This window comes from Thermobia domestica, chromosome 1 (assembly GCF_964235325.1).
Source record: "Thermobia domestica chromosome 1, izTheDome1.hap1.1, whole genome shotgun sequence".
In the NCBI taxonomy this organism is placed as follows: domain Eukaryota; kingdom Metazoa; phylum Arthropoda; class Insecta; order Zygentoma; family Lepismatidae; genus Thermobia; species Thermobia domestica.
Window position 1 is genome coordinate 135,715,929 of NC_137454.1, and position 66,117 is coordinate 135,782,045.

General features: G+C 34.7%; 1 protein-coding gene across 2 annotated transcripts; it reads left to right on the forward strand.

Moving 5' to 3' along the window:
- The first annotated feature begins 6,157 nt into the window (after positions 1–6,157).
- HPS1 (Hermansky-Pudlak syndrome 1 protein) lies at positions 6,158–59,980 on the forward strand. 2 transcript variants are annotated; one of them, XM_081763551.1, is made up of 11 exons: positions 6,158–6,528; positions 12,354–12,506; positions 16,241–16,353; positions 22,609–22,854; positions 26,181–26,410; positions 29,065–29,237; positions 32,174–32,637; positions 34,390–34,510; positions 37,409–37,522; positions 43,806–43,891; positions 57,722–59,980. In XM_081763551.1, the coding sequence occupies exons 1-11, from the start codon at positions 6,406–6,408 to the stop codon at positions 57,897–57,899; spliced, it is 2,001 nt and encodes a 666-aa protein (XP_081619677.1). In that variant the 5' UTR covers positions 6,158–6,405; the 3' UTR covers positions 57,900–59,980. The 2 variants fall into 2 exon arrangements, with proteins under 2 accessions (XP_081619677.1, XP_081619673.1); XM_081763547.1 differs by having other exon boundaries at positions 6,159–6,528; positions 32,174–32,636; positions 34,365–34,510.
- Positions 59,981–66,117: the final 6,137 nt, after the last annotated feature.

The following is a 66,117-nucleotide window of genomic DNA, read 5'->3' on the forward strand; positions in this document are numbered from 1 at the left end:
TATAGTCCACCATTTTAGGCAAAACGAGGATTAGGCCAAACGAGTATCCTTATTTCGCCTAAAATGGCGGACATAAAGCTTATCTTTTATCTGTCATAAAAGTGTCAGATAATTGGTTAGGCAAAACGAGGATTAGGCCAAACGATGCAAGATCGATTAAAACACTGCTTTATTAAAATTTTAATTACACCCTAACTGCATTTCATTTGTTATATTTTGACCACCGACCACCTCAAACTCGATCCATACCATATAGCTATATGCAATTATTCAAAGACTTACTGTTAGTAATACACATTGTGTTGATTTTTGGTTTGTTTTGTTTTAGTTTAACGTCTCACGATTATGCTAGGGCGGCTAAAGGAGACGTGGAGTTACTGATCATAGTGGAATCCGAAAAACTTCGGTCGTTGAACATTACCACCACCGAGAATGGAACTCGGGACCATGCGAACCAAAATGAAGCGTACTAGCCATTACAGCAAATGGGGGTTCTTACATTGTGTTGATTTAAATAATTGAGTCAGTATTGCCAGATCCAAAGATCAAAAAGTAGCGTGTCTATGCTCCAAAAGTAGAGGATATGAACTATTTGTAGCCCAAATATATAGAAATGAATTATTTAGTTGCCAAATAATTCACTAAACTGGTACTAATGAAATAATGTTTAAAATAGACCGAAAAATGTGATGGACATATTGCAAGACGAAATTATGATCGATAGACGAAAACAATTTTAGATTGGATACCACGTGACAAAAACAGACTAGGAAATGTCCGCATACAAGAAATTGTGACAAAATCAGGAACAATTTGGGAGTAACCTGGAAAAGAATTACCCAAGATAGATAGTTGTAGAGAAAACTTGGGAAAACTTCATCCAGCAGTGGATTGATAATGCTTGATTATGATGATGATGATGATGATTTTATATCGAGAACTCGGAGGTAAACTAAACCACGTCGTAATTTCGTAATTTTACAGGAGAAGCGAAAAACCGGTTCCTTAACTAAGATTTATAATACTGTTTTTCAAACTATACTAAGTAGTTACAAAGTAATAAGATGGCTTTAGACTTACATTATTACTTTACACCACTAGAAAGAACGTAGTCTATTAAAAAAAAGTATTCTAACTCGATTTGACCAAAAAGTGACTTAACATAGTCTACCACTAATGTTCAGATATATATATATATAAGGATAAAATTGGATCCAAAATTTAACGAAAGTCATACAGCGAAAAAAAATATATTTTTGACTATTTAATACTTCATGTTGCTGCAAAATTACGAAAATGAATACAAAAGAAAACTAGAAAGTTAAGAATTACTTGTTTTGGCGAGAGAGAGAAAATAGATACAGCTAGCTCGAATTACCTATATACTTATATAATATGTATGTTCATGTTTCGCAATTAATTTTCAATCAATATAAAATTTCAACGTAATGAACGCACGATTAGTTTTCTTGAATAAAGATTACATGCACCGCTAAGAGCTCAGGAATAAGCTTAATCTATGTTACGGTAGTGGATATACGTATGCGTATGTAATGCATTACAAATTTAGGAACTAGTATAAGAAACAGAATGTACTTAAATTTAGACGCGAACTATGCGAAACATCTGACTTTAAATCTAACTTGTTTCGTGATGGCAACCCGAGGCCACACATAGCAAAGATGAGTGCCGTAGCTCCCACCACAAAGTTCAGGAATTTCGTGTTATAAGGTGTCAATTAAACACGTAGCTGTGAAACGGTAATAAAGCATTTGATCAATTTTAAACAAAATATATTGTAGTAATAATTTACCCTATTTGTACAGATAATGAACGTTATATTATGTTTTTAAAATGACAGTCAAAACAGAATGTATTGGATAATAAATAAGAAATTGTAAAATTTCAATTTCGGTATGATTAAATACATTTATGCTGCTATGTGTTACGTTATCCGTTAGAATGTATTGAACAATTCTTATTCTAAGGAAGGAAATAAACTACTATATAGTACTGAAGTTAATTTAATAGAGTTTAATTGTATAGGCAGTACTGAGGCCATATGAGAAAGTCTTTTGCTGAAAGTGAAATATGGGTTACTATTAGAATTTTATCCCACATATGATATACACACTGATGATTGAAACTGGAACACACGCATGGAAGGCATCAGCGCTAGCAAATTAGCTCTGAAGAAGTACGCCATACTATAACTCTAAGTCAAGAATAAGGCCAAAAATAAGAAGTAGAAACGACAGACTTTACAATAACAATACTTTTACAATTTTAATTTCACCTATTTATTTCGAGACTTTCGAGACGAGACCGAGATTTGGCCCTCGAGACCGAGACCGAGATCGAGACAAGCATTTGTTAACCGAGACGAGACCGAGACCGAGACGGCGATTTTTGACTCGAGACGAGACCGAGACCGAGACAGCTATTTTTAAACCGAGACGAGACCGAGACTGTACAAAGTCTCGTCTCGTCTCGTCTCGATACCATCCCTAAGTAGCATATCGTTCGAAACTTTTTGGGAAATGAAAGAAGACGGAACAAGTCTCAATACTCTAAAATTACCTTGTGCAAAATGGCGGCCGGTCAAACTGTCAGCAAAAACGTCATTGTAAAGTCGATGGCCACCCCCAAAAAAATCCTGAAACGGTGAGGCAGATGTCAAAACAGGAAAACATGTGTGTCATCATTTCAAAATTACAATGATTGGAAGTAAAAATATTTGTCTCAGGGTCCTCCACAATGTCCAAGGCGGGATCATGTTCAAATTGTTCAAATGGCAAGGGAGGTCAAGTAGCACATCGTTTAAAGCTGTTATTAAATGAAAGCAGATAGAACAAGTATGGACGCTCTACGATAATACTGTGCAAACATCTTGCATTTTAGTTGTTCTTTCTGTAACCGGGTTTTAGTTTATTTTCACTTTAATTCTTGTACTTAACGGAAAGAAAGGAAATGCCCCTACTGTGAGAGTCTGCTCTTTGAGCCCAATAATATCTAAATAAAGAAAAAAAATAATAAAATAAACGCAAATTAGGACATAAAGAAAAGAAACGACAACATTTGACATCTTTGAGTATAGCAAATAATGTACTAGTTAACTAGTTAACATATAATGTACTTCCACGAACATAAATAAGTAGAGGTTGGAGCCATCAGAAGTAAAGACTCTTACCTCTACTTATTTATGTTTATGACTGCACAACAGTGGTACTTATGTTCGTTACCTGGTTTATCAATTATAAAATGATTCAAACGAAAGAATTCCTTGCACCAGGAAGAGTAAGTACGTACAGATGTCTCAGAATGAAAACAAGCGCCGATTGCAAAATGGAAAGTGAAAGTGCTCAGAAAATCGAAATGAAGATGTACATTTTGACCGGCCGCAATTTTACACAGGGTAATTTTAGAGGATCAAGACTTGTTCCGTGTTCTTTTATTTCTCAACAGCTTTATTTGACCATATTTGCCATTTGAAAATTTTGAGTAGGACCCCGTCTGGAACCTTGTGGAGGACCCTGGGACAAACATTTTTACTTTCAATCATTGTACTTTTGAAAAGATGACACACATCTTTTTCTTTTTTGACATCTGTCTTAACGTTTCAGTTTTTTTCTTTCTTTGGAGGGTGGCCATAGACTCTACAATGACGTTTTTGCTGACAGTTTGACCGGCCGCCATTTTGCACAGGGTAATTTTAGAGAGTTGGGACTTGTTTGTCTTCTTTCATTTCCCAAGAAGTTTCGAACGATATACTACTTGACCCCTTACCTTTTGTAATTTTTGAGTTGGATCCCGCCTGGGACTCTGCGTGTGACCCTGGGACAACAATGTTTGCTTTGATACATTGTACTTTTATAATGATCAAAAACGTGTTTTCCAGTTTTGGCATCTGTCTCATCGTTTGCTATTTCAAGGGGTGGAAATGGATTTTCTGGACACCCTGTATATTCATATAACTTGCACAGTATATGCATTCGAAAAATTTTTATTACAGTTTTGTGATAGGCGTCATTAGTGCTTTCGATTGGTATATAAACCATCTTCCACTTCGATATATAATCTCCCTCTCTTCCCTTGTTAGTTGTATCTTGATTAGCATGGTGCAGACTGCTACATTTTACTTTCGTTACCATGGTATGCTGCTATATTTTTACGAGACAAGGCGAGACAAAACGAGACAAACGAGACGAGACGAGACGAGACGGGACAGAACCTCTCGAGACGAGACACGAGACGGGACGAGCACATTTTTTCGAGACGAGACACGAGACGAGACATGCTTTGTACGAGACGAGACGAGACAGCCTGAAGTCTCGTCTCGTCTCGTCTCGTGGCAACACTAAATGGGGCGGAAGCATTCCATAAACATTACAATGAACAGTTCTATTCACCGAGTCCGGATATTTATCAGGTGATTTCATCTTCGTTGAAGACACAATCCGAAACAAAATTGAAATTAAGATCAATTACTAATGGAGATACCAATACACAAAGAAAGGAAGATGTGAAGAGATATAATTTCATATTGAAGCAGTATGAGATGCTTAAAAGTGGTGCATATTCAGAGTATCAGACAAGGAGAATTAAATTTCTAAAAACTGTATGCTTAAAATTACAACCAAGAAAATTTTAACATGTAGATTATAAATATAGAGAAACTTGGTTTTGGAGGTTTCTTGTATTGTATTTACTGATCCAATTATATTTAGTTCATGCCTAAAAATGTTTAAAGGTGATACATATTCAGAGTATGAGATAAGGAGGATTACATTTCTAAAAATTGTAGGTTTAAAATTGGAACCAAGAAAATTTTAACATGTGGCTTGTACATGTAAATACTTGGTTTTGGAGATGTATTGTATTCATTGATCAAATTATATTTATTCAATCCAATTTGTATTTTATTTCTAATTTCTGTTTCTATCCTAGTCTGAAAGAAAACCTTGTTTGCGCACAATATTAAAGCTGACATTGTGGCAACGTTGGACAAAAATATGTGTTAAAAGAGGCCAACAGAGATTTGTGCGCAATTCGGGATCTAGAGTGTGCGCAATCCAGGTGCTCCCATACATTGCACATTGATGAAATATGCGACAGTTGTGTGACTTCCTTTACGCTTATATGAACCGCCCCTCCACGGTTTCTTGCGTTCGAAATAACGTGTGTTGCAATGTAGCGCTTTTAGAGAGCTCTACTCTAGCAATGACATTATGCAATGACATTATGCACTTCCATATGGACTTTTTAAAAATTATCTTGATGTTAGAAGTCACCTCGCAAGTATTGTCAGCACTGGCGCAAATCCCTGGTGGTTGAGGGGAACATGTCCCTTCCAATCTTGGAACTGGAAGGGACTGTCCCCCCAATAATCCGATTTGAAATGTGTATTTTTTTTGGGGGGGGGGAGAAATGTGATAATTTGTGTACGACTGCCACAAAGGAAACTGAGATGAAATTGATGTCCCTTGCTGTATAATATACAACAGGGTTCACTTCAGAAATTAGATTCATCTACCGTAATATGAATCTCATATTCCTCCCCCCCCCCTTCCGACAATAAGCCTCAAATCTGCCCGCCTCCCAATGTTGAAAACAACTCTGCTTCCCTGATTCTACACAGCATTGTTTTTCAACTTCATAAATATTTTGAACATCACTTAAAAAAAAAAAAAAAAAAAAAAAGATTATGGAACGGTCTTATCCGTCTCCTCCAATGTTGAAGGCAGATTTGCGCCGCTGTTTGTCAGTGCTCTTTTGAAACACCCTGTATGCAAGGATGTGAAATATGTTGTGAGGCTTTCGGTTCCCGAGTTGTGGGCGGCCAATTTTTTTTATTTTTACTTTAACTACCCACTGTTATCCCTTTAGGCTAAAGGAGACGGGTGACGAATAAAAGTGAATGTGAAATTATTTTTTGTGTCCTTCTACCGGGAACCAAACCGGGGACCACGTGTACCAAAATTGTATGTGGCGGCCACTAGACCAGCGGGGAAGGCTTCGCGGTCAAATTTAGCTTCATATTTTGGAAAACAGAAACTCATGCATTAGACTCACTCGACCGGGATCAAACTGGGCATGGTGGCCTGGTAAAGCTATATAAGCGTGTAAAATTGAGTCAATTGAAGAGTTTTCTTCAACATTCTGTTTTAGATGGGACTAAAATAATTTTGTGCGAACACTGCCTAGTCCCTTCCTAGTTATGGGTTGCAGACGACAGTTTAGGGAAGTAGTAATATATGCATATTTGTTCATCTAAAAATATTTTATTCACCGCCTGGCAACTATGTTCCATGTTTATTTATTTTCTTGATGTCGTCTGTTCCGAAGGAAGTTAATTTAGGTTAAACTTACAAAAAATTAATACACGGTATTGCATTCATTGGGAAAATGAAGTGCATATTGATTTTTGATCATTTAAATGACATTATATATACAAAGTACAATAGAAAGTTTTTAAGGCGCATGAGAAAAGTAGCACGAGCTCAAGGTTTGATGCAAGATCATGATAAGGTAGGGAAATGACTATGTGGTATGATTTTTTAAAGTAATTTGAACAAAACAGAGTCTGCTATTAAAGTAAAAGTGTATTTCGGTTAAGTGTAAAGGTTTTTCCTATTGTATCCTGGTACAATAATTCCATTATTGGCCTTTGTGCCGCGGAGTAGGTTCAGTATTTTCAGGCTGAAAAACGTGAAATTTTTGTCATTTTCATAGTTATTACCTTCGAAATGTTATTACAAATGCTATCTAGCCGAGCCAGGGCAGGGCTGCAGCAGGGAAGCCGGAACGGAAACGAGAGGTACTTCCGTAAGTAGCAGGCGCGTCAGCGATGGGGAGTGCGCATAAACGAGGATGATCCCTAGAAACGTGAGGTTAAGTGCTTCCTTAACACATTCACTGGGAGTAAGTGCTGTATCGCTGGACCCATTTGAGGAAATTTACCGGGTGAATTGGAGAAATTATTTAAGTTTGTGAGGAAAAATAAGTAAAAGTCAGGTAAGGATAAAAGTTAAGTGATTGTGGTGGTTGTTCTTGATGTTGTAAGCGGCACTGTATTTGGAGGCGGATGGACTATTTTGCGGAGAGGTACACTTGTATTACTATATGGAACCATAGATTGTAAAATGTACAGAAAGATTTGGGCAAGTCTAATTTGCCCTTTTCATGTCGAGATCAGAATCCAAGCAACCCCTACGGGGATTCTAACCCGTTCCACTACTACTTATACTATGGATCCGTATAATAATACTGCACACCTAATGTAACGTAATCTAACGTAACTTAATGTAATCCGAGCAAATATAACCGAATGCAGTATATTTTCGTACATTTTCGATTTTCAAATTGGTCCGGCGATACAGCACTAATGCTCATTCACTGCAATTACTCGCCTTCACAGTTTGTACACTAAATAATAGCACCTTTTCCAACAACTTTGTCCTCCCCCCCTTAAAAAAAAAGTACCTTTCACTGCCGACTTTTGCCAACGAGATTTCACACCGTCACAATGTTCACATGTGAAAACCATCCACTTTTTTGTGTTAATGTTTTTCGTTGATGGTACGCTAATATTCTCACCATTATTATGTCTGCCCCCACATGTTGATGGATACCCGGGTTTATTCTGTGTGTCTAATTTGTGTTGCATTATAAGGCCTTTTAATTGATTCCTTTGTCATCTAGTATTGAACTGAACCATAATGGAGACTTGGCGTTGGCGTCTGCGTTTATTATTAATATGTGATCATGGTAAGTATTGCATATATCGTGTAGTATATTTAGAAAACCTTGAATTGGAAAGTTAAATTGGTAACATATTTTAGGCTAATTAATATGAAGCATGTATTTCCGTTTCAATTCCAGTATAGTTAAACAATTTATTGCAAAGATAATTATTTCAGCAAAGATTATTTCTACCTGGGATCCCTGTTTACCATATAAGTTGTTGAGTTTTTGGGTTTATAAAATGCAATACCGGTGTACAGTTATTACTTCTTCAAATATTAATTTCTTCTGTACTTATTGTTATTGGCTTTTGTTCACTTGTAGTTTTGCAGTTTCGTTCTATTCAATTTTGTATTCCATTATTTATAGAAACGTCTGTTTTATTAATATTGGTTGATTTAATTTTAGTGTGATCTTCCATTCTGCTTTTGTCCCTTAGTTGTTTAGAAGGTGATTTTTGTCCGTTTATCTCCTTGGATTCAGTTGTCAATTTTGGGATATCTGCGTAGTCTTTACCCATAATTTATTTTAGAGATTATCCTGTGACGAATGGCCTTCCAGGAGGAGCATTCAGTTTTAGTTTTTACTGAACAAGCTATTTTCCGTAACTTACAAGGAGTGCGTGATGGTGGGTTGTTCTTGTTATTTTTTTATTTTTATTTATTTATTTATTTAGTGATTGTTGTTACCGCAAAATGCATCCTGAGAATCAAAATGAAATCATCCACTGCTATGGTCTGGTAATTTAGAGAAAGCCTTTCGAATTTTTAAGAAATAATATCTAATCTTAGCTTTACTACTATTACTATGTGGCATTTGGCTCTTCTTTTTGGGCCTGCACAGAATCTTGTTTTCAAATTAGAGTTAGTCTCCTCCAAAAGTTAACATCACAGGCCTTTTTTGAGATTCACTTAACACAATTCAGGGAGTTCTGCAGAGACCGAAACAAGCAATAATCCGATGGCGTCAGGTCCGAGCTATATAGTGGATACATCAAAGTCTCTCAGCCAAGTTCTCTCAGTTTCTTACGGGTTGTTGAGCTCTTCCGTGGCTAAGTGGTTAGCGTACGCGCCTTTGGCGTGGGAGACCCGGGTTCGATTCCCGGCGGGAGCTCATGTGGTTCGGATTCCACGTTAATCAGTAGGTCCACGTCTCATATAGCCTCGCTGCTGAACGGGACGTTAAACTCAAAATCAACTCAACTCTTACGGGTTGTTAAAGATGTATACGGTCTGACGTTTCCAGCGTGGTACGAGGGTCACTACGAAAATTTTGAGATGTGAAATAACTTACATACTTAAAATCAATTTAACACTTACATTTTCTCAAAGTATTCACCATTACACTGTACACACTTTGGCATCCTCGAAAACCACTTTTGGAAGCAGTGTTGATAGCCTTTTTCTTCAAGTGTTGAAAGTTCATTCTCGTAAGCCACTACAGCTTCTTCAGGGCTGCAAAATCTCTTCCCACGCATGCGATCTTTGATCCTGGGGAAGAGAAAAAATCACACGGGGCCAGGTCAGGGCTATACGGCGGATGAGTCATAAGTTTGACCTCCGTAGATTCTAAAAACTGAATTATGATGTTGGCAGTGTGTGCGGACGCGTTGCCATGATGAAGCAGGATCCCACGCAATCAAGTTCTTGGAAGCCGTTCCCGAAGCTTCTGGAACACTTTTGTTAGGCAAACAGTGGTGTACCACTGAGCAGTAACAGTCCTTGTTCTTCAACTGGAACAGTTGCAACATGGCCAGATTTGGAGAATAAAGTTGCGACCATCTTCTTCCCCACACTTCGCGGTCGCTTCACTTTCGTGGGTGGATTTTCGTCTGGAAAGATCAAAACTGTAGACTGGCGTTTATTTTCAGGGTCAAATTGATAGATCCAAGTCTCATCACCAGTAACAATGTCAGAGACGCGTCGAGAATTGCCTCCATCAAATCTTGCAAGCATTTCTTCACACCATTCCACACGCATGCGCTTCTGCTGTTCAGTCAAAGTGTGAGGCACGCAACGAGATGAAACCTTCCTAAGCCCAAGATGATCATGAAGAATTTTTGTTACTGCTGGCGATTCAATATTCACTGTAGATTCAATGTCCTTGAAAGTTGTTCGAGGATTTTCTCGAATCATTTGTTCCACAGCGGCAATGTTTTCATCTGACACAGCTCTTGCTGGACGTCCTGCTCTCTCTTCATCTTTAAGCGATGTCCGGCCTCTTCTGAATTCACCAAACCACCGAAAAATTGTAGCACGGGAAGGAGCAAGGTCCCCAAATGCCCCCTGCAAACGGTCAAGACTTTGCGTCTCGTTCAAACCATTTTTGAAATCATAAAGGATCATTGCCCAAAAATGTTCCCTTTTGAGCTGCATTCTAGACAGCAGAATACTGCTCACATCAACAAACAAGTGAAGGCGATACGGCCACGCCGATAAGCGAGGCGAGTTGAAACTTGCTTCGCTTCTTTGTTCTGGATACCACTACCTTTGCTCTGGATACCACTTCTTGGTTCGATCCCAGCTCGCGCCAAGTGAGCTTTGTGGTAGACGAACACCGTGTGCGTTGGTTTTCTCGGGGTTCTCCCGTTTCTTCCCACTTTTTTCGTTCTACTATTTCATTCAATTCTCATCATCACCGTCTCCTTTAACCTAGCCGGCATAATCGTGGAACGTAAAACTTAAAGATTTCATTTTATTTCAAATGTACAGCATAACTGACCTTCTGGGCGTCAGTGTGGACTTTGCCACAAATTATGGGAACTTCTCCTCGCTTACCACGATCTTTTTCGGACATAGTTGTCATAGGTTATCCATTTTCCTTCACTCATGGACAACCGCTTCACAAATTGCTTGACTTCGTTATGTTTCAGTAGAGATACGCAGATAAAAATTCGATCAAGTAAATGTCTTTGAGTTATTTCATGTGATATCCAAACGTCGAGCTCTTTTGAAATAGTTTAATATTGTAGTGATGAATATTTAGGTCATTGGAGATGTCCTTACTGCTTATATGGCAGTCGTACTCGATTTTTGCCAGTGTGTCATCCATTTTTGCAGTGATTGATCGACCACTGCGAGGAGCATCTTAGTGATCGAAATTTCCAGAACGAAAGCAACTGAACCATCTTTTAGCTGTTGCTTCAACAACGTAGCTTGCCTATAAACAGCACAAATTTCTTCACGAGCCTGGCAGCATTTACGCCTTTATCAAAATAAAGTTGTAAACTGTAGCGCAGTTTGGCGGAAAGTTCACTCGTCTTCACGGCGCAATACTTTACGATTGATTATAAGAACTTCAAGACTTTTTGTACATTTACTAGCTGCAATTTGTCAGCTGTGAAATAACGATAGATCTGACCCGCAGTAACTCAATACTCTGACATTTGGGATACTAACGCCTTATCGTGCTCAAAAGGCTTATTACGTTTTAGACGACCTGATATATACTGCATCGAAAATAATTGTCTACCGAAGGAATCCTTCAGTTAAATGTAACATTGATTATCGTTTCTAGAACTTATGCCGTTGTAACAGATTTTAGGAGATAATTTAAAAGTAAAATATGCTTAAATGTTACTAATTGATCTATTAACAGTAAATAAAATTGTTATATCTTAAAACATCCGACAGACATGAAATTTGCAAATATTGTAGAGGCACTCCTCCCCTCTTCCTCAGTGGATGTTTAATATAAAAGAAATAGAAGAAAATGTTGCTACAAAAAATACATGAGGTATGAGCGAATTACTCAGCAAACTAATGTTATTATAATATACACTAACAGAAAATTTTTAAACTTCAGACACTTACATACATACTGAAGAAGTATTTGTTATGTGATAAGATTTGTGTATAAAAACTATGAACCAACTTTTCTCTGTGCTGTTGAACTCAACTTCTGGTGCAAAAGAATACAGAAAAGTTTAATTTCACAGCCCATTAATGTATATGGGGAAGTATTCTTGTCTTTTCTTTGAAATGCACTAGAATTTTATTGCTATTTAAAAATTTGCATCCTTCTATAATACAGTGTTTCAAAGGCTTCTATTCTCCGTTTTTCCTCTTCTAGTGTCCATGCCTCACTCAGTTGAGTGCTGCACTCTACACACGTGCTTTCTTCAACTTTTTTTTTTTTTCACCTCTATGCCGATACTTCCGATTAGAAGCGTCTGTTTTTCTTCAAATGTCTTCTTCGTCTGAGCGATTCTTAATTTTACATCTTGTTTGCACCTATTAAGCCATATCCCGCGTTGTTTTATCTTCTAACAGAATTTTTGCATTTAAACCACTAGGTGATCTCATACTTTGATTTTTCTTATTATTTCTTTTCTAGCATATCTCATAACGTTTGCTTGTTCTTGTTGATGTTCATATTGAATTTGCTGCTAGCTGATTGAGTTTAATCCTGCTTTTAATTTTTCCTTACTGTCTGCCAACAGTACAATATCGTCCCAAATCTGAGCGTTGATATTATCTGTCCGAGTACAGTTGTTGTAAGGCTGTGACTTTTTAGGTATTAATAAATTAGACAATAAATAAATTAATTAAGTGTTATAAAATGTTCGTTATTAGTGAATTAGATTGTTCATTTTTTTTCATTTGTTTCAGGAAGATGATGATGCAGATATTAAACTCAGTACTAATGTTCTCATACAGTTGTTCTCACCTATTATTACGTCACAGAGGATTATGAGTTGTCAATTTGGAAATTCATATACATCTATACAATGTGTAGATGGCTCCAACATGGTATTTGAAGAGGTAAATAGCATTAAGCGAAAATAAGGAATCTAATGAAAGTTATATATATATTAAATACTAAGGAGGAGATATTTCATCACAGATGTAACGAAATTTATTTATTTGTTTATTTTTGTATGTAATTTCAAAATTTTTTGTTTTAATAACACAGTTACTCATTTGCATGTATGGGGCCGCGGTGGCTCAGTGGTAGAGCGTTCACCTCTGGTGCATGGGGTCCCGGGTTCAAACCCTGCTTCCGCCAAGTGAACTTTGTGGTGGACAAACACCGTGTGCGTGGGTTTTCTCGGGGTTCTCCCGTTTCCTCCCACTTTCTTCATTCCACCATTTCATTCATTTCTCATAATCACCGTCTCCTTTAGCCTAACCGGCATAACCGTAAGACGTAAAACTCAAAGATTTCATTTTTTTCATTTGTATGTATGTAACAGTATAGTTTTATATGCAAATAAAAATGAAATGAATATTATTAATTAGAACAAATACACACTAAAGGCATTAGAAAAAATTAATTCCCAGTCGCGAAAACTTTTCTGAAAAATAAAGTGAAATATTTTTTATCGCATGATGGAATTCATTGTTTTTCTTTAAAAAGAGCAAAAACTGTACTGTTTTATTTGATATTTCCGTTTTACTTAGTATCATATTCCGTATAAGTAAATTCAATTAAAATAAACATAAGAAGATACTCATAAAAGAGATGAGGATCATTTAAATTACAATAATTGCTTTTAAAATTCGTATGATAGTATAGCGTATATCAGGGCCGTATTTTTATATTGTGCGCCCATGTGCTCAAAATAATTTGCCTCCCCCCGAAAACGACCAATATTAGAGTTGAATTCATAGTTTTTGGGGTCGCTAAGATGAAAAGTAACAGTTTTAATCCGATTCAACTTCAAAGTCATACTCCATTCCCCAGGGAGGGGCAGGATTTTAAAAGTAATCGAAAACGACAGATATTAGTGTTAAATTCATAGTTTTCGAGGTCGCTGAGCTTAACGGTATGAGTTTTCATGATGTTCAAGTTGGGATGGGGGTGAGAGAGGATGACTTTTTCTTAAAAATAATCAGATAAGTTTGCTAATTAGTAACGACTGTAGTAAGAGCGAATTAAACACATTAACATATTTTCTCGCCCTTGCGCGGGACTGTGCAGGTTGCTAGTTTTAAACACTATTTTATTATGAATCTTAAAAGAATTCCAAAATTTTGTCTCCCCCTAAATTCTACCGCCCTGTGTTCGAGCACAGAATAGCACTTACCTAAATACGGGCCTGGCGTATATCATATTGTTCTTCGAGATTTCTAAATTCAACAAAAGACAGCCAAGATAGACCCAGCAAGGATTATTAGGTGGAAAAATTCATCAAGTTTTGTAGAATACAACGCATTGTAACATAGTTCCATCTTTTCTCCGTTAGGTGTAGCAGTGTCGCAATTGTGGCGTGTACAGATGAATTAGAACTCTACAATAAATAGGCATCTATGGACGTAACAAATATTACAGAACATTCCCGTGGGCTGTTGCTTTTGTGCTGGTAAACGAACAGGCGTCTGAATCCCCTGCAAGATCATATTACTATATGAGAGGTTAACTTAGAGCTTAACATGAAATCCGAACCATATGAGGTGCTACTTGGAATCTTGGACTCTTTGTGAATGCTGCCAAGACCATTGCTTATGTTCTCTCATCAGTAGCATTTATAGACCTACCATTACTAGGTTTGTCCGCAACATTTCCCGTTTCACAGAATTTGACTATTACGGATACAACTGTGCTATGTGAAATTGGTGGCTTATCTGGATGGTGTTAGACCTAGTTTAAACCTGGTCCTACTGCCTGGTTTTACTATGGCATGGCAGCTCCGTAACCTGGGATCACTTCTATTCTTTTGTCTCTCATCAGTGCCATCTTATTTGCCTACAAGAAAGCAAAATTTTATAACTTTCAAATGATAGGTATGTGAAATCGATTACATAAATGGATTCAGAGGAATTTTCTATTCTTATTTGATGCCCCATTAGATCCCCTTTCCATTTAATAAAATTGACCTCGATCCAATATGGCTGCAATGATTCAGAAGTACTCTCAAACGTAGGGCCTTTATTCCAATGTACAATGATGAACTTGGAATGGCCGATACTTCCTTCATTTTGGAGGAGGGTGTTGACTCATCCTGTATTTCTTAATAGTTTCTCTACGTTAATATAGATTGTCCATGATCTTCAGGTACTGGACAGTATTTGGGTATTTTCATTTTTTTTTTTATTTATTTATTTAACAATCACCAGATACAGCTCAGAGGCCATTTTACACTGGATATCCAACAACAACAATAACAATGGAAAGGATTTGGGAAGGTATCGGCCAGGGCCTGTTTACTAGGTACCATCCCGGCATTTGCCTGGTAGAACTGAGGGAAACCCTGGAAAACCTCCGTCAGGATGGTCGGCGGGATTCGAACCCACGACCTTCCGAATGCGAAGCCAACGCTCTACCACTTGAGCTACTTCGCTCGGTATATATTGGAATCCATTATTTGAAATAAAATTATAACTAAAAGTGAACGTGAAAGTCGCATGTTAAGAGAAACCAAAAAATAGTTTTGATCATATGTTAATGTTTTCATTGTTTACACAGTTTATATACTATAGAAATAAAAGTTATTTTACATACCTAGTTGTTTTAATTTTTAATTATGACCTAGTGTTTCCTTTCCTTACACTGGAAGCTTTATCTGTGGTTGGACCTCTGAAGAAAATATCAAGATTCTATTTACGTACTTGCCACGCTGCCTTCGTCCTTATATTTGAAAGATAGTTCTGATTTTGAAACTTGAACTCCAAAAATTCTTCTTAGTATTTAAACACCAAATGAAACAATTATTTACGGCCACTATATTAAAAATGTTAATTATCATTGCATAAAATAGCAATTCTTCACACAGTCACTACGTATTAATATAGCCAGAAGTGAAAATTGAATAACCATTACAAAAATTACTGAAGAGAAATTTAATTAATTTTTACGTGGATTTGGTGGGATTTCCTAGGTTGATGGTGATTCCAGCTTCTATCTAAATAACCCTATTCCAGGTTTAGTTCTGGCATCTTAGTCCTAATAAAATATGATTCATACATAGCCTTTTCTATGATGTGTTACTGAAGATGTGTTACAGAACATTTTGACCATTTTAACGAAATGCCTGTAAGCTACCAAATGTTTGAATAAACTCGAAATAACTAGATCTTGGTCTTTGACCACTAATGTGTTCCATTAATTTCGTGGTTACATTTCTTTTATTCATATCCGTAGAGTGTTTAAATTATCAGAATAATTTTTGGAACTCAAGTTTTAATATCAGAACCACAGTATCTTTCAAATACAAGGAAGAAGATAGCGTGGCAAATATCTGTATAGAATCTCGATCTTTTCTTCAGAGATTCAACCCCAAATAAGCTTCCAGTATAAAGAAGAGAAATGTTTGGCTGTAATTAAAAACTGAAACAACTCAGGTATGTAAAATAGCTTATATTTCTATAGATTTGATTAGTCGCATTCTGTAGAAGACCGTAGAAAGAGATTGAAATCATAGTCATGGAAAATAAACCTGGCACAGTGGTGAACATTGCCTTTTTTTCAGTTGATATGTAATGCGGCAAATACCGCTTTATCATATTATTATTATTATCGGTATAATATAAATAATTACTGTTATTTTCTATTTCAGTATATGGGATACATATTTATAAATATAAGTTTAGACGATATTAGCTTTATGAAACGAACTCTTGGAATCTGCATTTCTATTGTGCAGCATTTGTGTGGACCTGATGTTTCTTTGTAAGTATTAAACCAGACTCTTTTAGTTTACAGTGTGCAGTTGTTTGTAAGTGTGAGTGTGGTATTTTTTAAATTCTTTAAGAAAGCACTAATAAATATGCTTACTCTGAGAATTAGCAGTTTTTGCATACTACTACTGTTTTGACATCTATATGCATTTTGTTGCTCCCATACATCATAGCTAGCAATATTTTGTACTGTAGAAAAATTATATATGTGATTCTAAATTTGTCGAAAACACTTTAAGGAGTGTTAAACACATTGCAACAAACATTGTTTCTAATATAAGTATATCCATAACTTAAACGTATGAAGTTATGACGAAGACGATGGCATAATTGACGAAAAATTGCTTAAAACTGAAGCATAGTTTACCTCTGTGTATACAACAAAACATTATACACATTAATTTTTACAATAAAAGTTCAAAGGAATTGCCGTCAACAGTAATGCAACTGTTCCAGCAGTAACAGGAATTCTGATATCGAGTGCCTAGGGTAAAAAATGCAAGCTTCGTGCGTAAGAAATCTTCAAATGTCTTGTTGGAAGAAATCGGAACTTGGTGAACTAAATGAGTATGGGGACAAGATTAATTCCTTCTCTTCCCTTCCGTGCCGAAGTGATATTTAACACACATCAGTGCTAAAATGTATTAGCATTCTATTTATTGAAACCACTTGCGACGTGTTAAAGTGTCTGCAATATCGTGAAGCAATTTCAGCAAGAGCTCATAAAAAATAAAAAATATAAATATAAAATAAAATAAAAATGAAAATAAATGACTTCTTTTTGCCTAGTCAAGGTAAAAACTAGTTTGACTATCAGGAAGTTGTGGACGATACTCACCTAAATATTGACAGAAAATTGATCGTGGTATGTTGGCCCGTAGAGTAATTTTTTTACTCAGTTATATTCATTGTGTACAGTAAACACTTCCTCACGTGTAAAAATGGTATATTTGTTACCGGTACATGTGCTGGAAATTGCAGCTGAACACTGCTCGGCAGTAAAAAGAAAGAAGGAAAAAAAGGGCGACAGAATTCTACGCATAGACGATAATTCTTAGCTTTTGAAGAAAAATTCTTTGTAAGTGGAAGGGGTACGGCCGAGCTTATGTCGAGACTAACTTCAATTTCTCGTAATTTCTAGAGTTCTCACTCTTCTTTGGCCGGTATTATACCTGCTGCCATAGAATAATCAGATTTCACTATCCCAGCAGCAGGGTTGGCTGGTTTAAACCAACTGGTTTAAACCAAAAAACGAAAAATGTTCGTAAAAGTGTAACTGTTCGTAAAATCTTGATAAACACACATTTGTGGGTTATCACGTTTCACTCCCATATATTATTCGTACTATAATCAGACCTAAATTCCCATTCTTTACTCAAAGAGATTATATTACAAAAGCAACTTTTTTTTTTTTTTTAATGTAACTTTATGGATGTTTCTTTTGTGATTTTTTTAATAGTTTGTTGTTATTATTATTATGCAACCAAAGGAAAATTCTAAAGATTGTTTCGTTTTAATAATGTTTGCTATTGATAAAATACATCGAAATGCCGTACTTTTTTTAGGGAGGGGGGTCATACAAACCCCACGAGAGGCAATTATTGAAATAACAAGAATCTTTGGTAACTATTTATGTATAAATGGGTCAGAGGCAAAGTGGACTCAAATAATTCGTATCTTTATTCACTTTTCTTATTGATATGCAAAATATCGTTATATTTCTTTAACTTGGACTAATAAAAGTCGTAGTGAACTGACTTGAACTAAATTAGTTCTTCTGTACTCTGTAGTACTTTGAAATTGTCCATATGAAATTTTGTATAATGGTTACACTTGTGCAATTATTTATCTTTTTGTCCTGTCCTAATGACTCTTGACGATTATATTAACAAATATGCAAAGATCAGTCAACGTATTTTTATCAGGAGTCCTTCGTGAGTAAGTCGGCAGACGTATCGCATTTGTGGCCAATTAGTCCCGGTTTCTAGTTCAAATGGAGGACAATTTCTCTTGGATGTAAACCGAGAAGCGGTTTGGATTCCGCTTTAAGCTTATGTGACCCCTTCCAGCATAACCCGGTTGTTGCATACTAACACCAAGGCGAAACAAGCTTATTTCTGTCCATATTTGATATAAATATATAGAGCAAATTATTTAAACCAAAAAAACCTGGTTTAAACCAAAAAAAACGGGTTTTTTGGTTTTTTCAATAAAAACCATGGTTTTTGCCAACCCTGCCCAGCAGTGTAAATACTCCGACATTTTATGATATTGTAGCATATCATAGGTAGCACGTCTCCATTGTTTTGTCGGCAGCTCCGTAGATTAGATACATGCCTGCTTTTTAAATTTTTGAATTGGTCTTCCCCGTGGTTTTCCAACTTGTGACTGTTGGATAGCAGGGAAATTAGATTTAAAGGCATCAGATGTCCCTTTTAACGCTTATACGCTTCAGTTTTGGACATACATTGTATTATATAAGTACAATATAGTTACAGAGACGGAAAGATATTCATTTTAGGAAATTTTTGTTGAGTAATCGTGTATTAACTAGCCTATTTTTCACAATGAGAAAGATTCTTGATTCAATTCGTTTCAGGCAGGTTATTGAAAGAAGGATGATGATAACACTCACAAGACAATCAAATCAAAAACATATCGTCAGTCGAAAATTAAAAAAAAAAAAACAAAAACAAAACACGTAGAACAATTTATTTGAAAGGGGAGGGCATGGTGGATCAGTGGCAGAGTGTTCTGGTGAGTGGGCTCCTGACCAAGTAAGTTTGTGATGGATGGACAACATTGTGTCCTTGGATTTTCTCGAGGGTACTCCCGTTTCCTCCCACCTCATTCGAACAATTCTTTCATCGTCATTCACTTGTCGTATCATCTGTCTCCCTTAGCCTAAAAAGCATAATCGTGGAACGTTAAATTGAAAGATTTCATTTTATTTATTCGAGGTAAGACGTACGTGACTGAATCACGAATCCAACATTCTCAATAAGGAATGTTGGTACACATTATATAATTTTCGTTTCTTATACTGGTAGCCCAGAAGCAAGTTTGGTTCTAGTGACGCATACGTTTGAAAACAGGAGAATTTCATCATGTGAGCACAAGTTGAAGTGAAAAAATATCGTGTATATAGTATAAAGAGGAATTCGGTTAAGTTCCTTTATCTTTCTTCATTTATTTATTACTATGATAAACCTACAATGACTTACAAGCAAAACTAACTTCTGAACTCTTAAGGATGTTTGCAGTATATCCAGTGAAAGTTTAAAATACAAAATATGAAGTTTACGAAAACTTCCTTTTGAGATTGTCAAGTAGGCTATTCAGTTTTTATTTTTATTAATCCTGTCCATATCACAAGAATGAATATTCTGTTTTGCGAGTTATTTCGTATTCAAAAATTACGTGGAGTTTACATCCAATGAATTTTCGGTACTTGGTATATGCATGAGTGTAAAAGTGCATGTGAGAATTTACGTAGGAGTTACTCGGGAAATTGTCCTTGATTGATGTGGTTTTCTAAGAGTAGAGTCTGTTGTATATTTTTTAAATTTTACATGATTATTTTATTGTAAATTGAAATCTATGAAAACGAGAAGTTTGAATTCCTATAATATTTTGTAGTTGGTGAACAGTTGAACGACTAACACGCCAGCCATTAGTGCGCATGGCCTGAGCTTTATTTCCAATGGGAATCTACCCTACAGGGCATAGTTGTGTAATGAAAAATGAAGTAAACAATCCTTTAGTCATCTTCTTATATGCAACCTTGAATATGTTTTTTGTATAACAATTGTTTTCAAAGCTATAGACTATGTGAGACTGGACCTAAAGTTTAATGTGAATCCCTAATAATTTACTCCTATTGGAAATCAATTTTTTTTCAACGCTAACCATTTAGCTACTGAATAGTACTCCAACCAAGTAGATACTTTCAAATATCTAGCATCAACATAAACAGACCAAATCTATAGGCACGAATAAATTAAATGTTGACTGAAAGCAGGGAATTCGTATTATTATTCAGTCTAAATTCTTTTGCCCTCACGGATTCTGTCGAAGAGTTTGATGTTTAAAATATATAGAACGATAATTATGCCTGTATGGTTGCGAAACATGATCACTTACTTTGAGGGAAGAACGCAGACTGGAAGTATTTGAGAATAATATCCTGACGAGAATATGCCAACTGAAGAGGGACAGAAATGGGGAGTGGCAGACATTTCATAATGAGGAACTGCATAATTTATACCGTTTACCTAACATTGTTAAGGTCATTAAGTCTAGGAAGCTCAGGTAAGCAGATCATGTAGCCAGAATGGAAGAAAATAGGAACGTTTCCAAATTTTAACTGGAAATCCAATCGAAAAAAGATCACTATAAAGACTTAGTCGCATACGGAAGGACAATATTAAAATGGATGTTACAGAAATAGAAATACAAAGTAGAAACTGAATCCAGTTGGCTAAGGACAGAAGTCAATGGAGAGCTTTTATAAATGCAGGATTGAACCTTTGGGTTCCTAGGCCCTAGAGTAAATTAGTTAGATATAGTCCCTAATGAATTTGAAAAATAAAGTATTGTATTTACAATGAGCCACATAATCAACTAATGTAAGCAGGAGTTCTTGTTTTACTACAGCCAGTCAAATAGTTAAGTGGCTTACTCTTAGCACATAAGGCGGCGATTCCATTTTCACCAGAGATCCAGTTTCATCGGGATAGGGAATACTGTAGTGCGTGAAAGTAAAATAGTAATAATTATAGTTCGTTGTAGAAAAAAAGGCAAAAACTTCTGAAATAACCGATGAAAATCAAAATGTAGAACATGTTCACCTCTGGTGCGTAGGGTCCCTGGTTCGATCCTAGCTCACGCCAAGTGAACTTTGCGGTGGACAAACCGTGTACGTGGATTTTCTCGGGGTTCTCCCGTTTCCTCCCACTTTATTCATTCCACCATTACATTCATTTCTCATTATCACCGTCCCCTTTAGCCTAGCCAACATAATCGTGGGACGTAAAACAAAGATTTAATTTCATTTTCACAATGCAGAACGGGACACATTGACTTGCACTATTGGTAGCTCATGACGTTACAATTGAATGTTTCAGCAATAAGGAAGTGAATTTAAACACTATGTTTTCCTAATATGTGCAAGAAGCCTTCTGTTATTACTATAATAATTACACGTAATTCTTTATGTAGTTAAGCAGTGTGGTATAATTTTATAATATACACGTGTAAAATCGAGAGAGAATGCCATTTTTGCTATAAACAAAAGAGTTGTATTGCATTTAATGTTTTAAATAATTACTAGCTGAACCTGTGCTCCCTACACAGTGCATCATGTACATGTGAGCATGAATCTCCTTGTCATTTCTCACAACATATATACATGTCCCTTTACAGATACAAGTGAAAGACGTCTTGATAAAAATCAGCAAGGGGTGCCATAAAAGGGAAGATTTTTTCAATATCTCTCACCGGTTGCAAGATTTGAGCGTACTTCCGGTTGTAGTTTCTAATTCATGTATGATCATTGTTTTTTTTTTTCTTTCTTTCTTCTTGAATGCAGTACGTAATAAGAAAATACATTACATACACAATTAATAATAATGCCAGTGATGTATATGATGTTCCTTGGGCAAAACACTCCAAACAATAAAGATTCATAGCCTGAAGAAATGATTATCCTTCATTTTCCATTATCATTTGGCCATGAAACAAACGCCCAAGGGATATGTAACCCCTATATACAAACATATTGTGTTGGAATGTATAACTCATAGGGTATGATGCTTTACTTTTTTGAAATTTCAATACCCAGTGTACCTCTAAAAAATGTAATAAACAAATAACGGCCACATTTTTTAAATATTCAATTAAAACTGAACAATCTGCTGGACAAAATTTTGAATCGATCAGCGAAAACGGCACATTTTTAGTACTTGAGGTTTTCGAGATCTCATTGTCGAAAGGATTGGAGACAAACATATAAAATTTTCTTTGGAGACAAACATATAAACCTAGCATTTTAATATGCGGATTTTATCGAATGTTGAAATTACGTCTTTAATCTATAAAATTTTCGTATTATAAAATAGATACTTTGTAATTAGATAAGAACAGGCTCAAAGTAAACAATTATGAGGTGTAAATATAATAAGTACAATGTTAAATGTACTGTCAAAGTCGATTCAATTTCACTTAATCTTCTGATGTTTATTTTCAGGTTGAAACAGTCGAAGAACCACGCTGCTTTACTCAGTCGTTTGTTAGATACATGGACTGAACTTCAAGACTCAGATCAGGCATTCTTAGTAGAAGCAGTGGAGTTGTTAATGGTGAATCCAGACTTAAATTGTGCAACAATGAAAGCCCTTCAAGAAGCAACAGATAAACTACGCTCCAAAACTGACTTTTCCAAAATTCATGCAATGGTTATTGTAGAAAATAAATTCCTGTCTTTATATTCTAGGTATGAGTATTATTTAACTGTTCGTGTATCTTGTTGTGTAATTTTCGTTACGCAATTGTGGTTTCTTAGTAAGTTAAGACTATTTAATGGCGGAAATACTTATATTTTATCACAGTTATCTAGCGTACATGTTCATATTGTTTGCTACTATGTATCACGTTGTCTGAAAAGTATTGAGCGTTTGGAGGTCAAAAGTGAGAATACATTTATTGTGATGTGAAAATAACATGAAACCACATATGCACCATTTTGTACGGTGAACGTCTACCATTTTTTCGACACCATAATCCCGTGGCTGTAGAACTTCTGCGATTTCTGGTTAAAAATAAATAAATGAAACGTGATTTTCATAAGCCTCTTTTGAAACTAACTTAATACCATTCAGGGAGGCCTGCAGAGACCGAAGCAAGCGATAGTCTAACGGTACCAGGTCTGAGCTATGCAATACATGTATTAAAACTCGCAACCGAGTTCTTTCAATTTCTGACGGATCGTTAAAGATATATGTGGTCTGTAGTCGTCAGCGTGATATTTGACACTTTTTGTGTTGACCATTTCCGGCCGTATGTGTGCGCTAGTGCTAATTGTAGACAGTACAAATCCTGTCTATTGTTCTGCGTGGTGGCATCAACTCGTAATGCACGATGACCTTCCAATCCCACCAAACGCACAACATAAACTTCCTGAGCATCTCTGTGGCCTTTGCCACAGACTTGTGGATTCTCCTTGCTTCGTTCATGATCTTTTTCGTAGATTGTTGCCATAGATTATCCACTTTTCATCACTCATTATCAACCGCTTTAGTAATGGGTCGAGTTCATTACATTTCAGTAGAGGTTTGCAGATAGGAATTCGGTCGAGTAAATGTTTTTGATTTAGATCATGTAACACCCAAACGCCGAGTTCTTTTTGTAGCCAGCTTTCTCCAAATGGTTTAACAGTGGTGATAGATGAGGCCATTGTCGATATCATCACTCGTTAAGTGTCAGTTTTGCTCTACTTTTGTCAGTGTATCGTCGACTTTTGCTGTGATTGATCGCCTACTGCGAGAAGCAGCTTAAGCATCGAAATTTCTAGAACGAAAGTGACTGAACCATTTTTGGCTGTTGTTTTTGATAACGTATCTTGCCCATAAATAGCACAAATTTCTTCACTGGCATATGAAACATTTTCGCCTTTATCGAATTAAAATTGTAACTCTCGCACGTTTTGCGAAAAGTTCACACATCTTCACGACGCAATACCTTACGTCTGATTATAAGAATTCCAGCACTTTTTTTGGACATATGAAGGGTAAGGGAAAAAAAAACAAGGAATGTCCATGTGTGTGCTTTAACGGGTGCTTTGCTCTATCTATTGATGACTCTTGGTACTATTTGTATATGCCATAGATACGTAGATGTAGAAATGTCCAAGGAAAGAGAAAAAGATTTGACTAACCCTATTCATTTTGTAAGTGGTTTTCAATATTAAAACGTCGTTTTCTCGAAAATATAGTTTTGTGACATTCCTTGGTTTCCCCCTTACCCTTCATATACTAGCATTAACTTTCTGCTTTAGAATGACGTTAGTCTTGACACGCTGCGGTTCATATACCCTAAGATTTGGGAACTCATTATACCCATCTGGTGCTCAAAGACTCAATACTTTTTAGACTACCTGATAAAATTCATATTTTCTAGAAATAGAAATTTTCTATATTTCGAAACGAATACTCGATCTCTTAGAACATCAGTTACTGCTCTATGCTGCAAGAGAATGTTTGGTTGGCTAATTGATGTATGTCCGTTTTCAGCACCGAGACTATATGTGAACCAGAGTAACTGTTTAGGGAAGGATTTTTATATATTCAGCAACTACACAAGGCATGTAGAAGGAAAATGAAACTAAAATTAAGTGAACAATAAATCAATTATGTGGTTTTTCGAATATTATTTTTCTCTAGGTAAACCTATTGCGTAAAACATTTTTATGAATAATTTGTATTAACCAAGTTTTAAAACAAAATTTAAGTTATGGTTCACCTCATGTATTAGATGTAAGCAACTAGAGCTTTTGAGATTGCGATATGCATACACGATGATGTTATACGAGAATGCTACTGTGGAATAACTACAGTATTATATAATATACCATAGTAGCATTTGTCATGGTGTATATACATGGAAATCAACTCACTCAAATGCTTCCGTGTACAGTTTATCTAACAATATTTTATCTGCTAATTTTTGTGTTATGATTGAGTAATATTTGTTCCTAAGACAGTAATGTTGTATATTTTCTGCATGTATGGTCTTGTACCAAAAACCGTGGCTATCCATTTTCTTTGGGGGGGAAGGGGGGGATATGTACTTTTATCCGTAAGCAAAAATGAATCTAACAAGTCTAAGTCGTCTTTAGGTGTTAAGAATCTTTAGTTCAAGCCAAAATTCCTTTGTATTATAGCTAGATGGCTGAATTTTTTTTAGCAAGAGTATATAGTCAGTTACTGTTCAAGAGGCATTATCTATTAATTAATATAGACAGACAAGTAAATGTGCAATATTTGTTACTATTTGTGACATTTGAATGTGCTTATGTATTTACCCGACCTGCTTCCCTTGCAGATTATAACTATATTAAAGGATCTGATCAGTATCATCCTCTCTTTTCATTTTACTTATATATATCAAAGGATGATATTAAAATTCCTTTGCATAATGTTCTAGTACTTGGTAAACTAATCAATATTTTTGAACTGATCCTCGTTCTTGCTTGCTTGCTTTGTTGGTTTAAAGTTTAGCGTCCTGCTTAGCATCGAGGTTATATGAGACGTGAATGTACAGCTTAAAGTGGGATCCGAATCACTTGAGCTTTCACCGAGAATCGAACCCAGGTCTCGTGCATCCAAAACGCATACGTTAACAATATAGCCACGGAGAAACTCTTCGTTGTTGCTTGTTTAGTCCTCTCACCCTATGACGTCATAAGCAATATGAAGACGTATTCTTTCAGAATGGAGAAATGTATCGACAATAAAACTGTTCCACTAAGTAGTATTCTATGATATTTTGCTTTCGCAATATTGTGACGAAATAGGGGTGGAACTAATAAGAACCGTTGAAGCACAGATACTTGAAAGACAGGAAATTGATTAGCAAGCATTAAGTAAATGCTTACTTACTTACTTGGTGATATTAGGTTATAAACAATAAAATTTAACATGGTAAAAATTAAAATGAAAAATTCCTGAACCTCATTGTTACCGTATTATAATGTACATGTGAGAAATAATATTGTATTATTTATCTATATGATGTCTGTATTTTTATTTATTTATTCAACAGTCGCAATGCTCAGGATTTATTACCTTCGGACATTATGTTCTTGAGCTTGTTAACTGAGGCATTCCATTTAATACCAGCGAATATGAGCTTAGTGGAGAGTACAGAAAGCGAGGAAAATGATGAATCCAGTGAAGGAGAATTCTTCAGTCCGCCAGCTAGTCCCAGTCAAGTGCGGAAGGAGAGCTCTAAAGCGGAAAGTGACAATGAGGAGGAAGCGGCAAAAATTTCAGGTAATATCAGTTTTTTACTTTCTGTTTTTAAATGATAAATTGTAATAGCTATTTAAAAAGAAGCCTCACACAGCGCTTAGACAAGCTTGTTACATTAAAATTAAAATGAAATCGCAGGGTTTGCTAAACATTAATCTATCCAATGCATACCATTATCATTAAAATTAAACATTAGTAAAATATAAATGTTAGAGGTACTTCATTCATATTCATCACATATTGAATTGAAAGTGGAGATTATGAGTCTCGGTTTCTCGTATTTTTGTCTTTCGTTTCATTTTTTATTCTTTCTACAAAAATTACTGGCGTCTTCAGATATCTTGAATATAGTAAAAACGTTAATATAGTATCTTTATTGTGTACTCAGTATCTGATAATGCTTCTACGTTATATACAAATTTTAGAATGTCTGAAAGAAGAGTTCAGTTTCTGGCGTAATTCACCATAATCAAAAATGTCAGTATATAAACTTCCTTTTTAGATAGTTGGCAGTTTTACTGAAGGAAATGCATATTCTTATACATGGCGACAATGTATACACAATCAGCATTTCTCTACGTTATTATTGGTTTTTGTAAAGTGTAAATATCATCCTGATTACTCAAAATCTTACCTTGTACCCTCAACTTCCATTCATGTTCAAATCATTATTCTCACAATATTTCAGTTTTCCCTGGAATCATTTTGAAATGCAGGCGTACAGGGGGGCCAAGGTAAGATTTTGAGTTTTAAACTATGTATCCAAGAGGACGGTTTAGTAACTACCATCCTTATTAATTTACTTTTATTATATAAACATATATTGTTCATCGCCTATGTTTGGATCATAAGGAACGCCAATACAAATAAAATTTCCACTAATGTTCTCGAGGAACTTTAATAACAATACTTGCTACCACAATACTTATAAACAATAAAAGGGAATTGCACATGGAGTTATCACCAATTAGTAGTTTTATTTTATGTATTTATTTTTTAGTTTAACGTCCCACGGTTATGTATTAAGGCTAAGGGAGACGGTTATAGTGAAATGAATATTAATGGTGAATAAAGAATGTGGGATAAATCGGGAGAACCCCGAAAAAACCCATACACATGATGCTTGTCCACCGCAAAGCCCATTAGGCGGGAGCTAGCTAGTACTTCTTAAGGAATTTGGTTTACCAAAACTCATTCATATACAGTATTTATCCTCTTGAGAAAATATCACCGTACAAACCAAATTCTTTCACGTAATAGACACTTGACACTGCTACTTTTTTCGATTCTACAAAATTTAGTCGCGTATGCAGAAGTGCATGTAGAAGAATGTAGACAGAAAGGAAACTGTAAATTTCGTATTCTCAAAATTCTAGACCAGTAATTGCCAAACCGTCAATCGCGAGCTACTAGTGGCTCGCGGAGGTATTTTCGGTAGATCACGTTAAAGCTTCGATTCATATTTACTAGAAATGTGAGTTTGCAGGAAATAAATGTAAGATAAAAAAAAAAAAAGTTGGTAGTTTCTTGGTTGGTAGCGGTACGGTAGCTCAGAAGCTTTGTAAGTTTGGTGACCACTGCTTTAGATGATGAAAACGGAAGTTTCAAAATATTCAGCGTTGTTCTTTGGAAAAACATACTAAAAATTAAATATAATTCCAAAGTAGAAGCAAAACAAAATTTTTATTTAGGACATTGTTTGATAAGAGATTGTCTGCTGAGGGATTAAAAGAAATTGTGGTGAGAGGAAAGAAACAAAGAAGAAAAGGAAAATAATACAATAGATAGTTATTAAAACTGATAACATCTATGCCAAAACGAAGAGGTTATTTGAAGACCATAATGCATGGAAACTTCTCATTTTTCGGCAAGTGACTTACCAGTAGAAACAGATTCAGTTGTTCAGTTGATTTTAGTTTAGCGCTCCTTTCAGCAGCGAGGCTATATGAGACGTGAACCTACTGATTAACGTGGAATCCGAACCACATGAGCTTCCGTCGGGAATCGAACCCGGGTCTCCCACGCCAAAGGCGCGTACGCTAACCGCTTAGCCACGAGGGAACTCAGCCAGTAGAAACAGAGTACATACGTTAATGATGATTATTTGTATGTACAATTACACTCAAAAATAATACATGCCTCCAGTCATTTGGGAGGATAATATAATAGTAATGATAACAATAAAAGTCGCTTTAAGAATTGAGGAAGACAAAGGAGAAAATGCTTATCAGTTGTGTTGTTCTAAAGTTATTAATATCCTTCATATATGAATAAATGCATTCATCTCTCGGTCTTACCGTTCTCACTGAATATCGGAAGCAACGGATAAAATCGAGCAGCCAATTCGGTTAGAAAATCCTGATTTTCAACTAAAAATGTTAAATTTATTGTATTAGTGTATGTTTTCAGTGTACGGATATTTTACACTGTCAGATTTGGTAGTGTGCTTAATTACAAGTTAAAAAAAAAAAAAAAAAGAATATTCCTTTTTCTTTCGTAGTGTCATTGTGGATATTAACCACTACAGATTTAGTGTCAATGTCGGGAGTTACGGATCGAACCGATGTTACCTCTTTTTGTATGCTTTAAAACGAGGGAGGAGTGTGTTTAAAGAAAGTGTAATAATATTCATCAAATAGTATTTTTTTAAAGGTAACCTGTTCATTGATTTTTAGGTGGAGCGAGAACTCACCCGCAAAATCAGACTGCAAATGAGGAAGTATTTGGTGGAGATCCCGAAGATATTAACAGTCAGTTAATATTACTCGGTTCTCCACCTTCTCTTACGTCTTACGTTGTCCATGTTGGTTTACTTGCAGAAGGAGTCTATTTGTTGTTACTTTTAGAGGTATGTTATAATTTTTATTTAACTTTATTTGTTTATCTATTTTAGTTTGTAGAGTTGGTTTTTAAAAAAAATCACATGTTGGGTCAGATGCTTTTTTTAAAAACATTTTTGCTATATTACTTTTCGTTGCAACATGCAGGAAACGTCAATGTGATCACTAGTGATTTTAGTGATTTTAGTATGAATAGACTGATTTGAGCCAGCTTTCTGTAACTTAAACATGTGCTATCCCTTAAGATAGAACATTGCTGGAATTTTTGTTGCTAGTGAATATCCAAAAGCGAATTTAAGGGCGCTTGTCTGTACCACTCCACTTTTTCATATTTCGATTTTTTTTTTTTTTAATCAGAACCTAATAAGTAAGTATAGTAAACGAAAAATTAGTCACGTCCTTCCAGAACTAACAGTAATTCGTTTTTGTCGTTATAATGACGTCTTACTGGTAACACGTTTCTAATCGACCCATCATCGCTGATGCGTGACCATTGTAGTTAAATGGAATGATTATGTGCCAGTCAGTTGTATGAAAACGGCTCGTCAAGAAGAATCTAAGCAAAGATGTACCAGAATAGCTAGGTCATGCTCATGGGCATGCAGTAAATGAAGTTGCCTGTTTTATTGGTATATCAAAGCGGGCTGTCCAACGTTTCTACATCGAATGATAGAATATGCATGTGAGCGCAAACCTGCGTGAGGATTGTGTTCGCAAAAGGATCCTTACCCAGAAAGATAGAGATGAGTGTTACTTCTGATGAAGGAAAATCGTTACAGTCTTCGAAGACAGGTCCATCTCAATCAACTTCCGTAAGAACACTGCGAAAGTAATTATATGTGATGAATATTTGAAGTTGAGTACGATGAATACGGCCACTTCTTACAGTAGTGCATAAAGTTGCACGTCTTTAGTTGGCTCAACATCACAGACACTGGACTCTATAAATTTGTCGTGTGATCCGACAAGTCGAGTGACATCCCTATCACCGTCTGACGAGGAGTTCTACTGTGCCCCGTGCCTATTACGTCAGCCCAACTATTTCGTTCAAATAATATATATAAAAACAAATAATTCAAAACAAAAGTATTCGTATGTTTTTCATTTTCGAGGGTTGATTTTTCCGTCAGTGAACACAATGTATGTGCAAGGAAACAATCAGAATTGAATCACTGCACATCCGTTCTTATTAGAATTGCAAGGTAAAATTTTCTTGGAAACTTTAAACTGGAGATTCTTCATCCTTAACTAAAACCTAAGAGGCAGTCATATGAAAGAGAACGTCATACAGTTCGGCAGCTGGCACGAATTTCGCCGGATCTTCTAAACCTTAACTGCTTCAAACGCCAATTAAGAAACAAAAGCAGTTATTCAATATTATTTTAGGTACAATTATTTATATTGTATTATTTCGCAGAATACTTGCATATATCTACGGGAGGAAACTCTCAAGTTTTCTATGGAAATAAATAGTGATTTCCCACATTATATGATACAATTCGACTCATTTCATTAATTTTGTGTGGCTAAGATTTTCAAGTTAACGAAAACAAACAAATACATTCATATTCAGAAGGCAGTTAGTATCTCCATTTTATCTCAAAGATCAAAATGTACAGTCTTTCTCTCATTTTTAAGTGTTCATTCATAGCTCTTTGAAACTAGTATATTTTATCCATTAATTAATTAAATCAAACAAACATATAGCAATCTTTATTATGAACCAATTTTTAGAACATTCATTTTATTTTGTGTATTGAACTTAAAGAAGTGCATTCAGTTCCCATTTCTGCATTTTCTTTTGTTTTACGTTACAATGGACTCTTTGTTCACGTTTAAACATCATCCGTGGGAACCGGAGCGATAACATACTCTCGTAGACTTTGCTTATACGTCACAATAATGCTCCAGCCAATGAGAATGCATGTGCAGACGAAATGAATAAAAATTTGTATGAAATGAGGGTTTCGAGATTACTTTTTACGCCTGGGTTCTCGCGGGTGGGGTTTCATGAGATAAACGGGAAGAGCGACATGCCATAGCGGAAAGATGGACAGGTTGCAGTGAGACCTGCATCGCACTTGCTATTTAATTCTTCTGTTTTGTCCTGTTCAAAATTAAAGTATGTAGACGAAAATTGATAAGGCATTGAATACAAAAATTCGATCATATGTGTATTTTATTCAATATTTTCGTGTGTGCTCGCTATATGCATAATCCGCCTTTACTAGGTTTCATACTATGATACTTATAGTGAAATCAAATTGCTGAAGTTATTGCTTTTAATATACTGGTAACTCCTAGTATTGTGGTTTATTGCGGTTGTTTGAGGTGAAGTTGGAACAAAACTTCGTTTTGTTTGAATCACATCACAATTGACATTGTAACAGCGTTTGTATGCGGATGGTTTTGTATGCATTCAAGTTATTACTGGCGAAACTGACAATGCACAGGCGCTGGGCGGATTGCAAGTTAGATTTCCGATATTGGTTATTACATACGTTTCTTTTGCCATCCTCAATAATCATGATAAATGTGAGTCTTATTTTATTAATTGAAATGTTTCTTTCAAATCAAAGTATTAGAATTTTCTTCTTACGCTTGGCAAAATATGTCCTATGTCCTAAAACATTGATGCTAATTTTTTTTAAGAAAACTGTACATTGAAGTTTTGTATCTATACGTTAGAGGTCGTGACTATGCAGAGTGGATTGATAAAGATACAGAGAAAAACAAAACCTGACCAAATTTTAAATTTGCTCTACAATACTTGTTAGACACTACAAGTACATAACTATCTAAAACAGCTACAGATTTTGTATATGATTTATTTTATTTTATTTTATTTTATTTTGTAGAACGGATTTTCAATTCAGTTCAGGTTATTTGCCTGTCTTTCTGTCCTCTGTCTATGTATTAATAATATTGTAATTTCTCTTTGCAGGTAGGAATTCCGGCAGTGTCGTCGGGACTTTATGAAACGTTGTATTCTCTGAATGCTTTACAGTCAATTCAGCTTCAAAAGGATATGTTCAATGTTAGACAAGCTTTTGACTGCTTAGAAAGTGGAATGAAAAAGGTATTTGAAGGACTTAAGAAGAACAAAACAACGAAGCCGCAAATTGAAACAAGTCAGAAAAAACTACAGAACAAATGGGACTTCATTAGAAAAAAGTATATTGATTACATGAAGACACAAGAATTAGATTGTGTGTTAAGAATCGAGTCGAGTACTTCAAGTTTTAATGATAACTTGCGAGAATTATTTCATTTTGTGTGTATGGATACTTCCCACTTGGTTCAGAGCAGAGATGTGATTGTGCCAATCATGCAGATAGTGAAGCAAAGACTTTCGGATTTCAGTAACTTTCTTAAAGTGAAAGCTCTGCGAAATTTCACACTTGGATCATATCCTTTTTGACAGTTACTATTGTTACGCTTTGGTTTTAATGCTTGTTCTATTTAGATCACTTGTTTACATCTGTAACATGCTTTCCCTTAGCTCTAGTTCGTGTTCTGGTTTAGTAATGTATCTTATACAGGAATTTTCAAACATGTTCTCGATACGATCTTTCAAAAACTTTTTCCCCGGGTTCGATTCCCAGCAGAAACTCAGTGGTTCGGATTCCACGTAATCAGTAGATCCATGTCTCAAATAGCCTCGCTGCTGACAGGGACGCTAAACTCAAAATCAGCTCTACGTTTCCCTTTCTTAAAATACGAAGTAACCAAATAAAAGATACTGATAATGTAATACCTAACATTTTTTGTTTTTCTTTGATAAGAATACCTAAACTCTACTTTTACTTCCTTTATTTGAGACTGTTGTGTAATCGTGGCACTAGTGGAGATTTTCCTTGTTGACTAGTTAAGATCGAATGCAATCCTTAGCTGCAAAATGTTTGTGGTATAATTATCGTCTTTTGCTTTTTGGAAGGAATCACGAAATCATATGTAGAGCTGTGTGCACAACGTAAATTGATCACTCTCATACGCTTAAACATGGAAAGAAATTTATGAAGTTTTCATTTTACCGTCGATGTATGTGCTCAGTAATGTTAATATTTTTCTCTTTTATCGAAAGTTGATTACGCAATCAATGCCTTTTATCTTTAGTTTAATTTCCTTGATTTGTTTATTTGTTTGTTTGTTCTTGGTATGTGTGTATGTTGGTCTTATAGTATACATTACTGTTTCTAGTATCATATAATTGTGACACAATATATATAGGTAGAATATGGCTTCTTGGCACTGCAAGAAATCGGTTTCAGATACCGGAGAAATATTGTTAATGCGTGCAAATGAATATCTGTGTAATGATTTTTGTGTGTGTGTAGCATTGCTAATCTTAATTCTTAGTTTATTCTTTCATTCAAGCTTTCTAAATTGCAGTTTTCTGTGCATCCTCTTCAATCATAAGAGAAAAGATCTAGTCATCCTACTTCTAATATTTTACTGGCTTAGCATGTTCTCTTAGCTAGGCAATAGTTAAATAGGCTATCTTAAGAGAAACAAAGTAAAATACTTTTTTTTTTTTTTTTAAACTGTCATTGTAGGGAAAATAAACTTTTTTTTTTAAAAAATTATGCTTGTATAGGCGCAAAGTTTATAAATAAAAAAAAAAATAAAAGGAAAACAAAGATAAAGCAAAGTACATCATACTACACTTCAAAATATAATTTTACTTCTCACATATAATTAATGCGTTTAGATAGTTTATGCGAACACATTTCCGTGAAGTTTTCTTTAAATAAACATGCCACTAGAATAAGATATGTAGGCCTATATATGTGGTTTTTGTGTAGGCGCTTCAGATAGTGATTGTTTTAATTAGATTTCGTTAGTATATCTCTTCCTGTGCAATCGTAATTTTAAAAAATATATTTCTGATACGTGTTATAAATTTAGCTATTCTCATTAAATAGTATTTTTTAATGTAGCTTTTCCTTTTCTTTCTTTCTTATTTTATTTTATATCTTGACTTTTTTATTTTAAAGTATTTTGTCTGCGTTAAAGCTGGTTTAGATACGTGCATTTTAGCAGTAGAAATTGTAGCTGTTAATAACAGTATTAACTGTAGTGTTGTCATAGTATTCCAATGCTAACTAGTTGGTGCTTGTCCTTAATAAAGTGTACTAGAGCTTCCCTAACAATCAACAAGTATTTGGAAGAATTTCCAGGATTGGTCCACTTTATATACATTGATCGAATTAATCACCGAGTTACTACACCAAGTTTGGACTTCAGTTCAGAAGAAACAGTCACGTTAACAAAAAAGAAGGTAAATTCTCACTTGTTATAAACATTTGAAAATACTGCCTCACTTGTTTCTGTTTTTGTAGTATCCGTTAATAGTGATGTTTCTTCTTAGTTTTTTTATAAATGCATAAAGCATGTACATTTAATGCATATTCCTTTAATATATATTCCTTTCTTCTTTATTATTCCTACAGTAATTCTTTCCGAAGGCTTCAGAGATTCTATCGGGTACTTTTGTGCTATCATAATTGAAATTTCTTCTTTGTAATCAAATTTGTAGTATGAGTGGAAATATAAGCCGGCGAGATTACTGATGTTTCCAATGTTGATTGATCAATGTAAGTTAAGAAAGAATTTGAATTGATAAGCATTGAGCTTGTTTTGACAGCCAGATATTAACACGGTATTCTAAAAGATACCATGTATATTAAGGTCTCTGATGAATTGTGGCATCATGGAGCATTATTGTGATTAAAAAGAAACAATTTGTTAATTAAATTTAGCTTTTTTTTTTTTGGTCACTTTATTAAGATGGTGTAATAGTCTGTAAAATAGCATAGTTTCATCTATCAACCATTTTATTTTCTGAACTCCTGTTTAAAATTCTTGAGAAAATTTGTGCAAGATCAAATGAATCACAACTTCAAAAAAGGATCTAAACATGAATTATTGCGATGTTGAGATATAAGCAGACTTTAGGACATGAGAATAAATGTAATTTAACATTTTTCGTCACGCGATGGTTCTCTAATCTCGCGTGAAGTAGGTCTCTCTACAATTAGGAAGATAGAGATTTGTTTGCTTTCCATGAATTGCCTACATAAAGTCAAAATATGTTTAACCTTATCTTAGGTTATGATTAAAATATTGAAAACTTTGAGTAAGGAATGCATTTGGACAAATATGTAAGTGTAAAAAATTATACTGTTGCGTGAATTTCATTAACTTCGTTGCTAGCAGTATAGTGAATTTTACCCTTTTTTTCCCTCCGTCATAGTATAATCTAATGAAAAGTTTGACTCGGAAGAAAGGCAAGAAAGTGTGAGATTTTGCAGATATATGTAGAATTAGATGTACTAAGCCACGTGTCAAAACTGTCTGTTATTCCAAGGTGTTCTTATCTATATTATTGAGAAATGGCTTCTACGAGTAGTCCATTTTTTTTTACGCGAATTCATATTGATTACACTATGAAATCAACACTGTTTGTGACAGAGGCATGCATGAGGAGTCATTTATTTGCTTGTATTATGTTTGTGAAAAATGTCAAAGAAAATATTAAGTTATTGGAGAAGAGGAATCCCGAAGCGGAATTTAGTAAAATAGTTATTTTTCGGTTTTTTATGGAACTTTTTACGAACCTGAGATCAAATTGGAATCGAAGTTACGATCTTTAAAAAGCTTCAGAGCAAATTCGTTTCATTTTTTAATATGCTGGCGATCCAGTTGTATGAATATTGTGAATTGTTGAGTACATTTTTCCCCCTTAAAGATAGAAACTGGGATGATCTAGCTGTGTTGCTAATTTGCTATGAAATGATACCTGGTTATAAATTTTCTAAATTAAGATCTTTGCATCAATTAATATGTTAAAGTTAATGGCTTCCCTCCCCCCCCATTTGTGACAGACGGATGTGCTCTTTGGGCAGTGTAAAAGTAAGGCTTTACATTTTGTTGACTTTGACACGTACTGAAGATGAACTCAGCACCATGGTCGGCAACCTTTACTTCTCAGATTGGTGTTCTCGCGGTTTTCCCTTTCCTTCTACATTCTTAATCCCATTGATTCTTTTATAACTGTTCATTTTTATTAATCATCTGTTCCTTGAGCCTAAAGGTCATCGCCATGGGACGTTAAAAAATTCATTTCATTTGTTGCATTGTTATTGCATTTTTTTTTAAAAAATATATATATTGTTCTGAACGATAAGCTTTGTTGTTTCTTTGTTTATTTTGGTTTTGCTTTTTCATGTATATCAGTTTTATCAGTGATAATGCCGAAAGTTTAAGCAGATAGCAATAAAAGTTATAATTCTTATGATGAATACGGCAAATCAGTCTTTGATAAAGGCTACAATCCTGAAGCTTTATATAGTAAAGTTGTAAGATGTCAAGAATTTAAGGTTTTTATATATAAAAAAGTTATATTCCTGAGTATTTTCCTTAATACCTTCTATAATAATTCCTAAATATAAGCGTAGTATATCTAACTCGTATGAATTTTCAGTTCACCATAAAATGGCACTCATGTGTGTTCCTATAACATTGCAGATTTCATAGTGCACTAGAAGTTAATTGCCAGGAAAAGTGGACCGGCCGCCATTTGACAATATAGTGGCCATAACACATTTGTAATGATCGGAAGTTTTGACATGTTTCTTACAGCTAGTTCTAATTATGTTTTTGCCTCTGCATGCATCTGACCCTTTTAAACATGTTAACACTATAAAGAAGTCAGAGTACCTTATATTATTTGATGTGTGCAAGTGACATCCTGTATAATGAAGCTTAATTACTCAGTTCTTGTATACTTGGAATTCCTAAATATAATTGTCAGCTTATTCTTCCATTACAGTTCCTTAAATTTCTTTTTTCCATTTGGTTTTTTAAAGCTCAAAGAAAGCAACTGGTCGTCCTTCCTCTGTTCTATTTGCTTAGTGGCCTCACCTAACTACGTTAGAATAAATGAATATATATATATATATATATATATATATATATATATATATATATATATATATATATATATATCTTGTGTCTTATCATAAGAAACAAAATTTTATTTCTTACTGCCCGTTTCCAGTTATTTAACATTGATAGTGTTGTAGTCTTTACAGAATGAATTCAAAAAAATGGGGGGATGTAAGAGTACATTTACTACATGCTTAGTGATCGTTGATTTTCTTTTCTGTGCTTCTAGATTTGGTCAATGGTTGAATTCAGCAGACAGTACTTACAAGAGGGACAAGTAGCAATTATGTGGAAAGATACCACTTTTAATTATGTATATTTCCTCTGGTTTGAAGACTCAACAGTAAGTAGTTTTTGCCCAGACTTATATTTCTGCAGTACCTTTTTTTTTTTTTTTTAAGTTTAGTTTAGTTTAGTTTGTCTTCCTCTAATATGAACTAATAACCAATGTAAATGTATTTTCTTTTTAAAAGTTGCTTTATAATGATGATAGAATTATTTAAAGTCATATCAGCAGAACTTTTTTAAGACAAGCGAAGCTTTGGGGCAGGAATGGGGAAGAAGAACCATTGGAAGGCGATTAAAAATGAATGTATGAAATATGTATTATTATCATTATTATTATTATTATTATTATTATTATTATTATTATTAATAATAATAATAATAATAATAATAATGATAATGATAAAATAGTAATACAAAGCATAAATTGATCTAAAATTGATGATTTCTTGAAATGTGAAGCAGTATTTATGGCAGATTGTTTCTTCTCACCAAAAAACGGTATTTAAACCATCGGGAAATTTACTTGGGTTTTTAAACATATAGGGCCTTATGCAGAGTCGTTTTGACGTATGATTAGCGTCATACTAATGGCCTGACTACTGCAGGAAACATATGTTAGTCGAACTCTTTAGTATGGCACTAAAGCGTTTTTCACAGTCCTTTGCACCTCTCAAAAACAAACCGCGTAACTTGATGTTGTATCATTGCGCGCACGACTATTTGGTGATTGGTGAAGACGAAATTGTTTCCGCAATATTTCTGCTGCAGCACGTGCATGTATTTCTGCTACTGTGATGTGCATTACTCGTCTCACTCTCACACCATTGCCGTGATATAGGGCAAAATACCCAATACTATATAATCCCCCTCTAAGAGCAACTGAACATTGTTATTTTTCTCCAAACTGTAATTATAGATGAAATTACAATGAGTTATGTCAAATTATCAACTGAACGATAAAGAGATGGCGCTGGTATGTAACAGCAAGCATATTTATCATTATGGAAGATTATTTCTTTTTCATCTATTACCTAAATCATTATGCATATCCATGAAAAACAAATGGTACTTTTCCCCCTTAAGTTCAATTTATTGATGTGTTTTCTTACATTGTATAGCATGCGAATGTACAAATACTAACTTCAGTACTACAAAGTAAGTAAATAAATATCCTATGAGAACATGAAAATTAGCTATTATAGGTCTTAATTTTCTTCAAGTGAATTGAACAACGTTGATATCGTTTGATAACGTTAAAGTATTTGCTTTTCTTCTGCACTTACGGGTTTGCATTGTTTATGTTTAACAGAATAACTCGGAGCAGTAGGTAACCTGCTGGCTTCCTTAGGCGACATCTTTAAATTGTGGCGCGCACTTCGTGTGTTTTGTCATTTGTTGTATCAGTTTTCTCTTACAAATTCGATTTCGGTTCAAGATTTCGATCCCATATAGATACATACTTTGAGTCGAGCCCTAAATGTTCTTACTGTGCCTTAACAATACACTAATTACCATAATACATTGCATTTGTTGTGTACTATTTGCTCATGGAAGAATAAACTGTTATTCGTCTCATTTTCAATGTTGCTAACTCTTAATTATTTTTCAGTTTTTCACAAAGAATGGTTGTCAAACAGTTGTCATTTCATGAAAATGGGCGAAAAAAATGAAAAAGAGAAATCAAGTGAACTCGCTGTTCTTATTGAAGATAATAACTTCCTTATAGTATTTCAGATCTTTGTTTGACCTTTCAGTAGAGATAACGAAATAGTCAATTAAAAAAGAGAGAATGAGGGGGATAGAGAGAAGTTAAAGAGGATAAAACCTGTTTTAGTGATTCATTACGAAGTAATATGAGGCTATTTTTTTCAGTTATAATTTGTATATCGCCGTTTTAAAATGCGATCAGAATAAATTACCATTTAAAAGATGCAAAAACCGAATGTTCGGTGCCAAAATTGAAATAATGTACAAAGGAATCTTAAACATTTAAGAATTTTTAGAATATTGGATAGGAATGTTCATAACTTTTGAGTCTTATTTTTTTCTGGTTGCAGTGAAATTAAGAGGAGGTACTATGTGCATGTTAAATAATGTGTCTTTATTCCTATATAGAATCTAAAAAGTTCCTTGAAATTTATTGAATAAGATGTCGATAGAGTCTTCATACTCTCATGACTGATATTAGTTTTTTATGGCGTAACTTTTCTGTTAGATATCAAATGAAAGGATAAGTTACGAGGATTAAAAATATATTTTATAGATATTTTATTACATATAACAAAGGAAATAAAATAATAAATTCTTTATTCAATAAATAAGTAAACTCAGTAGTTTTCAAGTTCTTGCAGAATGAACAATTGCTTGTTCCAAACACTCGCTCGCCTATAATGAAAACGTACAAGGAGCTCAATTTTGAAATGAAATGAAATTTTTCGAGTTTTACGTCCCACGATTATGCAGGCTAGGCTAAAGGAGACGGTGATGATGAAAACATGAATGAAATGTTGGAATGAAGAAAGTGGGAGGAAACTGAAGTACCCAGAGAAAACCCACGCACATGGTGTTTGTCTACCACAAGGTTCACTTGGCGCGAACTGGGATCGAACCTGGAACCCCATGTGCAAGAGGTGAACGCTCTACCACTGAGCCACCGCGGCCCCCCAAGAGCTCAATTTTGAATAGAAGTCGTGAGTGCAACTGCACATGTTTCTAGATCTGATAATTAACTCCTTTGTGGCTATATGATCCACGTACTCGTCGTCAGGCGGTAGACCCGCGTTCGATTTCCGGAGGAAATTCATGTAGTTCGGATCACTCGTTCGGCTGTAGGTCCAAATATTATAGAACCTTGTTGTTGAAGGGGACAATAAACTTTAATCCACCCATCCAACCATAGATCTGCTAGTAGGAACACTAAGTCACCATGTAATAGTGGCTCTGAATACTAACATTTTAGGTAGATTTTCAGCTAGAGGAAACGTTAGGAATGGGGATAGTAAGTTTTAATTGTAATTAACACTGGTAGAAGAAATTCAACATTCTGCCCTTCTTTCTCCTGGTGCGTGTCTACGTTTACATAGTAGTTCAAAGATTCAGGAGAGCAGTGCGTACGTCACTGCAAACGAGAGAAAATGGTTCGTGATTCTCCTATCACAAGCCCATGCCATTTTATTTTTAATCTCATTGTTTTCCCCATTCAGTTTGTTTATTCATTTCTTAGCACAAAATTGCATATAACATTTTTTGTTTAATTAGTTGGCAACATTTCTGCACTGCAATCTGCATTGTTTACAAGAGGTGCAAAGCTTCGTGAAAATCAGATTAATAACGCGTCAAAACGACTCTGCATAAGGCCCATTGTGTCATAATCACAATAATAATTCTTATTATTGTTACAACTATAATAAAATTACATGTTCGAAAACCGGTAATTTGCCATAAATGTTGATTCATATTTCAAAAACCATCAATTTCGATATTATGTTTCTAAAAATACACCAAATCAAAGCAATGCGAAAGTTTTAATCAAATGAAAGAGAATATTTAGTTTTCCCATCGTTACTGAAACAGCTATTACATAGAAGATCGTTAAGCAATAATGAGTATATCTCCTTCTTTTTTAGTCTTGGATGAAGAAAAGTCATTACGGCAACCAAATTAGGATTGTTCAATGACGTGCTTTATAATGAATGTTTGGTTGGAGTTTGTGTTAAGCTGGAAATTACACGAAGAAACCTTCTTCACTCTTTAATAGTTTCAGATTCTAAGAAAACTGTGGTTTTCCTTGTTTGTGAATCTCTTCCTCGTAGAGAAATGAATTCTCTTTTGCCCACGTCGGGATTCTTTCTTTCCCAAAAAGCAAGAACAAAGAACACCCAGGATCATACATTCAGTCATACTGACATCCATTTGTATAGTCAGTCAACCATTGGATTCTATTCGAGTCTCTCGACAGCTAGTTTTCATCTTGACAGAGCCCAATATGGTAGTCATTACTATAACGGTCTGTTCCTAAATCTCTACAGTATCACTCATAAAATATCTTACAAATTGAAAGTACATGAATAAATCCCACGTTCCTTTGGTAATTCTATTAACTTCATTCTTTTTAATTAACAATTTTAATTCTAATTGCTAACAAGTTCTGCGCTGAGTCTGCTGGGTGTGGTCTTGTAATCCAGTTATTTTGGAAGCAAAATAGTGTGATGTGGAATGGTCTATATTGTGAGCATTGATCTTGCATGATGGTCTGTACACTCGCCAACTGCATTGAATTCATGTTTCGCTCGTGGTTCGAACCTACGTAATACTGAGTCCTGTCCGTCATAACCTTGGTGTTATATAAGGATGTAAACCACAAAAAGTCAACTTGATACGTTCTGCCAATTAATATAAGTCTCTTCCACTATTAATTATGAACTACGCACCATCTTTATATGTATACATATATAATATTATTAGAGCAACCCACATTATGCTTTATTTTCTGTGTAATTATGTTTTTTTTTCAAAATTATGCTTTATTATGCTTTATTGTTAATTTCAGCCATTGTTTTATATTAATCGTGTATAATGTAAAATATTTACTATACATTAAATATTCTAAATATCTTGATCTATTTATTAATATTTTATGCAACCAGATTCTTTCATATTTAATGAAATTTCTACTTAATGCATTGTAAAGAGATATGCTTTACTCGAGTCAGTTTTTGTTTCACTTGTGTGCACCTTAGAGGTGCATATATACAGAAAGGGAAAGTAAAAGATATCACCAAAAAAATACAGAAAGTGCTAAAGTTCAAGCGATACACATAACAATATTGTGTGAAGTTCTTGTGTACTATTCGTTATTGGCGGAAAGTTTTCTTCATTTCCTTCTTTTTCTCCACATCAAAGAATTACACCGAAAAGTTTACAGAAATAAAAATTAGCTTTTCATTGTTGCATTGTTATGTTCTCAATGATTTTGCCTCATAAATATTGGTTTTAAAAATTTTAATATAGTATGTTAAACTTGCAGTTAAACAGAATTTTCCAAGAATTGTGCTATATATTTTAAATTATGCTTTTAAAATTAGTTTCTTCTGGACGCTTAAATAACCACAACCATGTTCAAGGTACCAACCATATGTCTAAATTGCTATTATGCTTTTGGGTTGCTCTAAATATTATGTATGGTGTGAGGACGTACGGGTTTCGATTTTATCGGACGCCTGCTGTATGTCCACTTTACAGTGTTACGTTAAGCGTCCCATTTTATCCAACGTGACAGTGCTCCTGAAGGTTTTTACCCTTTAGTATCTATTGCTAATATTAGAATTTTAGGTTAGTGGAACTATGGATATGCTAATGATTGTAAATCTTGGCCAAACCAAGAAGAGAAAGGAAACTGGGTGTATACTTTCAGTTCAAAACTTACTAATTTTTGCAAGAACTATGCTTTCTTCGTAATTTTAAATTGTATGCATCTCTTAAAGCACTTACATGAACAATACACCGTACTTCTTCTTTTGGTTCAATATTATATCGTTACACAATAGATATTTAGAGTGGATACTGGTGAGAATTCTTGATTATATCTCAACTTGTAACATAACTTTTGTATTGCATTAAGCAGGCAGTGATGGCTTTCTGCCATACGCCTGGAAAATAATAACTATTCACTACAGCGCATCACATAAGATCACATAGTTGAGATCACATAAGGGCGCAGTATTTCCAATTATGCTATAATGAAAAGTTGTGTAGCACAATTATTCGCTTATTTAAAATAAATTGTCTGGTGAGAAAATTCACAAAATTAGAATGCATTTGCCTCCATAAATGTATAATCAGTAAAGATAAGTGCATTTGATACGATGAAGCATATATAACCGAAAATTGCTTCACAAATGTAATAAAAAAGTAACCATTCAGTTGTTAATTTCTCCAAGGATACTACGTGCCTTAGGACATGTTTCTGTATCACTCCCGTCGTCAGCATGGTTCCTTTATATCAGTATTGTTTCCTCGTAAGTTCCTATTCTCCTGTATTTTATTATCGATATATTTTTTTTCTGTAATGCATAGGTAGGATTTCCTTAGTTGGCTTTCCTTTTGTCTTCTAACTTGAAACAAGAAAACACTCAACACTATTTAGGAAAATAATATTTAATTGTTCCTATCAATGAAACAGGACTTGGTATGTCATTCTTGCATGACAAAGATACTTACACACGCTATCGTTGAATATGTTCAGTTTTTGTTTAACAGTTACCTTTCAGCAGTTGTAATGGTAAATATATAAGAGTGAGAAAAGAACGTCTGCGAACTAAATTTATTTTTCATTTTAGGGAACGCCTTTGAAAGCTAAAATATTCCCAACTTCATCAATAAGGAATTTCCCTATGCCAGGAATTCTTAGTGGAGATTTTTACAAGTAAGTAAAATGATCGCAGTGTTATTGTAATCATTCTCAAGCAGACAGGATTTTTTAAAAATATAATATGCGCACATGACATAATGGCAAAGAAGTAAATACATTTTCTAACTTTTACATTAAACCACAATGATTATTCCATTTTGTGTGTAGTCACATGTTGGAAATATCTCTTTGCACGCGAAATAGTAAATTTTGTGTTCAGTGTATTTAACTTCCTTATCCTAAATGTCATATTTGCGTCAATAGTTTCATCATCAGTTCATTTATATTTATTATGTATCTCTTTTGGCCCAAAGCATAATAGTAATGATAAAAGTTTATTTCCTCTTGTATTTTTATTCATTACCAGTTTTTTAACTGTATGTGTAAAATTCATGCTTAGACTTCTGTGATGTCTTTGTTGATATTTATATTGAAAAGTTAATGTAAAAGTCAAGAAATTAAGTTTATATGAATATAAATATAAATTTAGAATATTAGTATTCTGTAACATCATGAATTGCATAGAGAATGTATATTTACTTTAGAGACCAATTTGCCTAGTTATTATTCAGTTTATTTTCAGATTGCAAATAATCTTAAGGTTATTTTAACGTCCAGGTAGTTTGTGTCTAACACGGTAGATGGCGCCATGTTAACATATACAACTAATAAAATTAAAACAATCAAAAATAAAATGAATAATTCAAAAATTAAGCAAAAACGGATATAGTCTGGTTAATGGACGTTACAAAATTTAGGGAATGGTACGTATCGATTTCATATATTGTTGTTGTTTCATAGTTGAAGGCCACGATTGTTAAATAAACAATCTTTGGATTTCTCCATTGTTAAATATACAATCAACTTTATCTTCCATACTTTGTGTACCACAAACTAACCAAACTTGACACACTCATTTATGATTGAGATGTCTATGGAATGGTACGTGTCAATTTCACATATTGTTGTTAGTTTCATTGTTAGAGGCCACCATTGTTATATAAACAATTAACTTTATCTGCCATACTTTCTACCAGAAACTGACCAAACTTTGCACACCCATTTAGGGTTCAAATATTTAGGGACTGCAATGCGTCGATTTCTCATATTGTTGTTAGTTTCATTGGTGAAGGCCACCATTATTAAATAAACGATCGGTGGAGTTCTCCATTGTTAAATAAACAATCGATAGAGACACGATTTTATGGTAAATAATAATTCGCAATTTCGTTATAAAAAATACGCGTAAAGCGGGATAAAATCGTGAATAAAAATTCAATGTAAAAACACTATTGTCCTTGGCAATTACAATTAGTTACCTTTTATTTCACTTTAATTTCTACTCATCAATCACCATGATATGAGCTTATACAAGACTATATCAAACAATATTTGAGTTTTTTAAAAGTAATATTAAGCATCCTCACTGAATAAAAGTATCATTTAAAGAAACGCACACAGAGAGAACATTAATAGAAAAAAATAACTTGAGTGTTCACAGTTTACTTACGCAAATAACACTTAAGCATTGTTTCAATGTTTTCTGGTGTTAAATTTGTTCTTTTGTCGGTAAGTATGTCATTGTAATGTAACCGCCTGGAGTTCAGGGTCTCTGTTCGGGCTTCCATTTATTTGTAACCGGCTGAGGTTCTGGTCGATGTTCGGGCGGCCATTATTTTGTAACCACTTCAGTTCGTCTGGTCGCTGTCCGTGGCTCGTGGTACTACCAATAGGTATCTTCCTGATACTTTAACTTACCTGGACAGGACGATGAAGGACCTCTCCAAGAAAAGGTTACAAACTGTTTCCAAATCGCTCGTCGGTCTCAATAATATGAGCATTAGGCGCCGAGAGGTTCGGGTGTCTCGTCTTGAAAACCTCACGGACGATCAGACGGTCATCCTGACCATAACGCACACAAACATCACTCATACAAACAACGAAAACACACTGGATTAAATGACACTATACTTATTTATTAGAACACTATTTAAAAAAAAATAGCGAAGAGGATTGGACACAACACTGAACACTAGATAAATATAATAATTTTCGTCGCTGAAATCACACTTTGCCCTTTTCAGGCAATATAGCCCTTTATATATATATGATTATGATTCAGATATCACTGTAAATGCCTCCCTCACACCATTGACACACTTGGGAATTAGCATTAGGGAAAAGTTGTCTGGATCGTCTCACGATGAATCCAGTTGTTACGCTGAACCGTCCTAAAACGTAGAGGTGATTCTTCAGCAAATTAAACAAGAAATTCTCCAAAGTAGAATACTGCTGTTGGCGGGCGCGTATATAACATTTTAAACGCACAAGGTCTGCGGACCTGGGACTTCACTAGTTGGGGCTAGCCGTAAGAAATCGTCCTTCACCGGCTAAATAGCTTGTGCCCCTTCACAATAAGTCGTATCTGAAGCTCGACGCGATGCGCGTAGTTACGGCTTCCAGACCTGGAGTCAAACTCCCCGAGCATCCAAGCTCAAGCTACGGGTTGCAATGGTCAACAGAAAAGTGTTGGCAGTTCATTTCAAAAATCACTCAGTTAACTCAGCTGTATGCACATACAAACAGAATACGGAAAACAATTTATGTTAATTTTAGTCAACTGCCTATAATGCACTAGACACGGCGATAACACTGGCGTGAGAAAGTACAGATAACGGGCTACGAAACAACGCAGTTGGTGCCACTTTGGTTACTGGAACATCTGGTCAGCCCGTATTTCTCTAATCTATTGTAATGTTTCCATAAGTGATTAAAGAAAGCACTTAATTCAGTTCCAAATAACTGCAGAATATATACTGTGCATATAATAAGTCAGGGAGAAACACTGAAATGGTTAGTCACTAACTGAAATGTCCTCAGCAAAAGCAATGTTTTAAATATATATATGAAAAAATGATGAAAGACTTCTTTGTCCAATTGTGTGGGAAAGAAGCAATTCCCACCAAATAAAGAACTTATGTGCGTTGTAGAATAAAGTATAAATCGAAAATAATAATCACTGTCTTTACGAAATATACAGAGTATCCACAAAAAATCCTTCTATAACCTGGTAGCGGTTATAGTAAGGAGAGAGAGCCCTCTCCACATCAACATTCGAAACTGATGTGTACACTCATGTCCAAAATGATTGTCGCATATCTATAACTGTCTTCTTGTAAGACATAATTTGATAATGCTTTTGTAGGATACTTTTAATACTGATACTATGTGTATAATCGGGAAATGAATATTTGTGGTAAATTTCATAGGCAAAGAATTATAAATACGAAAATTAGTATGAGTGAAACAAAATGTTACTAAATAGACAAGAAAGTTTTATTTTCGTTTTATTGTTCTTATTTACTGCTCTTTTGACATGAAATGTGTCACATACATGTCTTTGCCGATTATACACATACCAAAAATGTAAGAAATACGGGAAAAATTCGTTATCAAATTATATTCCTACAACAACATATTTATAGACATGCGACAATAATTTTGAAGAGTAGTGTACATTAGTTGGAGACACTTTCCAGCGATTTCTGAATGCTCATTTAACATATCGCGCAACACTCTTTCCACACTATTCACTTCACCCGTAGATACTGTTTGGAGCTCGCATGTAAAATTTCAAAAATTCTTGGTGGTCTGTTTTTTCAAAAATGAGAATTTTCATTACATTGCGTTGAAAAATTGTCACTTTTGAGGAAATTTCGTTTAATATCGGGACTTAACTGCAAATTTCGCTAATTCGACAGAATTTCGCGTTTAATCGCGAGCGTTATATGGCCTGACAAATGGTGAAAAAGTATATATTTTAGGTACACAACGTTTCCGCACAAAACTGATACATTTCGCATGTCACCAAAACGTGTCTCTAACAATCAACTTTATATGTCATACTTTCTCCACAAATTAATCAAACTTGGCACACTGATTTACGATTGAGATATCTATGGAATGGTACGTGTGGATTTCACATATTGTTGTTAGTTTCATTGTTAGAGGAAACCATTGTTAAATAAACAATCAACTTTATCTGCCATACATTTTACCAGAAATTGACCAAACTTTGCACACCCATTTAAGATTGAAATATCTAGGGAATGGTATGTGTTCATTTCACATATTGTTTTTAGTTTCATTGTTGAAGGCCACCATTGTTAAATACGCAATCAACTTTATCTCCCACATTTTCTACCACAAACTGACCAAACTTGGCACACCCATCGGATTACCACAGATATATCTAGGAAATGGTACCTGTCGATTTCAGATATTGTTGTTAGTTTCATTGTTGAAGGCCACCATTGTTAAATGAACAATCAACTTTATTTGCTATACTTTGTACTAGAAATGGCCACATTTTCCAGAAAACGGAAAATATTTTTTCCGTAAACCGGAAAATTGAAAACGGAAGACGGAAAATTTTCCGGAAAAACAGAAGACTCTTCAACTCAAACTTAACAGTGGATAGGAGAGGAAAGATCGAGTAAATCAGCGACGAAACATTCCTTCCTGCTACATCTATTTGTACACTTCCTTAATCACGTACTTTTTCTGTTTACGTGAGGGCTTGCGGATCATTCGTTTGCACCGGGAAATTCCGATCATGCGTGTGTTTCGGGGAATCCCGGATTATGCGTGTGCCTGAGGACAGACCCCTGGCAGTAAAGAGAGCTGGCAGTGTGTTATTAGTACAACTGGTATGTTTATATTCCAACCATTTCTTCATTGCTTATCATGATCACGGTGATCTGTCAAGCTCACAGATCCTGGGGGCCCGAGGGCAGCCCCCTCAAAGTTCATGTGGACCCCGCATTGTATTTATAAATATACAATATTTTACATAATTTAAATTCAATTTGTCTTAAAACCCTCATATATGCCTTCTGCATCTGAATGGATCCCCAAAGTTACAGATAAATCGGCGCCCTAGATTCTATAGAATCCACACGCAGTAGTCTTGTATCATTTCATGGGCGGGAGTACACTACGGATTCCAACTGAGCTCGGGCGTTAGAACATCGGATTAACATTCAGAAGACCGATGTTCGATTCGAACGCCCTACCGTCCCGACTGTTTTTTTTTTTTTTTCTGTAAGTTTATTACTCAGCTACACCCGACCTGTGCCATAGACTTTTTAACCCGTAAGATAAATTTAATTCTACTGATGTAATTCAATTTTACACTGTACCCTAGTGTTACCATCTTGCAACTATAAGCGTCACGAATTCCAAATACCGGTACTATTGACTATACATACCATAGTATGTAGGACTACTTGAAAGTAGCGCCAGCTATTCATATAACGATCTATTCCACATAATTCTCTTCATAACTTTTTCCGCTAATTTCTCTTAAACTGAAGGACGATTCCACCTAGTCATCGATACATCAATTCAGTTCTCAATGCTGACTTATTATCTATGTTTCTGTATGCATTTCAAAGTTTTACTTATTATTCTACATTTATGTTTTGTTACTAAATTGTCAACTCCTAATGCAATCAAAGTGTTTATTTTTTTTTTTTATTTCAGAAACGTAGATGATAATCTAGTTGCTGCTACCTCTATGTCTCAGATTATCGCTTTACCTGACGCAAGCACAAATGCATCTAAAGTAACAGAAAGATCCCAGAAAAAATGTTTTACAAATAAGGGAACATAGTAGTACGTAAGAAACAGAAAAGAATTCTGTCTTATCTCAGAGACCTTAAACCTTGTTCTCCCACAAGAGCAGGGGTGCTTGATAGTAAAATAAGTAATATGGTACCAAATGATCTTCTTCCTTTGCCTTTCGTTGAAGCAGTTCGGTTTCTTGAATTTATGAATGAAATAGAACCAAGTTACCAGTCACTATCCAGGCAAACTGATTCGCCTAATTGAGGCCTTGTTTTCTAAGGAGAAGTGTGTCTGCGGAATCGATTGATTTGACAACAGATAGCTGGACTTCGCATGCTACGGAAAGTTATATTACAATCGCAGCCCACTATATGCTTCCATCTAAGTTCAATAAGTTCAGTACTACAAATAATTGAAATAGAAGTGAGGCACACAAGGATAAACCTGACAGCACTTAGCACATGTTGCAGAGTAGTGGAATATTTAAGATAAAATACATGCAATTATCTATGACAATGCTAGTAATATCAAAAGTGCGGTACGAGAACTTCCGTATGCAAGCATATGTTGTTTTGTTCAGACCCTACAACTCTCTATAAATAAGGGTTTTGCAATAGAAAAAATCGAGAAAATGTTAAGTGTTGCTAGTCGGATTGTTTCCCACTTTAAACATAGTACGTTGGCAACGTTTGGCAGTACATTCCCATATACAGCAACTTAAAACTCGGTGGAACAGCATACATGGAATGCTTGAGAGACTGATAGATCAAAGAAGAGCTCTTAACAATGAATTATCAGATAGAAATGTAACAAAGGCGTCAGATTGCAAGAAGTTTAACCCTTTAAGGATTTCCACTTTCTGAGGTAAATTTTAGACTTTCACTCAAACAGCTACTGCTTCCTTACTATTTATCGTAGGATCATGGTTCATACCTCGTTTTTCTCACGATAGAGCATACTTACCAACGGTGCCACGTGTCCGTATCATAAACCTTAACCGGAAAAATCGGGAAAAACGGAATTTTTCTGAAAAAATCTCCTCTTCGTAACACTTGCGCCCCTCGGGCCTGGCCCCGGTTTCACGTGAGGATCTAAAAAAATTGATAAATACCCAAAGGTACACACAATCCTTATGCAAAGTTTCAGTCTGATATCTTGAAAACTAAAGGCGTGAAAAAGTTTTGAAATTTTCCTTAAGAAAAAAAGTCACGCTCCTTCGCCCCACTTGGCGCCGCCAAGTTGACCATCCGGTTCCAAAACGCATCTGCGGTGTTCTTTGGTGCATCCTTGACTTGGAAAATGAAAAAAAAAAAAAAAAAAAAAAATCCCGGCTTAAATACCTGTTATAGAACCCAAATAAGCGGTCAAAGACGATAGTACGCCATGGTATATAGACCCCTAAATATACCAGAACTCTTTAAAAGGTTAAACTTCCTACAGACTAGGGATAACCACATTTTAAGGGAAACGGAAAACGGAATATAATTCTTCCGGAAACTGGAAAATTGGAAAGGAAAGACGGAAACTCTTCCGTGAAAATGGAAGACGGAAAATTTTCCGAAAAAACGGAAACGGAAAATTTTCCGAAAAGTCAGAAGACTGAAAATTTTCCGGAAAAACGGAAAACGGAAAATGTGATTTCCGAAAACCGGAAAACTTTTTCCGGAAATGGCCATCCATACTTTGTACCAGAAACTGACAAAACTTGGCACACCCATCGGATTACACTGAGATATCTAGGGAATATCACCTGTCGATTTCACATATTATTGTTAGTTTCATTGTTTAAGGCCTCCATTGTTAAATAAACAATTGTTGGATTTCTCCATTGTTAAATAAACAATCAACTTTATCTGCCATATTTTTCTACCACAAACTAACCAAACTTGGCACACTCATTTACGATTGTACAAACACCGTGCTCTTGGGTTTTCTCGGGGTTCTCCAGTTTCCTCCCACTTTCTTCATTCCACCATTTCACTCATCTCTCATCATCACCGTCTCCTTTAGTCTCACCGGCATAACCGTGGGACGTAAAACTTAAAGATTTTCATTTACGATTGAGATATCTATAAAATGGTACGTGTTGATTTCACTTATTGTTGTTAGTTTCATTGTTAGAGACCCCCATTTTTAAATAAACAATCAACTTTATCTGCCATACTTTTTACCAGAAACTGACCAAACTTTGCAGATCCGTATTTAATTGAAATATCTATCCTATGGTGTATGTCGATTTCTCATATTGTTGTTAGTTTCATTATTGGAGACTACCATTTTAAATAAACAATTAACTTTATCTTCCATACTTTTTACGAGAAGATGACCAAACATGACATATTTATTTACGATTCAGATATTTATGAAATGGTACATGTCGATTTCACATATTGTTATTAGATTCATTGTTGGAGGCCTCCATTTTTAAATAAACAATCAACTTTATGTTCCATACTTGCTATCAGAAGCTGACCAAACGTGGCACACCTGTTTGGAATTGAAATATGTAGGGAATGGTACATGTCGATTTCACATATTGTTGTGAGTTTCATTGTTGGAGGCCACCATTGTTAAATAAAAAATCAACTTTATCTTCCATACTTGGTACCAGAAACTGACAACGCGTGGCGTAACTATTTACGTTTGAAATATCTACTGAATGGTACATATCGATTTCCCATATTATTTTTGTTTCGCTGTTAGAAGCCCCTAGCCAAATCATGTATAATACGTCAGTATGCGTTGGGATCAAACGATAATTTTTCGTGATCAAACGATTTGGCCAAATTCCGATTGAATTTGCTTTCATGGTGGCGGTGGTGGAGGGGCTAACAGGTCATCGGTAAATGCTGTTGTTCGGAAAATGGAATAGTGAAAAAAAAAATCTTTCATTCAGAACTTTTTCCCGCATGCTTTGTAACCAGTGTGAATTAGTTGTGTGTCGCCAGATTTTCTTTTGTCTCAGGCGGAGCGGGATGGTCCCCTACATCGTTCCTAGAATTGCACTCTAAAAGCCCCTCCCATATAACTGACCTGTGTTTCACAGCAGACACAGCACATTTGTACTCTGTTGAGATTCTGTGTGTTTGACGGCTTTTAGGCAAGCTTACGCACGTACAAATTGAGAGAATAAACATTTATGAGGGAATGAGAAGTTCTCGAAATAAATTTGCAAGCTGAATATTTTTTCGCGACATAAATGAAGAGTAATTGTATACCCTTTAAGAGTACCCTGGAGAGTAAGAAATTTCTAAGCAAAATAATCGTTGAATAAATAGCAATGTAATTACAGTAATGTATATATGGCGTGTTGTATTTCTACCAGATATTATCAGAGCACAAATTCTCTCATTTTTTGATGTGAGCAATCTTGCTATCGAATCTCCAGAAGAACATTAAAAAAAAAAAAACGAAGTTGTGTTTAGGTCTATTCCATTTTAAACAAACGAAGTACGTTGCATAAACGAACATTCCATGTTAAAATATTTGATGGGTAGAGTAGTTTGTGCGGGGTTTGATTGTTGTTGCATGTACAGTATCTATTGCATGCTGAATGGGTAGCTGGGAAAGCAGCCAGGATATTCATTCTGATAGTTGCAAGCCCGTGAAAATGCAGAGCAACAGTTACTCCAAGGGAGTAGATAATAGATAAAAATTCTTAAAACTACCGTGGGGGAGAGGGCCGAAAGAGGGTATAGTGTGAAATTTTGGGCCGCAACTAGGGAAGTTCCGCCAGGAACGCAGGATAACCTGTATACGGCACTCATTGTTGAGACACTAAAATTTTTCAGTTACTCGTATACGGAAGATAAACATTACGAAACTATTTTTATTTATTTATTTATTTATATATTTACTTATTACCCGGGGGGTAGTCTATCTCAGAAGATTACGATTAGCATAATTCTATGTTTCAGGGGTGCGCTTCCAACCCACCTCCCAGAGGCGGTTTTTGGGGCGGGTGAACCGGACCTTGTTCGTAGGTCCACACATTAATTAAAGTATATGTAACACACATGTACGTATGTATGTACATATATGTGTGTGTGTGTATATATGTATGTATGCAAAATGTAAAATATTTTCGAGCCAATGTTTCCAATCCAAGTAATAGAGCCCCACGGCTCCAACTCGCCAAGGACTCCATAAGAACAAATTCCGCCTGTGTCACCTTCTACACATCAGTGGCTATGCCCATAGTATGTTCTATGATAACAATTGACTGAATGTGCTTTTAGATCTTTTCTTAGCTAAGTTTCTAGCTCATTTTCTTGGAAAGAAAATGCATAAGACTCTCTTAGTGTTGCAACGAGACGAGACAGGACTCTTTGAGGCGAGACACGATACGATACGAAACGCTTCGTGAAATGTCCCGTCTCGTGTCTCGAAAAATACAAACACAGTTTCTGAATTTCTTAAAAATTTATTAACTCGGAATAAATTATTTGCATTCTAAATGTATACCATCTTTTATTATTTCAAATGATACAAATGATTCAATATTTCAAATCCTACAAAGAACAGGGAATACCTAAATCATTTTTTTAAAAAATGATTCTTACAAACAGCTTTCATTTCCATTTTTCAATCGATTCAAGTTTAATTATTTTGTGATAGTGCTCCAGATTCAAATACAATGTAAAACATTCATTGAGATCAGTGTCTCAGAAGATTTTATTCCGGGAGCTGGTGGAGATATCTACGTATAAAAATCCTGTTATAGAAATACAAGTAGAAGTGGCAATTTTATCAGTAACTAACTATTGTTTCATGGTCTTTCTCGTTCCGAACGAAGACAGAAACGTGCCAGTCTTTCTCGATACTGAGTTTTGAAAAGATGCTGATTTGACAATAAAATTTATTTTTTTATTATTGTTTTATGATGTTCGAAGCTAACCATTTTTGAAATAGGAAAGTTACATAGGCCTCCGTATTTGTTGAAGTGGCGCCAGGGGTTTTGAAAAAAGGATATCAAAATAAATGGGAAAATGTTGCCTTTCGACTGTACTGACGGTATTGACAAATGTTTCTATCGTAGTAATTACTGGTTCAGTCGAAACTAAGCAATCGTTGCTGGAAGATTGCAGTCGTGTTGTACTCTGTTAACCAAACAAAACTTAGTTAAAAGTTGTAATTTTAACCACTTGGTATAACAGCTCTTTTTGTGGGTCTCAGCCTTTCTGGTGTTGCCACGAGACGAGACAACCATTCGATACGAGACGAGACGGGTACATCTTTTCTAGACTAGACACGAGACGAGACAACACAGGCAGAAGTCTCGTCTCGTGGCAACACTAGAATCTCTAGATATGCCAGTAAAAGGAATGACAACGTTCCTCACGGAGCACGTGTTAGCTCTCAGTCTCTTTCTTTCACTGATGTTTGTTTACATAGTAGATGAATATATAGAGAGTAACAAAAGGATGAGATATGCAGATTCTCTTGAAGCCAAATTAAAATTCTAGCAGTATTGGAGGTTGTTATAAATGGATTTACCGGGGAACTAAAATAATTCTGGGAACTGATCATACTGTATTGATATAAAAAATATGGAAACAAGTAAAGACAAAGAACTGAAATCGTGAATTTGTTTTCAAAATACAGAAATCTCGAAGGAATATCTTTTTAGCCGACTTTAATTGTAAAGGAATTTAGAATAAATTTGCATTCCCTGAATTCTTATACATAAAAAATAGAAATCCTTCTTTTAGCGTACAAATGAGAGGCTTTAGGAAATTAGGCCAAGATAATTAAAATGATACTGTCCTTTACAAAAGAGGACCATGATAGAAAAAGCATCAGTCAAACTATAAAGGTCAATGGTAGCTTTTGTCATTTCTTACGACCACTATATGCACCTTATTACGAAAAATTTATTCGTATTATAAAACCGATGTCGTCCAGTAAATGTCAAATTTAACAGATCTTGAGAGATGAAATGACAAAAATTGTCATTGCCTCTGTCGCATAATATATTCTAACTTTGGAACCCATGTCATTATATGACTTTCACGATAAGTGACAAGTAGAATATAAATCCCAAGCTCAAAACATAAGGAAAGAAACCGGTTGTTCGCGCTTCAAATTATGAAAAATGTACCAAAATGGTTGAAATTATGATTTTGTATTTCTTTACGAGAAAGAAGAATAAAAATAAAAATTGGAGCAATTTTAATCATGTATGTATAAGTCCACCATCTTCTTCAAGTTACTAAATTAAATTCAAGTGTTTCAACCATTTTTGACACATGATATCTCGAAGACTTTAGAGATATTAGATAGAAGAATATATGGTTGATAATGAGCTTTTTAATTATGTCACAATACTTTTGAACTTTACCTTGTGAGAAACGGCATATTCCAAGAATAATTCAGAAACACCCTAACCTGAGTTCTACCAAATGATTAGCGAGAGTGATACGGTGTGCGTCGTCCAGGGTTTAATCCCCGGTGTGGCACTCAAACATTTCTGTGTTGACCAAACATTGAGAGAAAAGTTGGGAAACTAAAAGATAGCGGGCTTCAATCTAAACAGCCGGCAACGTTGGGTGTATTTGTGCTGACCACTCACAAAAGCCCGCTGCAGACTCAGATCACAAGGGACTGTTGAGCCAGGAGTTTATATATATTGGTGTAATTATTTTACCTTACATTCTCTCTTATCTCAGCCCAATGATTTCGTTCAAAAAGTAGCGAGTGGTCATAATATTTTCGCTCGTCAGTATAAGTTTTGTTGTCTTTTAATTTACTAAATAATCGCTCAGGTGTTACCGTCTTCACAGGTAAAAATGAGATATAGTTGGAACATCACATAATTTTTAACATCCTAACATTGCTTAACTTCGAAAATCTTTCAGTTTTACGTCCCACGCTTATGCCGGTTAGGCTAAAGGAGACGGTGATGATGAGAGATTAATGAAATGGTTGAATGAAGAAAGTGGGAGGAAACGGGAGAACCCCGAGAAAACCCACGAGCACGGTGTTTGTCCACCACAAAGTCCACACGACGCGAGCTGAGATCGAACCAAGGACCCCCAGCACCGAAGGTGAACGCTCTACCACTGAGCCACCGCGCCCCCTGCTTAACTTCGAAACTGAAATGGACCTCTTTTTGTTCTGGGCCTCTTAGTGTTGCGGGCCCTACAGGACCTTTAGTTGCGCCACAGCATTCTCTCTACTCAGATGGATAGCGATAAATAGAAAAGTCAAAATTCATTTTGTCCATTTTTCATGCATCATATACTTCAGAAAAAAAATCATATAACACTGACAATTGTAAGAAAATATTAGTATTGTTTGTTTGTTTTCTGTATATAAAGAACCATTTAGGTTATTTATCTCATATTCAGGTAATAATAATAATAATAATAATAATAATAATAATAATAATAATAATAATAATAATAATAATAATAATAATAATAATAAAGAGCTTCATGTGCTAAACGGACGAAAGAAAGTTTGTCAACGCGACGCGAATGACCGTTCTCTGCAACCTAATTCCCGTTTTTCGTACAAAAACTCTATTCCTACCTGCAAAAAGGAAATATTTATGTTACTTGTTAATGATTGAGGTTTTGCCCTACAGCTGAACAACACGGCTTGTAAAAATAGACTCTGACTGACTGCAGGTGAACGAAAAAAAAAAAAAACTTGGATTCCTCTCCCCGCCCACTTCAAGTGTGAATATCCTGAACACATTCAAAATGAGCGCTACGATCCTTCAGTTCTTCCCAGTAGAGGTGCCAGCAGTGATTGCTAAATGAAAAAGTGAGCATCTGGTGACGAAAAGGCGAAGTACTCGGAGAAGGGGGAGGGAACAGTAACCTTAAGACAAACGTTGTTTCCTCAAACTTCAGCGAAAAACTAAAAATAAACATTGCTCATTCTCGTATCTCAAATAATCTAAGTAATTAGCAAGTATTGAGTAATGATTCGAATGCTAGATATTAAAAACTCTCATTTTTACTAAGGTACAGATGTGTTGTTTGCAGGAATGGAAAAAGAACCGGTTCTGACCCGCTTTTGAACCGGTTCAGGCACCAAAAACCCGTGCTAAAGATAGGAACCTATCCGGAGCGTTTTCACAAGAACGGTTCATTTTCCATTCCTGGTTGTTGGGAGTTGAAAGGTTCACCTTTGAATTTTAGGGTTAACATAAACGGAATACTTAACATAGCGACATGATTATAACACTGATGCTTTGTTTTTCAACAGGAGATTAATTGAAGAATGTTTTCCCAAAATGTCTCCGAGCAAAGTGCGATGTTACGAATTGTACTGCATACATTTGGGATTAGCTACGTCATCGTGTGTTTTGGAACATACGCGTCGGTTAGCAGCTACAATATGGGAAGTAACCGGCATGCCAGGAAATCCAATAGATCTCTTGTAAATGCATTTACATTCCATTTTGATGTAGGTAACACCCAGTGACGACTCCAGAAGGGGAGATGAGCGCCTTGTTGTTGGCTACGTCTGTCCCCGTAGACATGTTGTGTTGTAGTGTAGGTCAAGTAATGTAAAACTACTTTTTAGGGTATACAGAAAACTAGTTGCGTCTCCAAAACCTTCCCTGTCCTTTCATTCCCTCCCTTCCAAAAAACTGAATGAGTGTCGTCACTGGTAATACCTCTGTACATTCTGCCTGTGTATTGAGTACATGGACATTAAAAATTAACTGCTGTTAATGATAACTTCAACATTCATTGACGTTAATCACTTGATAATGGTATTTATGTGATAGTTCAGAACATAATATAAATTAAACTGTGTGCCAAGAAAATATAACTTCCATTTGTCTATTAGTTTTACATATTTATAGGCTATGTATATTTTCGTGTATAATATGATGTATTTTGATATACTTTTAAATATTTATTTGTGAAAAACGACTGCTTTTGTACATAATCATGGCTAAAAATGTACATGTAAAGATAGTGATATATTTAAACGTGTTTCCTTGTAAGCTTTAAAAGAATATATGTTTTTGTATGTAATTGTTTTGTACGGAATTATATTGCTTTGTTATAACTTTTACAAGTTCTCTTTAATTTTCATTCTCAAAGATATATCTTAGAAAATAAATTCATCGTGTACAATTGAGCATGAAGGATTCAGTGTAACACCTTCGAGATAATCTAAAATTGTATGTAGTACTCATTTATTGAATTTTTACAGTTAGTTATAAGTGCATTTTTTAAGTATAGCGAACTTTAATAACCAATTTGGTGCAAAATAATATTTTGTTTTTAAATAATTTCCTCGTAAAGTATCTTAAATACAAGACATTTGAGTCCAAATTAGGGAAAAAGTGACGTTTTGTGCTTTACAAATCAAAATGTAGAAATGTTTTATAAATACACGTTTGGCGGAAACGTTATACTTTCAGATTTATGCGATTTAAGAATTGGTAATTTGTTTCAACGAGAAGTTTCTTCCTAATTCTATTCTATTATTCTATAAATTCGCGAAGCAATGAAAATGTATTTAAGAAATTCCTGACATAGCAGTACAAGTTCTGTCTATATATACATGTTTGCAAACCATATCGAACTTACAAAATTCATTTTGGAAGGAGTTAGTGACTTGTTTTTCAAAATTAGTTGTGTCTGTATTCTTGACCACAAATGTTAGATGTATTTGTAATTTCTTAAGCCACTTAAACTAGGTCCCATAGTTGCCAGGCAAGACCATTAGTAATAATAGTGAAGTGACGAAAGTGATAGAACCCTAAGAAAGCTCACGCACACGGTGTTTGTCTACGACAAAGCTTACTTGGCGGAAGCTAGAATCGAAGAGGAACCCCACGCGATGAATGTGAGCTCTCTATCACTGAGCCAGCGCGGCTTTGCGCAGACCATTAATGTTTATGGCCGTATAAAATGTTAATTTTAACAGACGTGACGTCCCTCGATGTTTTTGGGCGGCGATGTTTCGATTGCGAGATCTCGTCCATATACCGTCAGATGTATATAGATAGCCATTTGCTCAGTAAATTGGTGATTTGTATAATTGGATATTTTTCTGTGGGACTGAACTTGATCAACTTAGACCGAGTTTACTGTATTAAACTTTTGCAGAATATTTGTCTTACCCTGAAAGCAAGTTTTCCGAAAAAAGCTGCAGAATTCATAAAACTTTTTAAGCTGGAACAATTTGATGTTAACTTAGCTTTCTGATCAATTTAACTATTGAACGCATGTATGCAAGAATAATTAAAAGTGTGTGATTGTAAACGAAGGCGTATTGCGATACACACGTTAAAATTAATTATTTCATTTTTCTACATTATTTGTACAGTGTTGTGGAAGTGAATGGTGAATGAATGAATGTAAAACTAGAACACTGCGATATTAATATGGTTATCAAAAATAAGTTTTATAAGAGTTGTAAATTTGTATGTGGTGCTTTGCATAGAGTAGTTGTGAGCATGTAATTTTGTACTGTAAATATAATTCCGTTGGTATTTTATAATGTATTTTTTAATTACATGTATTGTTTCTTCCCATATAATTCCTATACGGAGCAGGTTCACAAAATTCTTTTTGAAGTGATATTAATTCTTTGAAGTTTCGAAGTTCGACTTTGAGTGTCTTTTTTTACATTGTTTTATTAGGTTAGTTTTCTGTTGCAGATCTTGCATAATTTCACAAACTTCCATACTACCTAAGTAGAGCTGTGAAATTTTGTGCAGATACGTAAACCCGCTGATAATACAATCTTTTCACGTAATTTTCGCCCTAGTTTATTGTTTTACTGTAAAATTAATTAGAAATAATATCGAGTGCCTGCTGCGTATACAACCCAAACATCACAGAAGTGTTGCTGGTTGCAAACGAGTAGAGTTCTTTTATTTCATATCAGCAAGTTTAAGCACTTTTTTTTTTCGTAGCAAGAGAAAAGAAACTGTTGTATTCCATAATGCAATTAAAAATATAAATAAGGCTAAAAAGTAAGAAATGATAACTTTAAAAAAGACTTAAAAATATAGTCTTTTTACAAAGTGCAGCATGCATTGAAAAGGAAAGAAAATTTCAGTAGGGTAAACTGATGAAATGAGTCGAAGACTAAAAGCATTGAGCACCATCGAACCACTTCCCTGATACCCATAAAGAGCGTTAGTCTTCAACAACAGCAAGTGCGAGTAATATTTCGTTTTCAGCGAGTATTTAAAATTTCAGTAATAATATCGAAGCTGCCTTTTATATGTTTATTTTTATTATTATTTTCGTTTATTTTAAGTTCTTATTTAACTGTAATACATATGCAATACAATTAAGATTATCCAGACTAATTTAGAGCAGATACTCTGGTAAGCACAGAACATTTATATTATTGTACTGTAATAATATTACGAATGCATTAAGCATTTTAACAATTAAAATTATAGGAGTACTTTATACTTTCACGTCAGCAAGTTATTATTATACGAGCATTTTAAAAGTGGACGTTAAATAATTTGAATCATACTACTAGCTGAACCTGCGCTTTCTACACAGCGCATCATTCACAAATGAGCGTGAACCTCCTTGTCATTTCTCACAACATATATATATATATATATATATATATATATATATATATATATCTTTACAGATACAAGTGAAAGACGTCTTGATATAAATCGACAAAGAGTACTATAAAGGGAGTTTTTTCGATTATTTTTTCAATATCTCGCACCGTTTGCAAGATTTGAGCCTACTTCTGGTTGGAGTGTCTAATTCATGTATGATCATCGTTTTCTTTCTTCGTGCATACAGTATGGAATAAGCAAATACATTACATACACAATTAATTATAATGTCAGTGATATATGGTGTTCATATGGAAAAACACTCCAAACAATAAAGATTCATCTTAGACTGGAGAAATGGTTATCCTTCGTTTTTCATTATCATTTGGCCATGAAACAAACGCCTGAGAGGTATGCAACCCCTTTATACCATTATGTGGTGTTGGAATGAACAATATGTAGGATATGATGCTTTAATTTTTTTTCTTTTTTAATTTCAACACTTCCAGTGTACCCGTAAAAATGTAATAAAGAAATAATGGCCATGTTTTTTTTAAATATTCAATTAGAACTGGACAATCTACACAAACTTTACAATCGATCAGTGAAAACGTCATTTTTCTAGAGCCTGTAGTTTCCGAGATCTCATTGTCGAAAGGAGTGGTCACAAACATATAAACGCCCAAAAACGTATAGTTTAAAAGAACTCCAAAGATGGCAGCAAAATTCATTTGCATTGATTTTGGAAAAGGCTTATAAAAATACAAAGGCTTTGAACAATAATTTTAAAAATTTAAACTTTATATGAAAAAGGTCTACTTAAATAATTTATTTAAAGTACACATAGTTTAAAATATTTCTGTTAAATGTGAAATCACAACTAACCGCAAATCAAAGGTTTGAAATCCAAAGTTATAGGTTGGAGCTCAGTCTCTTTTTGTTGCTATGGTAGCATTTTAATAGATAGATAATACAAGTATTTTATCAAAATGAACTCAAATCTGGGTAATAAAGATTCACATTGTATATTCACAATGTCTTCTTAGTAACAGTGATTTCAATATTCATGCCTGGAAAACTTGATCCATCACATTGTACTTGTACACTGTACAGACGTAACAGAGATGAACATATTTCGTTATCGCTTTTTTATCGATCATTTGGACATGAGCATTTCCAATACTATTAATCATCCGAATTGTTTATTTCTTTTAAAATGGATATCAGATGACTGTATATGATACACTCGTTTCCGCCCGTAGAGTGTAGAACTCAATAATGTAATAAAAGAATGAAGTTTGTTTAAAAGACAGTGTGGATAGGAAGTATTGTAGATTATACTACTGCATCATCGTATATATACACTGAATATTTGTTCATCGTATATATAGATTTGAACTTAAATAGGGTTTTTACTATTTCTTCAAATTACAAAATTTGAAACAACTTACTTCATTATCAAGCATTTATAATAGTTTTCTAAAGGGTTTATTGGTCGCAAACAGCTCTGCCAGCCACATGTGAGCCAAGAAGAATACAATATGTAAAATAAAACTTTAAAAATATATAAGAAAAATTCAATACAAATATAAAACGTGCTGGAAGTACAGAAAGTGATACACACTGTACATTAGGTAATACATAGGAAAAATACAATAAAAATTACATAAAACACGCTGGAAGTACAGAAACATGACCAAATCGATACGGAAGTATATACAGGGTGAGTTTTTTAAACTTAAGACTGCAAAATGTCTAGAGAAATAAGCATCAGACGAATTTAAATTAGCCCGCTTCCGCCTCCAAGTGGGCAGGGTGAGAGTAATGAAAGTTAAATGGGAATATCTGTTTTTTTTTTTTTTTTTGTTTTTTTTATTGCAGATTCTTATTTTACAGGAAGAATAAGTAAATTTTGTTCAAAACTTTTTTTTAATTCATGATAGATGGTACTGCACACATTGAAAACTAATTTTATAAAGGTCACTTCAATTGGAAGCCACCACGATTAATTCTAGAATAAATAGGGGGCCGCGGTGGCTCAGTGGTAGAGCGTTCACCTTACCTCTGATGCTTGGGGTTCCGGGTTCGATCCCGGCCCCCACCAAGTGAACTTTGTGGTGGACAAACACCGTGTGCGTGGGTTTCCTCGGGGTTCTCCCGTTTCCTTCCACTTTCTTCATTCCACCAGTGTATTCATTACTCATCATCACCGTCTCCTTTAGCCTAATCGGCATAACCGTGGGACGTACAACTCAAAGATTTTTTCACAATAAATCTGCGATAAGTACCAAACTTTTGTCTTAAACGTTTTCTTGGCTCGTGATAGATGCGTGAAATATTCTTGTGCATTTGGCGTGAATTTATATAATTCAAATGTGACATTGCAGTTTGGTGCAGCGTGCGGTGGTAACTGTAGTTAGATGAAGAACCATTTTTCATGTTACTTATCACGAGTTAAGAGAACGTTTAAAACAAAAGATTGGTACTTATCGCAGATTTATTCTGAAATGAAGCGTGGTGGCTTCCAATTGAAATAACCTCAGTGAAACGAGTTCTCACTGATTACAGCACCATCTATCACGAATCGAAAAAGATGTTTCGAATAAAATTTACGTATTCTTTTCCCCTAGAATCCAAATCTACAATAAAATATTTGAATCCATCATTTTTTTCAAAGTTGCCCACACCTCACACCCAGGAGAAGCGGAAGGGGTTAATTTTATCACGATTTTCCTGGTCCAAAATAATAACCTTTTATTACAAACATTTTTTCGTCGATGCTTATTTCTCCGGATGTTTTGCACTCTCAAGTTAAAAACACCTTGCATATACATAAGGAAAAAACATACTCATAACATCTGAAAATATAAATAACAGGAAAGATTAACAAACATTAAGAAAGTAAAAAAAAAAAAAAAAAGAAAAGAAAAAAGAAAGAAAGAATGATGAATAATAGAATATTTAGGTTGAAATATGTCTGAAAGAGTGTTAAATTTAATTGTTGTTGTTATACGATTATAAATGGAAGATTTAGCAAGGGAATTCGTGGAAACATAAGAAATAACATTCCGAATTTCATGGTAAGGAACCTTGTCGAAATGAATCTATCAATATAAAATTCTCCTTGAAGAATGCTATGAAAAATTTTGAATATAAAAAAAATGTCTTCAATGAGAAATAAATTCAAATCTTTACGTACGTTAGTTAAACTTATATCGTTAAATTCCGTAAATTTCCATTTTAACCATACCAGGAAATTATTTTGAATTGATTTTGTACAATTTGTAAATATTTTGGTTCACAGTCCCAACTGACAGTTTCATATCCCAGGTGAGATCGTATATTAGTATTAATTCAATTTCTTTAGTATCCAATTTCTGAACCAAAAGAATCCGAACTGACAGCACATTAATTAGTTGAGTTTTTCCTTAATAGTACAGTGATTTTGTGAGAATGTTAAGAATGAAATGGAATTAAAGATAATGTAATAGATAACTTTTTAATATCATTCAAGTTGCAGAAAGTGAATTTCAAAGAAGTGGCTTAAGGAGACTAAAAGTTTATAGCTTATTATCAAGAGAGATAATCTTTACAGAAATAATACATTGTTAAGATATTCGCAAAGAAAGCATTGACGTAATCGAAAGGCTTAAATTAATATCGAAATAATTTTTATCTTGTAGATAGTGTTTACTTTTTAATTTTATTTTATTGCTTATTGGAATAGTGTTTTCTCCATGTATATCTTGCTTCAGTTTCGTATGTAATTCTATATACCATTTCAAAATTTATTTCATGTTCTATTATCTTTTATACTAATCCTTCATAATACGTTATCTTTTATCATCGTAAGTAATTCTACATTTACTGCCTTATTTTAATTTTTCCGACTTAGATGTTTCCGCAGTTGTAAAGATGTCTTAGCTCATACTGAAACTCTTATCTTTCTTATATAGACTATTCTATATATTTAGGTAGATATTAATTTTTAGACTTCCAATCTATGCTATGCATAAGCACTAATGCTATTCAGCCGGTTCACAACTACTGTTAAAATATTTCGAGTTTGCAGAACCGTTTATTATACCCAGACATAACAGTAAATTTTACCCAGTTATACCCAGGAACAGTGAATTTTAGTTTAATTATCTTTGTTTTTAGAACTTCTTACAGTTACAGGATTAGACATTTATGATCTCTCAGAACAAAGTATAAGCGTTTATTTTTTAATATCAAATGCTCAGATATCAAAAATGAGAACTGAATCACATGAGTATAGTGGTGAGGGTTATGTATATCTGAAACGCATACATACGATCATCAAGAATTGTCGATCCATTGCTGGATTAAGATCTTCTCAATATACTTTGACAACTGACTATTTTGGATAATTCGTTTCCAATATATTCCCAGTGCTACCTAATTTCGTCACACCACCTTATATTAGGATGCTGTGTAGGTCCCTACTTGTCACTTGTGGTATCCAGTAAAAATTTTGCTTTTGTCTAGCTAGTATGGTTTGTTTGCTATCAGGATCCCAAGAATAAATTCTATCTCAGCTCTTATTACATATTCAATAAAATTCTGAAGTAGTAAAAACTAGAAACTGTACTATAACTTTCTGTTTCAATATTCCGGAATTCCTATAGAGCAATGTGAACCGATACCGAGAAAGTATTTCTCATGTAGATTCAGTGTTTAAGTAGAACAACTTTCATATCCGAATTTTTCCGTTATTAGAACCGGAAGTATTGAATTAACTACTTTCGGTACATAATTGAGTCGCCATAGATTAGAATTCAGCTGCAATTTCACAATGTAAAATGAAACCTAATTGTTTTTTCACTGAATATATGAACAAGTGAAATTGAAAAAGTTAAAAAAAAACATACGACTGAACCGAGAATCGTCTCCCATCAGCGGTGGACTGCTGAGCATCGACCATAAGAATGAATATGTGGATTTCAGGAAGTGACTGAGTATATAGTAGTTAGCAAGGGTAAAAGTGAAAGAGGACGCCGTCCCCCATCTCCAAAAAATATGTACGACATTCCCCAGTTCCTAAAAAATTACGATGGGCAAAGATAGACAGGAGGAC

What these genes read in the sequence shown, in the direction of transcription:
- HPS1 (XM_081763547.1), top strand. Translation starts at nt 6,406, where the DNA reads ATGAAGTGCATATTGATTTTTGATCATTTAAATGACATTATATATACA. An exon ending in CCAACATGGTATTTGAAGAG is followed by an intron (nt 12,507 to 16,240) that starts GTAAATAGCATT and finishes TTTCTATTTCAG; the next exon opens with TATATGGGATACATATTTAT. An exon ending in TCACGTTAACAAAAAAGAAG is followed by an intron (nt 34,511 to 37,408) that starts GTAAATTCTCAC and finishes CTGTGCTTCTAG; the next exon opens with ATTTGGTCAATGGTTGAATT.